Genomic DNA, 69,031 nt, shown 5'->3' with positions numbered 1-69,031 from the left:
CTGCATTACTACATGCAACATTATTACATAAATACTTGCAGCATTACTGCATTACTAGTTGCAGCATTACTGCATTTCCACCTGCAGCATTACTGCATTGCTGCCAGTAGAATTACTGCATTACTACCTGCAGCATTACTACATTACTACTTGCATTACTGCATCATTAGTTACCAAAATTTACATATATTCTTTATGACTAATAGACCAGCGGGACTCGATTTATAATATTCATAATATAATAGCCGTTTGCGTTGAGAAATGATTATCCAAGTGTATCCTTTTCTGATTTCAGTTCACCATCAGAAAGGTCTGGGGAAATAACAATAATGTGCATATCATATCGCAGTCCTAAAGATTTAAAGTCATATAGATGTACAGTTTGACGAGTTTTGGTTCTTGAAGTTGTTAATACATTAGTCCCCGGAGTTTACTGCCAGTATTCAATTTACCACTGCATCCAAATGAAACAAATTATGGATAAATAATTATTGAAGTCTCAGCGATATTAGTAATTAACATTTTCATATTTTTTATGCTTGAGCATTTTGTAATATTAGGTAATATTTATCTCTCTCACATTAAACATAAATTCGACGAGTATAAGACCAATATAGTAGAATAATTTAATATTAAATAATTAGAACACGGGAAGATATACAAAATAAGGTTAAAATGAGAAATTAAAGTAAGCTTCGCAGTACTGATCAATAACATTTCTGCAAATTTTGAATATCTTCTCTCAATACGAAGTACAATTTGCAAAACAACAGTTGACAAGGTTGAAAATTTAAAAATTAAAAAGCATTCAAAGTCACATCGCTCATGATCAGAAACTTTTTTGTTGCATTTTTCTCCGCTTTGTTGGCTACTGTGCAGGAGCATAAATCACAGCCAAATCATTAATCTTTCCTCAACTGTGCCAAAAAACAAAAATCCCAACTCTCCTTAACGGCCGTTTGTAGTTTTTTGGACTAATATGATGATCGATGGATGGAGGGCGTGGCTGCTCGTTTTAACTAAAGAACAATAGGAGCCATCAGAATAAAACGTTTGCCACAAATCCAACTCATTAACACATTTCCTTCCCCAAGACGGCGAATCCTTTTCACTCGTGTTATTATTTAATGACATGACGTTTAAAATTACTGAAATTTAATATGATGAAAAGTGCACAAACGTTACCGTAGAAAATTATGAAGCTGGAAAAGTTCACAAAATAATCTCAGGGGTTGTTTATGACAATGGCCAAACAATCCTACAGTCACCTGCTATTTGCGAACTTTATCAACCGTCATTTGAGAGACAACAATGGGCGAGACTTGGCACGCTGTTCCATAGCCATGCCAACAGAGGGAATGAGGGGATTGGGTGTAGAGGTCTGTAGAATAAGCGAGGGTGATTGTGTAGAGGGGGAGGATGAGGGAGTCGATGGAAAAGGGCGAGAGAAGAGAAAGAGGTAAATTAAGAGAGTGACAAAATAAACCTACGGGTTTGAGCACTCATTATGAGTTTGGATATTAATAAACTATTCCTTCTTATATGACGTTGCTTTACTTCCAGGTAATTGAATAGGACAAAATTTATATGATATTGTTAATGTGTATGAACAGTTCCAGCTCAGCGTAACATCAAAGAATTTGCAAAAAAGTTTCCGCGTTGCAGATAGCGTTTAAAAATTTATACCTGTAAGTTAATACTGCACAAATTTGATTTAAGTTTAAGAACTATCTTGCTTACGAAAGAGGACAACGGAGTGCAATTCTATATTATAATAGCGTTTTGATATGAAACATTATATAAAATAATATGATAGCGGAGTGAGCTCTTTGTCCGAACATTAGTCCGGGTGGCAGCGGGACTGAAAACACTCACCCTATGAGTGGCAGCGGCTCTGACTGCACTCACCCCGTGGGTGGCAGCGGCTCTGACCGCACTCACCCCGTGGGTGGCAGCGGCTCTGACCGCACTCACCCCGTGGGTGGCAGCGGCTCTAACCGCACTCACCCCGTAGGTGGCAGCGGCTCTGACCGCACTCACCCCGTGTGTGGCAGCGGCTCTGACCGCACTCACCCCGTGGGTGGCAGCGGCTTTGACTGCACTCACACCGAGAGTGGCGGCGGCCCCACCCGTAGTAAGAAATCTCCAAACTTCTTTCATTTGAATCAATAAAAATTTTCTGTGTTAGGAAGCAATTTCTCGAGGGAAGTTCTTCTTTTTTAAAAGTAGGAAAACCTCAGTGCATGTAGCATGCATATGTCTTCGTTGCAGACAACATTTCTTCCATGAGGATGAATTCTATAGTAATGAATATGAATGAATGAATTGTATAGAAAAAAATGTTGGTGAGGTCACTTAGAACACGTGATTATATTAACATATATACATATCGTTTTTAATATATTTAGGGCGCGTCATAAACTTCCACTGTTGATTGAGAATTAATGCATCGCAATAAGAATGCATGTAAAAACTTGGCGGTTGTTTGGTGTCGCGTGTTTTATATACCTCTTCCAAATAAAATTTCAAGCCATTTTATTATTAATTGTGATCATTTATACTTCTGAAATTTATTTGAGTTTATGAACAGCACTTTGGCTTGCTTTCTTTCGTTCTCTGTTGATAATTTTGCACAACCGGGGGGAACTGCTATGGAATGGAGCGATGACTAAATATTGCGAAATTTATTGTGTCCTGAAAAACGACTTACGTGAGCTAAGATTTCCTATGAATGAAATTGTATACATTGATTGAACTTTAATAGTCAACCATATATTAATATATTAAAAAAATATAACTCAGTTCTCACTGCAGTGAGTGACAGAGAGCGCATTTGCTCGTCGACGAAAACTTGAGGTCACGGACAGACGGACGGACAGACAAACAGACAGACGGACGGACGGACATGGCGAGCACAATAGTGCATATTTTCCATAAATGAGAAAATGCGCTAAAAATGGACCATTCTACAGGAATATGTTATGGAAGAAATGGCCATTTACAGTGAGTTAATAAAAAGCCCAAACAGCCCAGGCATGATCGGTTCTGATCGAGCGCAATTCCCCTGAAAAATAAAGCATTTAACTCGGGCTCGAGGCATAGACCCCGCAAACAAAACCTCATGGATCATAATTTTGTTAATGGTTACATATTAGGGTACATATTCGAAGCCAGGCAAAAAATTTTTGCTTTGCTATCTTGGTCCAAGTCCAACCAGCTCGTTGCAAAATCGTTTTTCCCTATCCATGAAGTGCCTCGGACCATCAGCCTAACCCCAAATTTTGAATCCTTTTCCACATGCGCCTCCTACTGTCTCCATAAAAGACTCGAGTCACCACTAAAATACACATATACTTTCCTAAAATCTTCCATAAGATGCCTTTAAAAACAATACTCATGGCGCGGTTATTCGTCGTTTCCTTCGTCGGGTACGTTGAAATCGTTTGAATTTCAGGATTTTTTTTAGTAAAATAGCATTCATATGTAATTATATCATTCTATTTCTTAAATCAAAGTCAACTTAGATTTCGAAAGCAGGTATAAAGAAGAATAATGATCATGGAGATAGATATCTAATTATATTATTATGAATACATTCTATGTAAACAATGAAGGGTACATGACGAATAAAAGATCAATCGATTGCAGTGGAGAATCGGGCAATTCCGTAATTTTGTGAGCGGGAGACGTAAACGAATATCATCACCATATTTAACTGGTGCAACAAAATCCACAACATTTCGTGTTGTAATAATTCTAGGCACTAATATGTCTCCTTTGAAGAGATCTACTAAAGTTTGTTTATGTACGTTCAACGATCATAACTCCTGAAATCTGCCGACCGCATCAGGATTCAGAGGTTCTACACTGCAGAAGCAATGAAGCTGTTGTTTTTCGCTGTCGAGCGTCCTAACCCAGAGATTGGAAACGCGTGTGGTCACCAAAACTTTAAAAATACAAAAATTTAGTCTAGAGTCTTCAACGACGTGCGACAATTCCGGGATTAAAAGGCAAGTCTAACAAAGAGAGATTAAAGATTGTGAAGCTTCCAAGTCTTGGAAGTTTTAAGTGACGGTGTCGTGCGCCCGAATATAGAGTTTGGAAGCGAAATGTGGTCACCGAGATTTGAAAAAGACAAAAATTTAATAGAGAATGTTAAAAGACGTGCAAAAGAGATAATTCCAGGCTTGAAAGACAAGTTGTGTGAAGAAAGATGAAAGATTATGAAGCTTCCAAGCCTCTGTTATCGTCGTGTGCGTGGGGACCTCGTTGAAGTATACAAGTACACTCATGGTTTATACAAGATCCCAGAAGGATTACTAGAATTTCAAACAAGAACCAACATTAAGGGCCACAGCTATAAACTGAATAAACTGCGCTGCAACTTATCCACGCGACAACATTTCTTCTCGCTTCGAATCACCGACATGTGGAGCAGCCTCCCCGATCACATCGTTGGCGCTCCGAGTATGAACGCATTCAAGAACAGACTAGACAAAGCTGTTGAAAAATATATGTTCAGATTTGAAATCCCTAGCATCATATCAAACCCGGATGAAGTCTAGTAGCTATTTCAAACTATCGTCAGTCTTGAAAAGATCCGGTCAAAGGACACGATTTTAGATCTTCGGTGATCAAGTCACGAAAATTACAAGAATCGGCGACAGGTCACATCAGGCCTACTCTTCAGCGCCGACATCACTATGTTATGTTATATTATCGACGTTTGCGAGACGTCCCCATTGAAGAATACAAGAATACCTACCGTTTATTCAAGGTCCCAGAAGCATTCCTAGAATTTGAAACAAGAACCAACACAAGGGGCCACGGCAATAAACGAAAATATTGCGTTGGAACACAAACACGCGACACTTCTTGCATCGCGTCACCTACACGCGGAACAGCCTACTGATGACATTGTTGTCGCTCCGAGTATGGAAGTGTTCAAGGACGGGAGCGCAGCCGTGCACCACTAATTTTGTGCACCAATAAGCCATGAATCGAGCGCCTTGGATCTCTCCGGACACGAACCAATCGGCCGTGAACCACTCGGCTTTGTCTTCATCCGGCCTCGCATAGAACCTGCCGTGCACCACCAGGCCGCGGATTGAATCTGACTTCCGGGCATCGTTAAATTACGTAATTTTACGTTCACCGCATCTGAAATTAGGTTTCAGATAGCATAGTTATGTTCCAAACTTTATCGTCCTTCGACGAGTGGCCGTTCGACAGAGGGCTGGTTCGACCCACGACCTAGATACGGACGGCTTGAAGTGTTGAAGGCTACGTTCCGGAAGGCAGGAATCATGATGGTCCATTACATCCAGGGCAGTGGTGGTCTTCGGCAGACGACCCTTCAAGAACCAATCAGACAAAGCTCTGCATGAGCATATGTTTAGTCTAAAAATGCCTAGCACCTCGCTGATTTGGTAATAAGTCCGGTAGCTATTTCACATAATGTCAATTGCGAAAAGGCATGGTCTAAAAGCCGGTTTTTAGATTTCCTGTGAAACAAGTCACGGAAAGTACAAAAATCGGCAACAGGCTGTGGACCTATTTCTTCAGCGTTGACACTTCTAATTTTTTTATTATATTCTATAAGTGTTGAATCTTGGCGCGATCGCAAGGTTTCCTGATATATGATCGTTGAACATGTAGAAGCAAACTATGAGAAGATCTGTTTTAAATACCACAGATTGTGTTCATAGAGTCAATACAATATGAAAGGTTATGGGTTTTATTAATCAATTCAACCATGAGTGATGATATATTGCGATATACTCTTGCGCCGTCAGCTCTCTGAAGTTACGAAATTACGGAATCATCCGATTCTCCGCCGGGTTCGCTGGATCATTTATTCGCCACAGGTTCTGCGCTTCAGCATTTTATTATTTCTTTTAACATAACATAACATAGTGATCTCGGCGCAGAAGTGTAGAGTGTAGACTGTAGGCCTGTTGTGGCCTGTCGCCGATTCTTTTCCTTTTCGTGCCTTGCTCACAGAAGATCTAAAATCGAGTCACTTGACCGGGGACGACTGAAATAACCCAGCATTGCCCAATACCAGCATAATTTTCATACTTCACCCCGTGCGCAAGCGTGCTGCGCAGCAAATTAGCCAACATGATTACTTGCTGAAAGCCACAGGGACTAAATTCCTTCATGGATGTAAACCAGCGAGCCAATGACCTGCAAGCCGCCAAAACAATGGTCGTATCCCACACGCTAAACCCCAAAATATTTCTATTCCATGCAGTCTAGCCCTTTCTCCACTTTTGATAAAGAACGCCCTGCGCCACACTGCTACCTCTCCAGCCTGTCCGTTCTTCTGGAGGCTAAACCTCCACGCTTACCCCCTGCTCCCCCTCCTTTCGGTACGCCCTGCGCCACACTGCTACCTCTCCAGCCTGTCCGTTCTTCTGGAGGCTAAACCTCCACGCTTACCCCCTGCTCCCCCTCCTTTCGGTACCAGCTTGCGGAAGAAGTTTAACCAAACCTAACCTAACCTAACCCTAGTCTGGAAAAGTCCTATTTTTGTCTGAAATATCGCAGCTCTAATATCATATAATTTCAGTAGGTATGAAATCTCGCGGCTCGAATGTCATAAATTTTTGTTTGATTAAAAAATCGCGGTTTGCACTTCGCAAACATGTCATTTCATAAAATTTTCAACTTCCGCAATCCGCATTGCTTTACCGCTGTCTCTTATACACATCTAGATGTGTATAAGAGACTGCTGTTATCCTAAGTGTCCGCTGACCACACTGCATTGTCGCAAATGTGAACTGTACCAAACGGTAATGCGTCATCACCTTACTTAATCCGCAAGACGTTAACCCCGCATCACTGTTTCCCTGCCTTACTATCCCCCAGCATCTTCTTCCCCCCACACTTACCCCGACTCTCCACCATTATTGCATGACTAACAGGAGGCTTTTCTCGCAGACCTTTGATGCTTATCCGAATTAGGTTAAGTTAGGTTAGGTTAGTTTACAACTCCTATAGATCCTCTTTTCATAGCGTAATGCAGTCAAGTGAGCAGAAACTAAGAAAAGCCGTTTGGCAGTCAGTGAAAAAAGGCGGGGAGACGGGGTATGTGTGGAGGTAGAGTTATGCCGAGGGAAAACGGCTACGACGAACGGACGGGCTGGAGTGCTGGCTGTGTATCAACAGCGGTATGGCGTAGGGAGTTGCTTACCGAAAATCGTGATTAGGTTAGACGGCAAGGGATAGAGCTGTTGGACGGTTTTCAATACGGCGTAGAGCGATTGTATTAGTGGTTTACTTCTCATTAGCTTGCTGGTTAATTTCATGAAGAGGATTTGTACTATTGGCTTTTAACATATAATCGCTTAGTCTACTCTGCCCTTTAGCAGGCTTACGCACGGAAAGGAGGATGAAAGATATGCTGGTCTTGGGCAATGCTGGCCTCTGGCATGCATCCCCTTTTCATGACTGCTAATTGCTAATAATCTCCTATCAGACTGTCAATCAACATGGCTTTATTGCCGGGAGATCCTGCACCACTAACCTCTTGTCAATTCTGAACGAATGGACCCGCCTGCTGGACGAAAGGGAGCCAGTAGATGCAGTGTACCTCGATTTTGCCAAGGCATTTGACAGTGTCCCACATGAGCGGCTGTTGCATAAATTGAAGTCTTTGGGAATTGAGGGTAATGTACTCGAATGGATCAGAGATTTTCTAGTAGGGAGCCTGGAGGCAACAATGTGTCAGTATTAATGGGTCTGTATCAGACTGGGCTTCAGTGCGCAGCGGCGTGCCACAAGGAAGTGTTCTCAGGCCTATTCTATTCATTTCATTTATAAACGATCTGCCAGAAGCCACTATGCAGAGGGTGGATGCAGCGTCGCCAATATATGGATTTTTAAGCCCAAAGCGTCGCCGGCCATTTTAAAGATGCGTCGCCGGGTAATTTTTAATGAAAAGCCATTTGAACTTATTTAAAGGTTGCATGCACGTGTTACCCCAAATAACTAATTTTACCCTAAAAACAGTCCGATTGTACAGCATGTGTCAAGTGAACACGTAATAAAGCAGTCTGACCGCTCTAATGTGACCGAAACTACGCAATCAAAAAAACGTTGTTTACATTTTTTGCGGGAACTCATCGCAACTTATTTCCGGACAAGCTTCGCTGCATCGTAATCCATCCAACGTACCGGAAACCTTACTTTTTTTCTAAATAGTTGGCCGAAGACTGAGAAATATATTAAATGCAAGAATTTCAATCTAAATGTGTCGGCAAGATCTTCTGAAGGCGAAAATTTGGCTACTGAAGCATCACCAAAGATCTTGCAATATTCATCCACTCTCTGCACAGTGGGCCAGAAGCTGTGTCTAGCATTTGCTCGATGTATGCTGACGCCACAAAAATTTATAATGCAGTGAAGAATAAGTCGCAAAAAATACAGTTGCAAGGTGATCTTGACAGGCTGGTTGACTGGGCTGATAAGTGGCAGCTGCCAGCTGCGTTTTAATGCTGACAAATGTAAAGTTATCCACCTTGGCAAGAATAATGAACAGCAAGATTACAGTATGAGAAGACACGGTTGCAACGACAGAGTGATGATGTCGAATTCGACAACGGAAAAGGATTAAGGAGTTAATATCAACAATGAGTTGAAATTTTCTAAGCATATTGAAGGTCAAGACGGACCGTCAAGTTAATAAAGCCAATAAACAACTTGGACTGATCAGACGCTCTTTCGAGTTCCTAGATGCAGAAACAATGAAGCAGTTGTTTGTTGCTGTCGTGCGCCCAAACCTAGAGTTTGGAAACGTCGTGTGGTCACCAAAATTTGAAAAGGACAAAAATTTAGTAGAGAGTGTTCAAAGACACGCAACAAGGATAGTTCCGGCTTCCGGGCTTGAAAGGCAAGTCCTATGAGGAAAGATTAAAGATTATGAAGCTTCCAAGCCTCCGTTATCAACGTCTGCGTGGCGACCTCATTGAAGTATACAAGTATACTCATGGCTTATACAAGGTCCCAGAAGGATTACTAGAATTTGAAACAAGAACAGCGTTGGAACTTGGAACACATCCATCATGATCCATGCAACAACATTTCTTCTCGCTTCGAGTCACCGACATGTGGAACAGCCTCCCTGATAGCATCGTTGACACTCCAAGTATGAACATCTTCAAAAACAGACTAGACAAAGGCAACAAAGCTATGCAGGAGCATATGTTCAGTCTTAAAATGCATAGCAAATTATGGACCAGGCAATAAGTCCAGCAGCTATCTCAATCAATCGTCAGCTATGGAAAGATTGGGTTACAAAGGCTGCAGGCTGGATCCCTTGTGAATCAAGTCACGAAAAGTTCAAGAATTGGCAACAGGCCATGGGCCTATTTCTTCAACGCCAACAATTCTATTCTATTCTATTCTATTCTATTCTATGACTGAAGTCTGAAGATAGTTTGAACTTTGAAGTAGCTACTAGACTTCCACCAGGTTCAATATGGTGCTAGGCATTTCAAATCTAAATATATATTTTTCCATAGCTAATAGCTGTATCTAGTCTGTTCTTGAACGCGTTCATACTTGGAGCGTTTATTGCGACCCACACAAATTGCCACTCCACATGGCACAGAGACTGCACTTAAGTGACATAACTTGTTGCTTGTCATTAATAACTGTGTAGCTAAATAACTGTTTTTTTTTAATTCCTGTCAAGAGTTCTGTAGTATGAAAGTTTAACCTGATAATGTCTACAAAAGTACGTCAGATAATAGCTAAGAAGGTGAGATAATTTAAAGATTTCGAAAGTGTGCTAGTGTAACTCATGTTTAACAGTTTAAGTATAATGAAAATTTGAAAGTGTTAATAATTATTTGTGTGTAGGTAAATGCTTTGGATAAATATGTAATAAAATAAATGATAGAAAAGGTGTTTCCCAGAGGATAAATCATCATGTAATTACAGTAACTTCTGGTGGTTGAATATAGACAAAATGAATTGACAAATTTATGTTTTCCCAAATTCTTATACACATGGTGGCAGGGAATTATTGTGAGTACTTATCGGTCCACCGCCGTGCGTCGGTCTTAACCCTTCGCAAGGCCCCATGCCCTTGGCCCTTGGGCCCCTCTTGCAAGTTGTAATGGTCTAAACTCAACAGTTCGACCCCATCCCCATGGTCTCATCACAACTCCCTTTAGAAATATGTGGAGTTTCGAAATTGATAGTAATAAATCAATAAATATTTTAACTGGGAAATTCCTTAGTTACTTACGTTGGTTCCACAATGCTTCTACAAGCTACCTATTAAATAATTTATTTGTACAGAAAAACCTGTTAAAAATGGTTGGCACCTTTTAAAATGGCCTTTACCATATCATATTTCTTCAGTATTAAATAAGTAAAATGGCACATTCTTCATCATGATGTTTAAAAGTCTTTATAAAAAGTTCTATTTACCTAAAAATTTTCAAAAATGTTGCTTAATATTACAGATTTGGAATAGCATATATTAACTGTGCAAGATTTCAATTCAGGAATCGAATCAAGCTCAATCACTGAACTCAAGTACCGGTATGACAGATATCATTATAACATTTTTGATTATTTAAGGAATATTTATTGGTTATTGAAAGTTTATTTTTTTTGCTTCTTTGTTAAGGAATTGTTATCAATTAAGTCTGACAATTAGTAATTTAGTATAATAAAGAATTCTACCAAACCTGCAATGGTGACAATTGTACAATAAAATTAATCATTATCATTAAAATGCCATCTCTCTATTCAGTGTATTGAAAAAATTACAAATTTTATGTTCTCTATTAAACCCTAACACCATCTTTTCTGACTAAGTCATTTATTCATCAATAGCCAGACTGGATTTGTAAAATTACGAAATAGGGGTTAGAAATCCAGACAAAATTGCATCTGGTTATCTGTAACTGGTTTGAACTGAAAAACTGGAAAAAAATAAACTACATTGCCAAACCGTCTAAAAATACCAACTTTGTTAGGTTAGGGTTGGAGTTAGGGTTTAGGTGTGTTCTATAAAACACTTCTTTATATTGCTATACACCTTTCTCCTTTCTTCATGGATTAGGTCCAGGCCATCCAGCCAGGTCAAGTTCTTTTTATTTTAATTTTTTTTTGTGAAATTTTCATAGGTCATTGGGTACAAAATAATCAATTTGAATAAGTGAAAATATAATTATATACCTATACTGGTATCTATGTATATCATATTCTATCTTATATTTATATGCTTCAATCAGCCTTATATATTTTAATCCAATTAAAGTTTTTGCTTGCTTATGAAAATTAAAATTAATATTAAGATTATTTTCCACCAAGAATCTGACAGGTTACTGATGGTAAAGTGAGATAAGTTCTGAAATATATTTTGGATAAAGGGTTCACCATAATCATAGTGATTATTTTTGCAACTATGCAGTGATGAGTTTGGGAAAACATGTCTTCACGAGTTCATATTATATATAAGCTTATGAATTTTAATAAACACTAACCCTCACATTGTTGTCCAGGTGCAGCGTGGTATTTCTGGCATGAAAATTGGCTCCTCTGTCCCTGAGTTGAGAAAACTTACTGATCACCTAATAACCTTCTTGAAGGTGAACAGTTAATTAGTACTAGTTGAGCTACTGAATTACACTGATACGTACTGTTACATATACACATGTTGTTACGGTACACTAGTTATATAGGTACTGCTCATTTGATCACTGTTGTATTCTTCTGAAATAACTAATGTTTTACTTCATTAGAGCATCCTGAGTCTATGGCTGAAATGGCTTTAATGTATTGAGAAATAGGTGATTATTGTGGTGGTGAGAAACAGATGAATATTTAATAGATGATTCCAATTAAAAAAAAATGGAGTAGACTCTAGAATTAGTCTTCAATTTTAGAACTGGAATGGTTTCAATACTTGAAAAATGGAAGTAGTAGTAGTTGACGTGTTTGAATTGGTAACTAAGTTTCCACCCTATCTATATCAATTTTGTCTAATATTTAGTATATCTATCAATTTAGTCAATCAATTGGAGTCAATAGCAGGCTTATTTACATGCTTCATTTTTATTCATTTTCCATTTATTTTAAGCTATATTTGCCACTACTATTTTCCAATATTGTTGTTGAGTTCTCAACCCCCATGATCAATATTATATTATCAATTTGACTTCTCTAGAGTCAGAATAATATCATATATTTTTATTTTTACAGGTAAACCCAAAGGTAGCAACACTACAGGCTCCATGCAACAACACTTCTGCTCAAGGCTGCTTTCGTTTTGATGTCTCACTGAAAAAACTAAACTATGCCCTCATTTCTAACCCTCCCTGTGAATCTCATCAGAGATCTAAAGTGTATGTATTACAATTTTTGCCTTTCTTGATTCTTAATATATAATCGAATAAAATATACTTTGTATGTGTACAAATGAAATTTTCAGTACTAGCCAAGTTCAGTTACTGAACTGTATTGACATTCCACTAGCATATATTAGCTTTCTTTGTTTCTTGAGTGATACTTTTCAGTTACACCCTGTAAATTTTTCAAAATTAATTGCAAGAAATCACTTTCCTAAAAAAATTGAGCCAAATTTAGTGTTAAAAAGTACTAATTTCATCTTTCTATAAACTCAGTATTATTCATGTTACAGTTAAATGCCTTTTTTAGGAATTAATGAAAGTTCTGGCAGCCTATCAGGCTGTATTGTATTTTTGTTTCTACAGTATTATTGTTCAAGGCATGAAATAAATCGGAACCAAACAAGTTAGTAGCACATTTGGTTTCATTTGTGATTGTTTTGTTACCTTTTTAGTGTTTTTTATGATAATGTATTACATTTTCTTTCATTAGGCTTCATAAGCTTCTTTTAGTAGGATGCCTGTCCTTTAATTGTGATTCTCATTGTTTTCAGTTGTGAATTGCAAGACCTTGGCTCTTCTCTTGTACATAAAATAGAGACTGATGACACGCTCTTGTCTGCCTATGTCCACCCTCACCCAAACGATGATGACATGCTACTTTCTCTTACAGGTCAGTTAGACTTTTTGTTGTCATTTTGTTCAAACTGGAAAATGCACGTGATGCAATCTGGGAAACATACACTTTAGAAGACAAATTATTGTGAAGAGGATTCATAAAATCTTTATGTAGGTATTTTGTGAAATGTTTACTGCATTGAATAATTACAGGCTGTCTTTTGAAATGCATGTGAGGTATCCTTATTTATCAACTAAAGTACAGTAATGATATTTCCTGCAATAAATAGGAACCTGTCATTGATTAAGTAACTATTTGGAGCTCTTCTTTCATGTGATTGTATTCTTTTTTTCAGATCTTCTTGGTTTTAAATTGTAAGATTGTTTGAGGCAATTTTGGTCAAATATTTGACTTTTTGTATTCCAGTAGGTATTTAGTAGCAAATAGCAATTGATTGTAATGAGATCTTGTTTACTTTTGTTTCAGTACCGGCTGGGGAGCCGTGCTGCGAGGTGCTTCAAAATGTGCTCAAACAGCCTTCAAATTTCTGGCATCAGAGCGATCTGTTGAGCCTCATCCCCAAGCAAAGTGTGGTGGTTGAGTTCAGGTCTGCTATTTGCCAACGGCTACTTATAGTCTTCTTAGAAAATTGTTCCTGTTAATAGTATTCAAAATCGAGAAAGTTTAAGAAAGCTTTATCCTTTAGACTAGCTATGTATACTTGATTTTTTTGTTGTTCTCCTAGGCAATCCTTTGCACCAATTCAAGTCACTAAAAAAAGATTAAAAGATTAATAATGTTTTGAGGGATGTCTGAGGGAAATGTGTTGCCCAGTAAATAGGTAAATGTCAATTCGATGGTAAATCAATTTTATTTAACGATTTTCCATTGTTATGATTACTATATGCTCATGACTGAAATCATATTCAATAATTTATTTTTCTCTGCTAGATGAAAAAGAGGAACTTTTTATTATTAATAATATTTTGATCTTGCAGCTCACCAAACATTGCAAAACCTTTTCATGTTGGGCACCTTCGGTCCACAATCTTGGGTGGCTGTCTGAGCCGCATGCATGCAGCGCTTGGTCACCACGTCATCAGACTCAACTACCTGGGTGACTGGGGCACTCAGTTCGGTCTCCTTAAGTATGGGTAAGTATTTATTTTCAAACAAAACTGATCAGCAAAAACTATAATGCTGCTCACATGTCGCCAACACCTTTTCTCTTGTATCCTTCTTGCTGGTATTCATGATGCTTGCTCTTGTATTTATGATGCCGGTTACTTTTTTCTTGCATTTTGACGCTAACTGGAATTGTTTTACCAGTTGTGACGCTCGATCCATCACCCGCTCAGACCTTCTAGAAGACCCCATTAAGAAGCTATATGAAGTCTATGTGTGGGCAAACAAGCAGGCAGAGACAGACCCCAACGTCCACGCAGAGGCATCTCAATTATTTTCTAGAATGGAACATGGCGATGAACAGGCGCTGGAGCAGTGGAGATTCTTCAGAGACATCTCTGTAAAAGTGCGCCTATGAAGTAAAGAAGGATTGATGTTCTACATTATTGACTTAAGATGGTCTGTTGGAGATTTAGAATTGAATCGAGGATACATGTATGTGGAGTTTGGACATGTTGATCTATTTCTCACAGATTCGATACACATTTTGGAAATTTGTGTTCAAGTGCTGTGGATGATAGATTTTGTGATTCCAATGCATGGGACCTTGAGTTGGATGTACTGCGAATAATTTTAGACTAGAAGATATTAATTTCTACTAATTGAGCACGAGATAGAACTATACTAAACCAATTCACTTATCAATCCTGCTTTCTATTATGCTGCAACTTGAATAAAGCTTGTATTGTGTCTCTGGACAGGATCTGAATAAAACATACAAGCGTCTAGGTATCAGCTTTGACGAGTATCACGGCGAGAGCGACTACCCAGCCGCCAGTTGTGCAGCGATACTGCGGCAGATGGAGGACTGCGGTCTCCTTGAACTGCACGAGGACGGTCGTAAAATGTACGAGTTTACCCCCGGCCGCAAAGTCACGGTCGTTAAGAGCGACGGCTCGAGCATCTACCTCTCCCGAGACATCGCGGCTGCTGTAGATCGCTACCAAAAGTGAGGTTTGTTGTGCATACGGTCAAGGGGACTAGTACATAAATCTGAGGTGGCGGAAATTCCCAAATGTAAATCGGTTTAATTAAGCATTAAATTTTTGGCTAGTCTAACGACCTATCAGTGCAATGACGCTCATGTGATTGAACTGAATAAGGTAAATGTTTGCTCGTGAGAATGAAAAAGTGGAATCATGCGTACAAAGCATAAAAAATGCCAGTGGGAACGACGAAAGAATGATTCCTTTTATTTATAGTTCATCAATGAGTTGATATTGAGAAAATATTACAAAATTACATTACAATAGTCAAATTTGTATACAAACGATGAGAAATCTTGAAATCTTTGTTATTTATCTTCTAATCGAACTTACAGGTTCGGGTTCGACCATCACTACTACGTCGTGGACATGACTCAAATAGACCACTTCAGAGCGCTCTTCAGTGCCCTTACGGCGCTGCAGTATCCCTGGGCTCGCCGGATGCGACACGTACGGTAATTGCTATTCTACCGTCTGAAATAGAATTATATTATCTTTATTTAATCGACCCATTTATCTCTTCAACAGCATTTGTTGCTGACTCACTGTTTGTTTAATATGCCTGCTTTATGGATGAATTCTATTAGTATATTTCATTTTTTGCTGAGTCTTCCTATATAATTATTTTAAAATGTTGACCATACACAATTAAACGCAAAATAAAGTAAAAGAATATATCAATGTCAATTACTAAAATGTACTACAGTCAATATAGCTCAAGTTATCGTAACAGATTCGATGGATAATAAGATTATTCTGCACCAGAAGTCGTCGAAAGAACAAATTTCTGTGTGAAATTTGTCCTATAATTTATCCTGCGTGAAATTTGTCCTATAATTTATCTTGCGTCTGGATCTAATTATATTTTTTATACTAAAATTCATAAACCGCTGAATGGCAACGGCAAAGCCACTGCCAATATCTGAAATTTATAGCAGGCTTTGCAGCACTAGTAACTAACAGGTATGCTCTTAATAAGTTTCTACTAAGCACAGCATTCTTGTCGTTAATTTCCATTTGTTTTGTAGATTCGGTCGTATTAAAGGCCTAAGCAGCCGCAAGGGCTCGACGTTATTCCTGAGCGACCTCCTCGATGACGGACGCAAGCTGATGATGAAGCAACAAACTCAAACAAGCAGTACGAACGAATCCTCATCACAAGATTAACCCTTGAGTTATTTGAAATCTGTCTGGCTTTGATTATTTCTTGAATACGATTTGCATATAGCTCTTTGTTTGCAGATGCATTTGCCATCGGCTATGCTGTTCCTATCTGATTTCCTAGTAACGAATGTTATAGTCAACATACATACTATTGATTATAGTCAAAACTGCAGTAGATTTTTCTAAACAAATTCGGGAGGATTTTTCCCAAAACTGGCTTGAAATCTCTTTGTTATTGCTCATGCCTAGTTTAATTTGTACGACTTAAAACTACGCAAAGAGCAATAATTTGATGACATTGCATGTATTCTTTATTAAGATGCTTGTATCTCTTACAAAAATCCATAAACGAAAATCATATTCTCCTCTTGCAAAAAATTCAAGTATATAACTATCGTATCAAAGTTAAAAATTAATTGTTTACGATTGTTGGTGCAGCGACGTTGGTGAGCGGAAACGACGCCGTGGCAGCGGCTGACGCTCTAGCGCTGTCAGCCATCGTCGTGGCAGACCTCAGGCAGCGGCGGCACAGGGACTACGACTTCTCCTGGCAGGCAGCACTTAGGGTGCGTCTCATGACTGTATCGTCTTATCAGATTTTCTAATAATCATTGCTGCCCTCAGGGTGCGTCTCATTGTGTCGCCTAGCTTACCAAATTAAAAAGTTAAGTATTACTAAGTGTATGAATATTTTTTTCACAAGGACTACGACTTCTCCTGGCAGGCAGTGCTTAGTAGGGGGGGCCTCAGGACCGCATCGCCTTAACTAACAGCTTTTCTAATAATATAGCTGCCTTCAGGGTGCGCCGCATTATCGAGCTGTTCTCATGACTATATTACCTTACTAGCTTACACAATAAAGAGGTTAAGTATTTTCAAGTGTATGACTATTATGTTGTCCCTTCAGAGCACCGGAGACACGGGGGTGCGGCTGCAGTACACGCACTGCAGGCTGGTGCAGCTGGAGCAGAACTGCGGCGTAGCGCTCAATCTCGACGCACAGTTGCAGAGCCTTGCTTCAGAGCCCGCGGCCCTCGCCTGTGTTGCGCTTATTGCTAAGTAAGTTTCAACTAGCCTAGGTAAGTTTCAATTTCTTGCTAAGTAAGTTTAAACGAGCCTAAGTTAGTTTCAATTTCTTGCTAAGTAAGTTTCAGAATGGGTAGTGTTGAGTGTGCGTCATCGAACCTAACGTAGGTAGTGTTAATTAAATGTCATTGAACCCAAAATTGAACTCACTAGACAGGTACTCTTCTAAACCTGAAAATGAAGTCGTTTGAGTTGTGAAAGTAGGACATTTAAAGGAGCCATTAACGATTACATTTGATGTTCATTGATGCGAGTAACTGACAATCTCATGCAAATTCTACGCCTATGTAAATCAGAATTTTTATTTGCTATCAAAACTGTCATAATTAGATTTAAAAATTGTAGGAACTAATTAATTATAAAATAATTGAATTCATTGCAGGTACGAGGAAATACTTTATGAGTTCCACGAAAGTCTCGAGCCCTACATCCTGGTCTCCTACCTTTTCAAGTTAAGGTATGGTTCACAATTTTTCCTACATGCAAAAAGACCTAAAGATTTTTGGCTTCTGAATTTTCATTTCACATGTTTTTTACAATTTCTGAATATAATTGGAGATAGTTATACATTACATTAATATAATATATTATATATTATTGAAGATAATTGCAATTTTAATGTATTATGTTGAATTGATAAGATAATATTATTTGTTATACTACTACTAATTAGAAACCTGTTAATTTGCCTCATATAATTGTTAATGGATTTGGAGGAATATGAAAGTTTAGGAATTTCACTTCTGTGTAGGTACTTTTTTTGCTAGAGAGTGCAGGTTTATAATTTCAGTGCTATTTATTTATCTCAACCAGAAATACCGCTGAGAACAGAATCACCGCTATTTATTTTCTAAAGGCGTAACTGGGTGAAATGTCCCTTGAGTGTAGTTCTAAGTAACTGCATAATGCCATTAATTGCTCAAACCTTTAAGGAAGTCATGCATTGCAACTAAGTCCATGACAAAACAAGAAATTCTGGTCGAGCCAATGAGATTTACTGGGCTTAGTCGTATTCTCTCTTTCAGCAAGAGTAGCAACAAAATGCTTTATTTTGACTAATTATCTCTCCTATTCAAACAGCGTCAATAAAATGCTTTATTTATAGTCGTATACCGGTACTCTCCTACAGCAACAGCATTAATAAAATGCTTTATTTTTAGTCATATTCTCTCCTACAGCAACAGCATTAATAAAATGTTTTATTTTTAGTCATAGTCTCTCCGACAGCAACATCATTAATAAAATGCTTTATGTTTAGTTGTATTCTCTCCTATAGCAACAGCATTAATAAAATGCTTTATTTTAGTCATATTCTCTCCTACAGCCACAGCATCAATAAAGCGCTTTACAAGCTCAAGGTGCGTGATGCTCCTCGCGACGTGGCGGAAGCCAGACTGGCACTGTTCGTTGCAGCGCGCCACACCCTGGCTGCCGGACTAACCTTACTGGGACTTCAGCCTCTCGACAAAATGTGATTGACGGACTCAGCGACTTCTGATCCGTGAAACTATGCTAGATGGCTCCGAATCCATGAAGAATTTACAGTAATTGTGAAATTTATGCGTGTAAAATCCCGGGATCGAAATCCTACAATGGAAGGCCATAGGTACTATAGATTCTTGAATCTTATACCTAAACCCCTGTCCTCGTGTTTCATTCTTCAATTTGGCAATTAGACTTCCCTTTTTTGAGTATTTATGTTTATTTTGCCTAAAAGGCAGACAAATGTTTGAGAATCTCGAATGTGTAGCAGCACTACTGATGGCTGCTTTTGTCACTTGCAAATACGGTTTGATATCTTGAATAAATTTCATGGTGAAATAAATTTATAATACTAATCACCTATGGTTGCGAGATTAAATGTTGAAAAAATTACCATGTATTGTGGATGGTTTCTTAGTACTATCAACGTTTCATGCTTCATGATCTTCCTTACTAATCTCACCGTGAAAGCAATGAAACCGTGCAGGGATTATTTATATATGTGAACATGTACATACTCGGTTGTTGAATTTTGTACTGATCTCAATAGAAATGTTCAACCTTTTGCCCCTTGTTTCATATCCTCCAAACTTTATTGTCTTTTCAAATAATAACGCTTTTGTGATCCAATTCTCATCAAGAAAAGAAAACGACGATAGCAGTACCTGGACAGCGACATAAATCACGGAACTTGTCAGCTATGGCTGCCACTGAATAGAAGAGGACACAGCTGATCGTCAGCTCGATTTTCTTGCGCGTTCAGCCTTATTGGTTCGATTTAACGCTCATTGATGTTGTTTTTCTCATCATAGTCGCATTCATAAACCTCATTTTGCGATGTGGGTTGCCTAACCATGTCGTTTCCGTTGTCCAAACAGAAGCGTTGCATTCTGTCCGCGAATGACGGGATCACATTCGGAAGAGAAGAAAAACGTGATATAGACAACAGACTAGATAAAGCTATGGAAAAATATATGTTCAGATTTGAAATGCCTAGCACCATATCGAACCCGGTGGAAGTCTAGTAGCTACTTCAAACTATCGTCAGTCATGAAAAGATCCGGTCAAATGACACGATTTTAGATCTTCTGTGAACAAGGCACGAAAAGGAAAAGAATCGGCACCAGGCCTACACTTCAGCGCCGAGATCACTATGTTATGTTATGTAGACAAATGACGATAATGTTAGGATGCCGTGTCGGCTACAAGATCGATCCATTCACTATTTCGAGAACCATCATCTGTTTTCAAAACATCTCACCAGAAGTCCTATGGAATTTCGCGCTCCTAGGGGGATTGTTCCTGAGCGCCCCACCGCTGAGCTCGCGGTGTCTGACTACAAGTCTCAGTTGTTGGGTCAAGTTATTATTTAGGTAGGATTCCTTACATTAAGTTATTATGTAGGTAGGATTCCTTACATTTCCCTTCTCTGTCTCTCTCGTGCGGGTGGACGCCGTCCCGTGTAAGCGACCTCTTGTTCGAGTGTCTTCGTTTCTGTTGTTTTTTCACCTGTCCCTCCTTGTCACTTCGTCTCTTCGAGATGCTAACGCTGCTTCCTTCGAGCCAGCTTCAGCGGGCTGGACATCTGAGACCTTCCGCCCCTTGTGGGGATAAATAATTTTAGATTTTGAATAATTGAGACCTTTCGCCTAGCTGACGATATTATATTTTGACCTTCGGTGCGAAATAGCTTGGAAGCTGAAGCGCTAGCAAACCATTATACTATACTACAACTCTACAAGTCTACTACTACTATTCAAAACATCATTTTCGACATTCATAGCGATGCTCACTTACACTTAATTTCAAGCGAATATTTTCAAACAAGTTTGCTTCATGTTATTAAATCATATCTGAAACTCACTGAATAAAGCACGCATAGATTCGTCGTTTAGTTTCGTTTGATAGGATAGAAGTATTTATATGTATTATACTCGCCCACTAATGAACTGTAGCCCGATTTCAAGTTTCAGTAAAATTCAATACGGCATAAACAATTTTTTTATGTACATCTTGCTCCAATGATTCCGGCGTGCAAGTTTGTTACACGAAATTCCAAATGTAATCTTATCCATCGCAATAGGTATATGAAGGGTGTTGATAAAGTTGATGATTTGCATACAGTGGGCAACAAAATTCAAAGACGGTGGGTCCCGCCCGCCCGGTAATGTATATGCTAACTACATTCATCTTTATTTATAATGACTCTGGAGCTATATCAGTAGTTTCTTCCTAATAATTAGTGATAATTTTTTATAAAATAATAGGTGTATCTTGCTTTTAATCGCAAATGCTTGACGGAAGAATGCTTAAATTTATTACTGGTGCGCTGACTGCGATGTCTGACACCACAGCACAAGTCTTCTGACTAAAAAAAATTTTAGTGAAAATTAAAATGCTAGAAAAACATTGCGAAATATTTGATAATTAGTGGGAAGTTAAACTTGCAATAGATATTTCAATTGTTAGACACTTCTACTTGATATAAATAATTTTTCGAAGAATGTCCGGATTGCAGAAAGTATCACTTTCGTGTTTCAAATCGCGATTATTTTTTTTAAATCAAACAGTGAAAAACACGTTCTTGAAACAATGCAGTGTCTCCCTGCAGATAGAATCTGTAATTTCAACGAGGCGTAACGCATAGGACTGTTTAATTTTGGCTGTATTATCAGTACGGGTTTATTTTTGTCACCTCATAACATGAAGCTACATTCACTGTTGGCTCCGCGCTGTTAAGAATTATCACCTTACGAAATAATGGGAGGCACGTGTGCTCAAGACCGTTGGCCACGCTATAGTTAGACCACGATTCTGCCTGCAGTTGTTGTCAAGCTGATCGATGTCACTTTCAGAACGACCTCTGAGGCGTCACTATCTTTTTATCATTGTTCTGATTGCATTTAGATCTTAGGACCAATTAGATAATACTGCGATGAAGTGTTTTTTCCCTATAGAAATCTTGCTTCATCCCTGTACCATGATTAGGCATGAGGGCTCAAGTTACGTTTTGAGATTAGTTTAGAATTGCGGCAGATGATGCCTACACGAGCCGGCAGGCGTTTATACGGGAGAAGGTCGTTCGAAGGACGAGCGGCTTTCTTTCGCTAACCCAAGGAACTTGCTCAGTTTGAAAATTATTGCGATCATAAGTTTATAATATAATTCATGACACACAATTTACTGCTTATTGTTTTTCAAATATATTGTTTGTCACTTTGTAGAATGGAGTCAAAAAGTAAATGATCAGTGAACACACCGAATACTATTTCAACAATAGCAAATTATATTTTTCTTGATACATTGATGTGATTTTCTGTGTTGGCTTCTGTACTTGAGTGGCATGAATTTTTCTACCAGATTTGACTTGGATGACTTGCCGAATGAGTGCTGTAGCACTGCAGAAGCACCGGCAAAATATTATATTATGCTTCAGCCCCCGGGCAACAGTGTTACTTGATGCTTCGTTATGAACTTGTTAATTCTGCCTATAGGGGAATTTTCATGGGGAAACTGTTCGTAATCAATGAAAAACACCGTCGCTCTGCTAGGGATTCAGTTTTTGAGTGGGAAATAGCATAAGTTTTTATGTTTCGAATGGAAAAATTGTACTGAATGAAATTGAGACATCTAACAGTGAAAATATTTGTATATGCGATATCTCATTGGAAAATTTGGTTTTTGATGAATATTAGTGACTATTTGAGTATTTTTATATTTCGCTGATAAAATTTGTGGTTAAAAATGAGTTGTGGTCAAACGTAAAACGTTAAAACGTTGTGGTCAAACGTTATGTTTGTGGTCAAACGTAAAATCAAAATGACGAAAACATATCAATAACAGAGTGAAAAAAATTGCCTGTAATGAATTTTAAGAACTTCGGATGCCTATTTAAGGGATGCTTTCCCACGACTTTTTATTTTAACTTCAATTCTTATAGCAAGGAAGAAATAGATTTACTTTGCCACGCCAAGGTTTTGTATAGATCAATCTAGTGAAATTGTTTTCGTTATCTGCTCTGCATTGTTTATTTCTCTAACTTCGTCCGTCCAAACATGTTGGATTTTTTACAAACGATGTTAGTTTTCCACATTCGATGAACCTCAATTAGTTGAATTTGATATCACATAAGACAGACTAAAAAAATGAACATCCGCACGTCCGAGACTTTTGTATATAACTAAATTTAAATGAAACTCTTTCCAAAGGTAACTTTATTTTATTTGTCAAAAAATGTGAGAAATAAAGTATTATGTAGTTTTTTCATATGGTTGATGAGTAAAGTAGGTATTATGTAGTTTTTTCGTATGGTTATATGATACCGGCACCCGACTCATCATTCAATGATAGATAATCAGCAGGCACAACAAAACGGACGTCAAGCACTGAACCGTCCCTCATTTTCCAGAATTTAATCTGGCACATTGCTGATATATTATGCCAATCGGCGCATTGCAATATGAGCTAAACTTCAGAAAAACTTAATGTTTACTATTGGCAACGGACATTAGGCCACTAATTCATTACTTAAAATCTCCAAGATATCAGTAATCGAATACCAACCGAATGATGTTCTGACAATCATCGAGTATATTTATTTATAGTCTGTTAGTGCGAATATGTCACGATTCGTGAATTACAATGGCACGAGCTGTAATACTGTGACGTGCAAAATAGCACGCAGGTGACATGCTTGAAGGCGGTCATGCGCATCGCTGACGGTTGCCCGCCTATATAAGCAAGCGCCGCATTCCCTGTCACCCAGACGCCGCTAGCTGTCGTAGTGTGAGTACGAGACGCTCCTCTTGACCTTTTTTTAATTAATGTTGTATAGCATGTGTCGTACTTTGTATGACTGTTTCGTTAGTAGTTGAAAAAAAATTAAGAATATTAAATTCAATCGTATATTTTTTTTATACGACTATACTAGCATTATCTAATTTTCAAACTTCTGGTTGAACTGTTCTCAGAAACATTTATATCTTTATAATAGTTTTATTTTTTGGGGCGATGTATTCGCAACAAACTTTTGATTATATTATATATTTAGGCTATGCTTTGACCTTACCATCCACTAATCACACTCATTGCTTCAGACACCGCAAGTCTTGAACATAATTATCAAAAAAATAGCACCTCATATTCTCTTCGCAGGACACTAGTCCCTTAGACCGTAATTAGGACCAGCAAGGTGGCGCCGTGCGCAGAGGCGTTCCGGCCCAGCGTGGGACCCGTAGCGTCGAGTGTGGAGTGCGTGGTGGAGGTTCTCATCAAGGTTCATCTTAAGGGAGTGTCGGCTGACATCGCCAAGTATATTCAAGTTGAGCCTATAGTCTCTACGCAAGTATTTTTCAAGCAGGTGAGAAATTTAAACGAGAAATGAACTTCAATTACGCGGCTGAAATTTCACTGTGTGTATCATGTGCAAAATATATTTGCGACGGGTATGTCGGCTGACATCTCCAAATACATTCAAGTTGAGCCTATAGTCTCTACACAAGTATTTTTCAAACAGGTAAGAAATTTAAACGAGAAATGTACTTCAATTATGCGGTTGAAATTTCACTGTAGGTATCGTTTACAATTATTGTGAAAATATTTGCGACGGGTTTGTCTGCTGACAGTAAAGTGAAGCCTATAGTCTGTACGCAAATATTTTTCAGACAGATAAGAGGAAGGGAAGTGAAATTCAATTATGCGGACAACATTGTACTTTGAGTATTGTATACAATTATTGTGAGATTTTTTGCGACAAGTATGTGGTGGTGAGAAGTAAGTTCATTTATAGGCCAGCCACCAACGAGAAATAATTTTGAGCTTCAGATGAAAACGTACTAATAATATTGAAACTAAGATACAGAAACACGATAGCGAGCAGGAAGTATGTTGAAATATAAAAATATAAGTTTTATAAACATTTAATATTCCAAGATATGCGTTCTTGGCTTATTTGACGTTAATTTTATAATGTCTAGTTTGTATGAAATCTGTTTTTTGCAAAACGCTAAATTGACAGATATTTCTTATCGCAGAACATAAATTTTCAACATAAAATGTAACATTGAATTCATATAACATAACTCAATAAATTGAATATACGCTCCTATTAATTAAAATATATTATCAACTTTCAGTTGTACGTGAGTAATTTTTTTAATAGTTACTGTTATTAAAAATATAGATTTTTGAAATTTACAACTAATTTTGAACTCTTCTGCCATCGTAATGCAAGTTAACCTGGCTACCTTATACATCTAAGCCCCTAGTGAAGAGGTATATGATGTACTGATGAAACCTTTTTTATGAGTTGAAAATGCAATAGTGGGTCCATATCTTCATTGCATGAGCTTGCGTACTGAATGCAACGCCGCGATAAATGAACGCAATGAGTTGTAGGTGGGTCATCTTATGATAAAATTATGATATTAACTGTCGTGTCATTGGTGTTTCTTTTCATATGAAAATTATCTTGACAACATTGTTTTTGAATGCACGGAACGATGAAGGGGTATGATCGTATAACCTTCAAATCGGAAATATCCAAATATCCATGCTGTAGACGAACTAAAATTTATAGAGTAAGATCTAATTATAAAGTATTATTGAGTTCGGCTTCAGTCCTTCATTTATGAAATTGTACTCACTCGTGGTTATTTATTTTTACCTAGAGGAAGGCAGAGGAATTCGAGAAGTCAGTGCTTCCTGCCACTACGACTTCGTTTTTTGGAACGGAGCTTCTTACCAACGATCTCCTGTCTCCTGAAGACGAAATTGAATACAAGACCCTTGCGACGAAACGTGTCACTTTCTGTGACTACATCACTGCCGAAGACGAGTGTCGTGCCAAGCTAGCTGGTGATCTGTCATCGATAAAAGTAAAAAATACATCTCCTGGAATTTTAAAGAAAAACGGTCTTGTGAGCTACTTGAAGTCAGACGGAAGCCAAACCGAATCCTTTACCGTGGAAAATGATTCCGAATGCGAGGTCACTCCTAGAGAATTTAAAACAAATGCTGTTTTGAGTGACGACGTTATTCTTGCTGAAGAAAACAGCGTGAACTGTATTAGTTCGTTGCCTCAACCGTATAGTGGAAGTGAAAGCATTTTAATTCCTTTAAAGGATAATACAGCAAACAAAGTCGAGGCAGAACAACCATTGGAACAGAAGCTGTCAGCTCACCCAACTGACCAAACTACTCAACAAAGTCCGACTGAGTGGAAGCTTCCGGAAATTCTCCAACACGAAGTTGAAGTTTACCGGTTGAAAAACGCTACAACAGCCCAAAATCGTCGAGTAAATTACAAGATGGCCACTGAAACGGATCAAATTGCGTTCAACTCGTCATTAAAAGGTGAATGTTGCAATCTTAAAAGATTTTAAAACTTTTTTATTAGAACTTTTTAAAGCAATTGCATTATTATGTTCAGTATAACAATTACTACATAATATTCAAACAATTTTTTTCAGACTACTTAACAAAGGTCGGGCTTGAGGACCTGTGGGGTTACCTGAAGGTGCTTGGATGCTTCGTGGTGGGCGACTTGCAGTATCTCGAGCCTTCCGAGCTACTTGCCTTGCCGGTACTGGCCAGACGTCGACTGGCCACGCATTTGGCTGCCATCAAACTTAAACTGCCGCGTATGTATAATAGATAAATATTTAAGCTGCAAATCCCCATCATAGTTACAGTGACTGTTATTGTCACTATATAATAAAACGCTTTTGAACACTAAATAAATTCATTTGCCCTAATTTAAACTTGGAATTCATTAGTATGATACGCTTCTTCCTAAGCGTGATTAATATCCTTCATGCTATTTTTTAGCTTTATAATTGAGATAATTTTGTAACTCATAAACCTGAGGCCTAGGTTCAAAGTTACACACGCTTTATAGTACATCATTAAAGTAATTTCCAGCAAACTAATATAGTCAATTACATCTTATTCCCTTGGTGTAATAATAATTGTAGTCGAGGCGGAGATTTCGTTTGTGTGGGAATCATCTACGTGGTAAGAAATGCACTAAAAGTTTTTATTAAACCTGTAAGCTGAGTTCAAATTTCTGATATCGAATATAGGTTGGAATGAATTTTTCCTATGAGAAGAACTTTATTTACGAAGAAATACAGGATTTATTTATTTTGATATTGGGTTAAATTTCATAACTTGAATGTATGCACACATTCACAAAAAATTTAATTATTCATCTTTAATTACATACAAAGAATATTGTCGGCTAACTTATGAACTTGAACTGCTGCAATGCTTGCGTTAATGCTTTTCTAATTACTTAGTGCTTCGTTAGCTTTCTAATCTTGATTTTTCACGTACTAACAAAGAAGGTATTTCTAACAACAGAGATCTCTAAATTAAATTTTTGATCTCATTTTACAAGACTTCCCTTTAACTTCACTTCTTGTTTGTTTGTCCGTCTGTCTGTCTGTCTGTCTGCTACAAATCTTATAATCGATATTTAACACACTTCTACCTGTCCAATTGATCTGAAATTTTGCACACTCGCGTAAAGTTGGAGACAATGCATGAATCAATTTACAGAATAAATAATTTTATAAATTAAGATTTTTTTTCATTATTAAAAAAAAATAATTTCGCCTGCTACGAATCTTATAATCCATATATGACATAATTTGACCTGTCCAATTGACCTGAAATTTTGCACAACTGCATAAAGTCAGACACCATGCATGAATCAATTGACAGAATAAATAATTTTGAAAATTTCCAAAATTTTGATATCATAAAAAAATTTTGAAAAATAATTTTTTTTCAATGTTTGAAAATAAAATTAGAAATTCATTGTACATGTGTAACATCCAAGACACTGGATTATTCAGAAGTGTTGTCTCTAAAAAGTAATTTTTTAACGCATATTATTTTATATTCTAAGCAAGGACTACTACACACAGGACATGCATAGCCTATGTCCAGCCTCTGCTAGCAGAGGCGATCGCCTACACTATGAAAATGCTGGTGTTTTAGTGGCATCAACAAATGATATGCCCATAATTGTTTCATACAATAGTATTACAATGTGTGTAGTAGCCCTTGGTCAGAACCATAGACTTTTTGCCAGTTTTGAAGTTCAAAATTTTGTACTAAGCAAAGTAGGTACCATTTTCCTGCCTTCATACACTGATAAAAAAAATATTTAAATGGAGTCAGTATACATTTACTCATAACATTCCGGCAAAAATTCTATTGCTCTGATAAATATAATGCCTTTGGATTCAACTCTTAAACACTCTTTAAATACATTTAAAATTTTTCTATTATTAAATCTTTGCAAACGGGTAAAAAATATACTTAAATTCTAGGTTCTGAAAACTTTTACAAAAAGAAAGGATAATTCTAAAAGAAATGAGCTAATGGAAATTTTTGGAGGAGTAAACAGCTCAGGAAATGTGTTTGATTGAACTGGAACATTTTTCTTGGCAAAACATTATGACTAGGTAGTGAATACATTAGCATATACGTAATATTCCTTGCACTGAAACAGACCAGCAATACAGAAAAACTGGATATAAAAGTCATAAGCTTCGTCCAAAATTTTGCATCTTGTAGGAGTGAATGTCTGTCTAAAAGTTTATTAAATAAAATCAGTAGGCTTAAACATAAANTTGATCGTGTTCAAAAGCAGAAATTGCTTGTGTTCAGTTCAAGACTATAGTAATATGCCCGGTAATTTTTTATTAATTCTAGGTTATAATATAATTAAGTCTCCTATCGTTTGATCGCGTTAAGTAGAAGGTATCGCTTGTGTTCAGTTTAATATTATAGTAATAAGCCCAGTAACTTTTTTTTAAATTATAAGGTGTAATATATTTAAGTCTCCTATCTTTTGATCGTGTTCACAAGCAGAAATTGCTTGTGTTCAGTTCAAGACTTTAGTAATATGCCCAGTAATTTTTAATTTGTTCTAGGGTATATTATATTTAAGTTTGCTATCGATTGATCGCGTTAACTAGAAGATATCGCTTGTGTTCAGTTTAAGATTATAGTAATAAGCTCAGTAACTTTTTTTTAAATTCTAAAATACAATATATTTAAGTCTCCTATCGTTTGATCGTGTTCACAAGCAGAAATTGCTTGTGTTCAGTTGAAGACTATAGTAATATGCCCAGTTATTTTTTATTTATTTTAGGGTATATAATATATTTAAGTCTCCTATCGTTTGATCGCGTTAACTAGAAAATATCGCTTGTGTTCAGTTTAAGATTATAGTAATAAGCTCAGTAAATTATTATATTCTAAGGTATAATATATTTAAGTCTTCTATCGTTTGATCGTGTTCATAAGCAGAAATTGCTTGTATTCAGATAAAGACTATAATAATATGCCCGGTAATTTTTAATATATTCCAGGGAATAATATATTTAAGTCTCCTATCGTGTGATCGCGTTAACTAGAAAATATCGCTTATGTTCAGTTTAAGATTATAGTAATAAGCTCAGTAACATTTTTATATTCTAAGGTAGAATATAATTAAGTCTCTATCGTTTGATAGTGTTCATAAGCAGAAATTGCTTGTGTTCAGTTGAAGACTATAGTAATATGCCCAGTAATTTTTGATTTATTCTAGGGTGTAATATATTTAAATCTCCTCTCGTTTGATCGCGTTAACAAGAAATCGTTTGTGTTCAGTTTAAGATTGTAGTAATAAGCTCAGTAACTTTCTCACAAGACTTCTCTTTAACTTCACTTCTTGTTTGTTTGTCTGTCTGTCCGTCTGCTACAAATCTTATAATTGATATTTAACACACTTCTACCTGTCCAATCGATCTGAAATTTGGCACACTTGCGTAAAGTTGGAGACAATGCATGATTCAATTGACAGAATAAATAATTTTATAAATAATTTTTTTTTTCATTACTAAAGAAAAATAAAAAAATAATTTCGTCTGCTACAAATCTTATAATCCATATATGACACAATTTGAAATGTCCAATTGATCTGAAATTTTGCACGATTGCAAAGTCAGAGACAATGCATGAATCAGTTGACAGCATAAATAATTTTGAAAATTTACAAAATTTTGATATCTTACAAAAATTTTGAAAAATAATTTTTCTTTTAAATATTTGAAAATAAAATTAGAAATTCATTGTACATGTGTAACATCCAAGACACTGGATTGTTCAGAAGTGTTGTCTTTAAAAAGTAATTTTTAAACGCATATTTTTGATCTTTGATAGCACTTAACAGTGATATCTGTCTTCCTCCTTATGAAGTAATAGTTCTATCTATATATGATATCTTCTCCATACTCTCTACCTCATAATCACCACGACCAATAAAAAACAAAGAACTTGTTTCGAAAGAAAGCTCCCAATATCAATACAAATTATATGTTTATTCTGTATAATAAATAAAAATCTAATTTGAAAAATCTTAATCCTCGGATAGTTTTCAATGAAGGTTTAGTTCCCAAATGCGTTTTCGGTGCAATCTTAAAGGTCAGAAATGGAGTGAGTGTGGCTGTGCTGGGGAATGCCAGTCCACTCATCATTGTTTCGGACGATGATAAATGTTCCAAGTTGTGGGTGAGAAATGACCCTCCTAATGGGACTTGAAACCTCATATTGCCGCTCGTGATTAACAGCCGCCACTTCCACGAGAGTCAGTATGAAGCCTTTAGAAAATTAACAGCTCTAGCGCACACCCTTTGTAAAATAACATTTTTTATTTATATTTGGCTTCCATGAGCGGATATGCCCCAATTATCACAAAACTTTATTAAAGGCTTTTACTGTAAGAACAGCAACCTCATTAAAGGTGCTCAATAACAGGGGTTTATAGAAATTATATCCACAGTCTCAAAATTTCTTCTCGACGATTTCGCGTGACTTTTAATATTCTAGCTACCGCGATAAGCTGCTGCTATAAATTTCATAAATTATTTTACTGATACGATTGATTTCCATCGCCCTAGCCTCCACGAGATTCATTAACAAGTAAATGAGTATTAATTAATTTTTAAAACGTTTTTGGTATCCGACTAAAATGTTTTGACACTAAGTTCATATTTTTATAAATGACATTTTATTCAAACTATTAATTAAATGGCCGAACATATGAAAAATTCCGTGAGATTTATTGTTTCAGACTTGAATCACAATACCTGTACTCTCATTTCTCACATAATTTACTGGAATATTTTCTCTAACCTCCGGACTAGAATGTAAGAAAGACGCGTCACTGAAGGAGGTGCTGCAGGAGCAAGGTTTGGACCACGCCCTTGGGTACGTAGTGGCTCTTGGTGCTGATACCCTGGCAGACCTGCGCCTACTGACGGAGGATGACCTCGCTCCTCTGCCGCCTCTCACCAAGAGGCGACTAGCCGTCATCTCCGACAGGTGAGGGAAACTAGGGAATTAAATCTGGTATGAAATGTGCAAATTTTTTACAAAATATTGAATTGCCAACTGAAAACGAACTATTATTGTGATATGGGATAAAAAATGAATCATGATTAGTGAATTAAATGAGGAAATTTAAAGAATAAAATTTAATTGAAAAGAAACAATTGTTTTACAAAATTTTGAATTGCCAACTGAAAACGAACTATGATTATGAATTGGGATAAAAAATGAATCATGATCAGTGAAGTAAATGAGGGAATTTAAAGAATAAAATTAAATTGAAAAGAAACAATTGTTTTACAAAATATTGAATTGCGAACTGAAAATTAACTATGGTTATGAAATTGGATGAAAAATGAATCATGATTAGTGAAGTAAATGAAGGAATTTGATATATTAAGGGAATAAGCAGTTAATGGCAGAAAAATATATAGGTTGCTGAAATTTCGATAAAAAGGTGTAGCCTGATGATTTATTAGTAGGTATTTTTCGTTAATTTTAAATGTACTCAAATTTCTAAGTCAAATTCTAATGCGTTTCTACATCATTGCATTAGAAAGAATGAACGTGAAACACAGAATAGAACTAAATAGGATTTATTTTCAGTTGAAGTTTGATATTTTAAATTAATTCCAGTTTAAATGTTTAAACAAAATAAATCCACGTAATCACAAATTCACAATCACAATTTCATTAGGATTATATATTTTAGCATAAAATTTCAGCTTTGATATATTCAAAACATATATTTTCTTATCGTATATTTTTGCATGCGCAGGTGCACGGGCAAAGATAAAGATAACGGCGCTGCCCCTGACTACCTCATGTAAAGCGAAGTGTGTCCAGCTGCTACACCAGAAACACGAAAGCTGTAGCTTCACGTCCACTGGAAATCTGACTTCGATTTCTGATGGAAGATGAGTTAATGGATTTTCATTATTCTGATATTATTGCTAAATGGATACGGATTGCCTACGGGCACTTTACTGACGATGAAAAATATTTTTCCACTAGTGAATGCTATGGTTGCACTGAATTGGTTTTTCAATGCAATTTCCAATCATTACAATTCAAGCTTCAAACAAGCGGTAGAAGCTGCAACATTAAAAAAATTGTTGTGTAGCTCCATGCATGGTCTAATACATGATCGAATCAAATACTTAATCGAGGAAATGTTGCACTCAGCATCGTTCTCTTCAACGGGACTGATTGAATTTTTGCCAAACAAATGCAAATGTAAATTTTGCATTGATTTATAACATTTTTTTGAAATTTCTATTCTATCTTTAGTCAATAAATTTCTAGATTTTTGTTCGAATTTGAGTCTTTTAACGCAGAGCATCTACGAATTGAATGAATGCTTGCAACTTTCTTCTGCAGGGAAAGATGTGCGCATTCATGCAATAGACTTTGCCTCAGCTCAAGTGCATTTCACTACTAATGTATGAGCTTTCCAGCTTCTTATGAAGCGGTATCTCGAAATGTTTTACATATGCATTCCTTGTGAATTCATTCCCGACCGAACCCTAGCAATGGGCAAATATTGGCCTAGAAAATTTTGCAGTACAATGGCGAAATATCTACCCAAACAATTTCCCAAATGGAAAAAATGTGTACTCTACTTGATGCTTCAATGACTAAAAAAAATCTAATCGAAGTATATTAGGTACTGCATAGCAGTGACATCTCGATTAAAAAAATAATACCAAAATGTCTCCCTGCAAAGCCAAAGAGATGACTCGTCCTGATGAAATGCATTGCAAAAGGCTAACCCGAACTTATTCCCTCGCTCAAAGTTCAGAGGATGAAGAGAAAGACTTGAAAAAAAACTGCCTGCCATGGTAAGCTTGAGTGGACCAATGAATTGTTTCAAAAGTTTAACGGACAGACTCGATTATAAGATTCAATTCAGTTACAATCAAGGGATTGGGTTAAATAACTTACTTACTATCTTACTACTTCTGTGATCACAAATATGCAAGAGAATCAAAAGATGTGAAAATGTTGTTCTCGGTTCACCGACTTAATAAAGGCATTGTTTACCCAGTTATGTCTAGGATTATGGTTCTATGATTTACGATTCACGGCTGGTCCCATTCTCCACAATGTCATGGAGAGGCTACAGCTCGTGTAACATTTACCTCCGACTGATATCGAACTTATACCCACGATTTTGTCCTCAAATGCTTAAATGTATCGAAACGACCAATCCAGACTTCAAATAATTCATTTTGAAGACAAATCATTGACGGCCCTACCGATAGTAGCATGTCTAATATATTGTTGATAAGTCAATATGAACAATTTGGTAAATAAGCTTATTTGTTCATGTGAGATCAACAAATTAATGTTTACTAGTTATGTGTTGAAGTAGGAAAGAAATTTTGTTGTTCAGAAATATCAGCGCCACTGTTGACGTGCCGTGTACAGCTCAGAAATGGTGGCTAAAATAATAAAAAAAAATTCACACAAATATTAATTTTTATTGGCCTTTTTTTGAAATGCAATCATTTTCTTTTATCATTCAGTCACTTATTGATTACTTTTTATATTATGATAAGGTACAGGTTGATAAATTTTTGATGCGTTGTTCTAGTCGTTAAGTATCTTCAGGTTCACTCAACTCATGCAGCTAAGCAGAAGATGTGGTTGTTGGGTGGAGCTTCAATAATTGAAGCTCAAGTTAACGACAGTCAGAAGTTGAGTTCTTGCACATTATTGCGCGCAATCCTTTTAGCTGAGAAGGGAGTTTTTGCGCGCGTTAGGACCTAGTTGATTGAAGAGTATTTATACATAGAGGAAACTGATTTTATGGAAAGTTTCTAATATAAATATTGTTATTTAGACATGCATGTTTGAAGACTCCTATATGAACTCTTCCCTAAAAAGAAAAGATAGACATAAAAGCTCTTCGAGCTTGGTTCGGATATACCATTAGTTTCGGCATGTAAATTTGGATCTCATATATGGTTTCCAGCGATTAAATCATTATGCGTCATTAAGAGCGGTTCAACAAAAATCGTAATATGATCATGGCGGTATATAATCTTGGTCCAATATTTGTTTGCACTATTGTAATAATGAGGTTCACTAAATAAGCTGGATTAACTAATTTGAACACGAATCCATTTAAAACGTTTGCATTTTTTCGAATATACCATAAAAAGTTTATGTTTAACTTTGCTCCAAATTCAAAAACAGAAGTTAAATGAAGGTTTTCTATTGAATAAAGGTCTAAGTAGTTCTTTCTTCATTGACATTACATCAGTTTTTTAACCAATACCAAGATTGCAGAGAATTTAATCCGATAACGAGTATGAGGTAGTCGGGTTTGAAAACGGAAATGGGAATAAAAGATCTCAAGGACTATCTACCTCGAGCAGGTCTGGGTTAAACTGCAGTAATTTACAGTTCAGGTGCAAACGCAATAAACTTAAAGAAGTGTGACCATCCGAATCAAACTTGGCATTATTTATTGTGTGTGGAATGCAAATTTATATTCTGGGGTTGCGAGGTGAAAAGCCAATTTAGCGATAAAATTGATCACCAATCACTTCCATTTCAATTATTGAGGAAAGAACATGTGCAGAAAAAGTAAAAATCTTCTCTGTAATTGATTTTTATTTACAGAAATAATTGCATTGATGTATTCTGCTCAATTACAAACGATGAGAGTTGGTCAATGAGATAGTTAAATACTGGATTTAGAGTGCGTAGACTTTTTGGTTACTCGAAAAATGCGCTTCATTTAGTAATGCGTATGTAATCGCCGGTGCTTAGTTTCCTTCCCACAGATATGATTTTAAAAGCGTTATACCTTAATTAAATTGACAAGTTATGCAATATGCACATTCATGACGGCTCATTAAGTTCTTACGCGTAATGAATTTTTGTAAAATTGTTTTCATATATAATGTCATAATTCCCCAATTTCCAACGAACTAGCTTATGTCAATTTAAAAATAAAAGGCAAATATATATATTTTGTCAAACTTAGAACAAGTAAAACGGATTTTGCATCTCCAATTGTCTAACAATTAGTTAATAAAACTTGGTTCGACTTTAATCTAAAAACTAAAGGCATTTAGAGACTGGCATTAAACGAGAGTGTCATGTGTCAAAATGAATAAATCTTTGGTAACAATCGTATTTCATACATTACAAAAAGGTATTTCTTTTTAAAAGAAATGATAAAAAGTCTAAAAATATTCAACTGGAGTTCGGACATGATTCGAATTAACGCTCAGAAATCAATTTCTACTCTAGTATTAATGACGTTTAGTTTTCAGCCAGCTAAACTTAACAGATTTTTAATTTCCCTACCCGGAATACATTAATGTAATACGGTCTCTTACCGCAGATTGACAGCCCCGAACAAAATTCGTATTAACCGAAAACTAAATCTATTAGAATGAAGAACTGCCTCTTAACCTAATTAACGGCCAAGTAGGTATAATATTTAGTTCGTAACGATATGTCTCATAACGATTGAGTCTCCGGTGCTCAGCTTTGTCACCAAGAGATTAATCACATTTAAGGCACATATTTACCGTTTACCTAAATCTCTGGGTCAGGCATTCGCACCCACGAGATGATGATAATTTTTTGCGTTCAAAATTGATATTAGATCATTTCTTGGATGTTTTTAACATATAAGAATTGATCATGGTGCTATGTGCCGTAATGTAGTAAGCATTTGCATAGGTGTTAGGGACAAGGAATTGTTCGCTGAGGAAAACTAGACCAGTACGTGATTCAGGCACAAAATTAAGTGTGTGAAGATAATTTACAAAACAATTGCCTTTATATCTCGTCGCTTCTTTGTTGCTATAAGACTTCGCTTACGAAAAAATGATCAATCGTCTGGATCTCGATGAATTTTGTAGTTTACTCATCGGGCAGACAGCTTTCATGTTAATCATATTTCGCGTCATTTAATTGAATAGCGCCAATAACTCATGCATAATTCAGATGTTATGGAGAAAAAGCAAAATGGCTGCGGAGAGCATCCGCCATTGTAGGCGCAACTGTGTCGGGTAGAAGCAACTGTTGCAGAGCCTTGTCATGGTCCGCCCACTGCTCCTGTTCTGCCTCCTCGACTCAGCCTCGCCGACTAATGCAAGAGAAAGAAATTCTCAGTGATAAATTATTTGAAGTTTCCCTCAACACATCCCAAATGAATGAGGAAAAATTCTAAACATTTGATATTTCCCAGAAAAGGCATTTTCACTGATAATTTATTAGACGATTCATTCAACACACTAGAAACTACCATAAAAACGGTCAAGTTTTATATTTCTGTAAAAATTTCATTGCATGTTAGAAATTTTCCATAAATTATGATGAACTTGGCAATTAAATTTTAATTATGTAATGTTTGTTAAACCTTTTCCAAGTGACAGTAAATAATTCATACCGAATATTCCGGAAATTTATTATTAACATTTTACAACAGGCATATGTAAACTTAAGATTTTACGACTAATCACATCAAACTTATTTACCGATTACTTTTATTATTTGTCGAAGATACTAAAAAATGTTTCTAACACGCATAAATTTCTATCGCATTTTTTTTATTTAGCGACCCATTTGAGTCTGGGTAAAAAATGGCCGTAGTTTTTTAATTTAATTCTACTTCTGATCCCTATGACATTTGATACCTGCCCGAGTAAAAATGATATGAAAGAAGCTATGTACATATTACGTTATACGATTGTATAGCCTGTTAGCTAATATACAGAGTTCAAGCTCATTAGATTTTAAGTAGGTCATCCATCAGTTGCTTTAGTTTTATCTCAAAATACGAAATAGGGACATTGTAGGCTCCTTCAATCGTTCTGAAATACATACGATTTGACGTAATCGATCTTTATTAAACAATAAATGTTTAAACAGGCGTCAAAAATAAGCTTGCAAAATTTATGTATAATGACCATGTGAAGACGACAATCGGAGAGAAATTTCTTTAATTTACCGCGCTTTTTCCGTGTAATTGTAGATCGAGCCTTATCCATGCAGACTTTATTTACCAAAAATCTAGGGAATTATACGCGGTTGTTAGTATGCTGCATATATTTGGATGGTAAAACGACTATCGATATAAATAACATAGTGAAAAGATTCAGACAATTTCAGACACTCAAAATATTGATATCAACGATGACGTTGATATCGTCAAAATAAAAATTAACTGATAAAATTTACAGTACAGTAAAATTTTCGTGTGTTTTTTTTTTTGAAGCCAGACATGGGAGAATAATTTTCCTAATAAATTTCTTCAATGGATATTATCGATTGGCGGCCTGGGACATAGTTTTACTCTATCGAAATAAATGATATTATGAGTGCTGGCATAGAACTAATCATCACTTTTATTCAAGAAATCATCAACAGATGAAACAGAGGAAGAAAGTTATAATGAACTTTCACTGTTAAATTGTTGGATAAATGCTCGAAGATCCCTTGAAATTATTTGGTCAAGTAATTAACTTAAAATCTTTCATTTCCTTCGTGTTCTAGCTTTAGGCTTCTGTGTTAACGAAGTCTTTTGAATATATCAATATTAATCAAGGTTATTATATGCGAAATAATGTATGCTATTAATCCCGACAACATGAAATCAGTGCTTGAATATTTGGCTGTGACTCGATGCAGATGATCCCGAGCTGAAGTTGATTTATCTTCAATGATTATGAGGATGCAAAATCGTCTCACCAGGTCAGCTACGTAAACTAAATACAGTACGTATAAGGAAATCTCCCAAACTAATGTATATTTTCAAGAAAATTTATGAATAGTTACAATGCTTTACGGTGAATTTTAATTAATGCAAAGCACCAGTAAGTGCGACTGGAATGCCTGGAAACTTCGTTTAACTGCCCACGGCTCTCAATACGAATTTTCCATCGTAAGTCTGGAACTTGCGTGGATATTGCGCTACAACTTTTGCTGATGTATTAGCGTTGTGTGAGAGCATTGTGTTTCCTGTAGGTTCCAATTGATTGCTTATTGGTTTAACTAGTACCGAAGGAGTGTCTAAACATTCTGGAACAGTCTACCTACCAATGGCGGCTGTTCCAGGATCAGGGGCGGGGTTTTTCCGTGGCAAGAGGAGGGCTTGTTGTAACTGGAAAGTCATTGATCCAGGACACTGACGCAAGCCTCCGCTACTATAGCTGCCACCGCGCCATCGGCTGCTGGACTGCGCTGGAGGTTCGTGCGCTCGAGTGACTCGTTCAACTGTTGGCGCAACCTTCCTTCTTGAATGGCTTCATTGGTCATAATTGTTAACAAATGAAGTGAATGATTTTTTGATCACAATACTGAGAATTTATGTGACACTTTTCAATTGAAATTCGACACTGAAACTGTTAACAGTTGCTGAGAAACAGAAAGCAGCAAAACGTAGAAGACGTTGTACCGAAATGAATTTCAAATGGTGCCAGGGCAATTAGAACTTTGATATTCTCGCAGATTAGAAAAGCTCACCTAACCGGAAAAGTAATAGTTTCTAATATTTTCCGAATTGTTCAACAAACAGAAGTGAATTCCAATTTAGAACATAATGTTGAGATTATTGAAGATTATCATCAAGTTAACTCGTTTCGCTAATTATGAAAAGATATGTTGAAGTACACTCAGTCCTAAAACCTCGGATCCGATTTTTCACGACTGAAAAGAAAGAAATATCCACGGTGATTGCCGCGTTTGGCTGTTTCAAGTGAAAAATCCCATGCTTTCAGTTACAAGTTCATGAATGCTGATGCCTTTGTGCTGAGTGTAGGCGAATTTCACAACTGTGACTGGAAATCGGTAAAAACGTCCTGTGAAAGCTCGCATTATTTCTCTTGATGCTTAAAAAGTCTACGTTCTCCAAGACTACATTGACAGTTCCGAAAAATTCTACATTCGTCAATTCAACCAAATTGTCAAGTCTTCTGAGTTCTGATGCATCTTAGTCATTCGCCTTACCTCCATTTCCTTAAGTAAAATTGCTACTTGATCAACTTTTATATTATAACCACCTCTTCGAATCTATCCTCGATGAGCGGTCCCGGGGTAGAGATGGGCGACGCTCTGCTCATGGCTCAGAGACAGATGCTCTCCTCGCTACCTCCTGCCCTTTTCCTGAGGGCTTCTGAGCGCTTCCAACGCACACCAAAATGCGCGAGGTGTCGCAACCACGGAGTCGTGTCCGCACTCAAGGGGCACAAGAGATACTGTCGCTTCCGTGACTGTATGTGCGCCAAATGTACGCTAATAGCGGAACGTCAGAGGGTGATGGCTGCACAAGTGGCCCTGCGTCGGCAACAAGCGAGGGAAGAGAATGAAGTCCGAGACATAGCCATGCTTTACCAAGCGAAAGGTGTGACACAAGATGCCCTCATACCCCAAGATATGCTCATGCCTCCTCACCTTTCGCTCAGTATCTCACTTCAGCAGCAGCAACAAGCGGCTCGGCCGCTTTACACTTCAGCTTCTTCGTCTTCTGCTTCGTCCGAGTCTACCACGCCAGGTGAGATTTTGTTACAATTTTTTTCTTATTAATCTGGTAAGCCTTGATGTTAGCAATTTAGTTTAACTTTTTCTGAGGATTTTACTGTCTAATAGTGAATGATGAGGAAATCATGTTTGTTGTACTTTTTTATCGAAAATTTCGGGTAAAATAGCTGAAAGTGGTTTAGAGTAATTTTCCAATAAAAGATTCTTTCAATTGTACTTTGAGGAATTTTTTTCTCTATATATTACGACTAATTTCAATTTATAATTCATTAACCTTTATAATTACTATGTTTCTACAACTGGGAACTGATTTAAACTTGAGCCAATGTTATTGACGCCTCGACTTTCAATAATATATAGTTTTGTAACTTAATACACGCTCGTTGCACGCATGTACTGTATCAACTGCTATTTCAGTTGCTTATATGTTACAAGCATCCACTTTAAAAATCATCCCCATAACAGCATCAAAAATACCTGATTTGTCTTACTAATATTTTATAGAGGTAATGCCATTACTTCACTGTATTTAATTCAATCTTTTTATAAATAAAAATGCATGAATCTTTTATTTTCAAGTTTTCAAGTTTCTTTCATAAATTAGACAATAATTTTCTGTTCAAATGTTTCTGAAAGAAACTCATGACAGATTACACAATAAAAACGTTAAGATAAAGACACTCATTACTGTTCCATTCATTTTTAACACAACCAGAACTTCAGAATCTTTCATACAATTATCGTGCTTATAATCTTCATTCTAACGAGTCGCGAAGCGGATCTTTCAAAACACACGTGTCGACGACCCTCATCGCCTAACACCAGCACGCGAGGGAAGCTGAGGAGTGTTTTAGGGCTCTTTATAGACTGTGTTGTGGTCTTATCTTAATTATCTTTGAGATCAACGCATTCTTAATAAGGAGTGTGTGCTGAGGAGCCCTTGAAATCGCTTCTGCTAGCCCAACAGACAATGTGCGCGCTCACTTCCGTATGGATTCAGCTCTGTCGAGTACTAGGTTTTATACATGGAAAGATGGGACATTGTTTTTGGGTTCGTTACGGTGCGCAATGATAAGTAATGGTAAGTCCTATTTGTATTATGATTGCATTTCAAAGGGGATATACTATGTCACGTGAATTATCTGTTTGAAAACTGTTATTTATATTTTAAATTCTATTAAAGGCGACCATGCATGAAGTTTGGTAGGGGTTTATCGTATTATGTTTTGAACCACACGTGTGCCGCAAATATAATTTGCTTCTACACTATTGACTAATTTTGACGGGAATTTATTCCGAATCACCGAAAGAACTATTTCGATTGTTATATAGCTAAATTTTGTGCAATAATATCTGCCTGTGAGGTCACATTTTATCCGACAAACTTTCAGATTTACGTAAAAATAATGTTGTCAGTACTCAAAATTGATGGAATATTTCCCGTATTCCCTAACAGACTTGATACACGTTAGTGGGCGATAAGATTGAGTTCCATTAATTTATTCATAGACTTATTCGATAAAAATACTGAATCAGTAATACCGCAGCCATCTCAACATTTTTTTTCGTTAGTGACGAATTCTAAAATGTTTTTCAATTTGAGTTGTCCCAGCAGCATTTCATTTAATTTTCCGGCTTTCATGAAAATGGACAGAAGCATAACTCATCCTGAAATTTTAAATCATGTAAAATAGTTGCAATTTTACAATTAGCTACGAAATTGTTGTAGTTGACAGTTGTTACAATAAAATTTGTGCTCCCATCGAAAGAAATAAGAAATTCGAATTTGTAAATTAATTTTATTTCTAAAATTTTATTACATTCCATACAACTCTCTACTCAAATTTCATACTAGGCCTTAAACATTAATCAATATCAAGAAGCCATTTATGTTGTATTATAGCTCCATATGTCACCCCAACACCAACTCCTTACCTTGTCCAGCATTACAGAAAATGATCGGCAATAAAACCCAGGTTTCTCGTAACGCGGTCGTTTCCCCTTCGTTACCAATATCGCTCGTCATGTCACATAATTCGGGAAAATAGTGTCAAAATCTCTTGCGTCATCGTTCGATGTCTGGAAAATAGTGTCCAGAGGCTCGAAGCTAAAGAACATTCGGAAGTCGAGCAAGGCGCTGTTATTGACACAGATGGATAAATAACTCCCGGTGAAACGATCTCTGGAGATTTTTGCCGACCAAAACACTGATTCCGATGCCTGGAATGATCGCTTCAGTCTTCCAGGTTGGATGTTCGACACAGCGTTCATCGTACGGAATCCAAATATGATCGCTTGAGACTTTTCTTCATCGCTGTAAATTTCCTTTATCACTAATGTAAATTTATGTTACACAGAATAAGCAATAGGTTACACCATTTGTGATTAAACTTTTTAACGTTAAACGGAACGAGGAAAAATATACCCGTGATGGTGTGAATAAAATTATTATTCCTTAAGTCGTTACATATGTTATGTGTTTTTTCTCAGTGACTACCGGTACTTTTCACGTAATATTCATTTAATTTTGTAATATATATTTTTCCAATGAGAAAGGGACAGCTATCATTTGAAAATCTTAGATTTCAAGTGACCTTAAAGCAGCTACTGATTGGCCGGCGATACAACGCCTTTGATTCTGCCTTTATTTCAGAATTTGTCTGCGTTTGACGTTTGAGTTTGAAATTGAAATGTTGAATGCGGGTAAACCTCTTCTGCGCTAGTTGACATCGACGAAGGATGTCGCGCTTGAGAGTATATAGCGTTGATTTAGGACGCAGTCAAAGATAATATTTTTCTTTGCATGACCGAAAAAGATAATAATTCAATTCATGACTTTATTTGAATAAGCTATTAAACCAAATTTTGGATAAAAACAAAATCAAGGCAAGCATAAGTGGTGTTAGTTGTATTGAGACCCATGCATGAATCCAAAATATTTAATCTCACGACAAGTATAAATCCAAACAAAGTTGCATTGAGACTTTACACCATGTGCGACGGTAGAATCAACCAGCAGGGCTATGCAAAGAGATTCAATAGCAAGTCGTTATACTATGCAGATGCAGTAACTGAGCCTCAACATCGCTGCTGACACTCTCATGTCAAGTGCCTTCCAAACTTAACCGAGCCATGCATGTCTTCTGTTACCCAACTGCAGCAGAATATTATGGATTTGTGTGCTGACATCGCGCACAATCCGTATTGAGAAAATCTAAATTGGGAAATTGTGCGAGATGCTAGTCTAAAACGAACATTTATTCCCCGAAAAACTAAAAGTGTTGGTGAACTTGAGAAAATGCACACGCAAATGCATGCAATACCAGATGTGATTGAAATTATTAACTGTAAATTCTATCAGATTAACGCAATACGGATACAGTTTTTCAATTCTGTAACAAAACGCAATGATATTATGTATATCATTCATCCTCACCGAAGAAATAGTGACAACTTTAATACTATGAAAACCAAACAATAATTCCAAGTATTAATGGGACAAGACATCGATGGTTTAAAGTGCGTCAAACTCTACGGGGTGCGTGCACAAGATTTCAGCCTGAGGCGCAACACAGCCTGGGCTTACATCCCTGGTTACGGACGACTGAGCACAGCCGCTGAGCTCTAATGCGACACAGCCGCGCACTCCCTCTGCTTCTGACACTCAAAAGTCAACCAGAAACAGAGAATTAAAAACAGTGCACCCAACCGCAGTTGTTCTGTTGCTCCAGGCTTGCAGCAAAGGCTTTGTGTGCGATGCCACCGCTACAAAGCGAAGTAAATTGCTAAAATTTCGTACTTTTAGATCATACTTTAACTATTTGCCTTTGTGATTTGTCTGTTTGAATAGAATTAAATTGAAAATGAGTTATGATTGAACTGCCAAATTCATGGACGAGTTAGTCAATAGAAAAAAGAAAAATGAAGTTTATTATTATAGGTGAGTATGTTTGCAAGTAAAATGATTGAACGACAGTCATACAAAAAGAACATATAGTTTTTGATTACCTATTGATGATTGGTAACCAGCCCAACAGGTCCAAAGTTCAGTTACATTGATTCATCAATCATCATCAAGGTAGCTATTATAGATGCGTTATACAGTATATTACCGAGTTAAAAATGGGCAGAAGCACCGCATAAGGCAAACCGCAAAATCCTTAACTAACGAATTCAGGTTATTTTTCAAATGCTTTATTATTTAATTTTAGAGGATATCGAATTTTGTGTCTAATCATAATCATAGTCTTTTGATGAAAATACAAATATTTTTAATTTTTTTTTTTGTTCGTCATTTTGCTGGGAAATTTCCACTCGTCGTGAGTAACGTGCATTTTAGGTTTTTTGAGATTTTTTCAGGTCAGTGTGCAAAGTCCTGCAGTTCAGTTGCTTTCTCATAATATTTGAAGAATTATATCCAATTTTTCTCGCTAAATTTAAGTAAAATTCCTAAAAGTTTTAAATTAGTTTTAACTTTCACGATAGAAAATTTCCAGGTTGTTTAAATTACTGGCTCTTTATCATCACAAACGCTACTTGGTTCAATTTTAAAACTGTGATTTCTGATAATAAAGTAAGATTGATGCATATATGAGAAGCTAATGATTTTAAATAGAAAGTCAAATTCAAATTTTAGCAACAATTTGACATGTGAATAATTAAATTCTTCAAAAATATTTAATTTATGTAATACATCATTCTCACTTCTTTAAGAATTATTGAAAAATCTTGCTTTTCCTTCGATAGAATGAATCAGTTTGTGCTCAATCAGGCAGCCAGATTTTTTTAGATTGATCGGAGGGTCCCAAAAAGTAGAGGCAATGAGGCTTTTAATTAACAGGGCTTCAGGTTGTCTACTGCTGGGGCCGAAGCTAAGATCTATAATACAGAGCTCTTGGCGACAATACCGATATTTTTTTGTGTCTTAGGGGAGATTTTTTTAGATGATCTTACTTTTCACACGTTCGTTGATCTGAAATGAAGTTCACAAGCAGATCTTTGATTTTTAGGTGTCGTTTTAAAAATTTAATATGTTGCGAAATGTTAGTAGGATTACGTCGTTGGCAATTATTAGCTATTGTTAAAGTAAATGTGAAGTATAGGCAATGATTTGGCATAAAATTATTGAATGACTTTCTCATATACATGTATGTGTACAGATATTTATTCCAAGAAAATTCGCATTTGTGTGGTCCTCCCGAGAAAAAGTACATGTATAAACAACAGGAATGAAATAAATATATTTACATTAATTTAGTATGCCAAGCTGATACGATACGAGTACAACATCTTGAATTGACCAACTGATCAAAATGTGTATATGTTAGGTTTTGTGTCATGTTTGTATTTAGCATAGGATGCGTGTATTAGTTTGAACATTTTTTTGCGTTTTTTAAAGAGATAATTCCTTATCTAAAAAATACGAAATTTGGAAAGTTTTCGTAAATTTCTTATTTCCTTTTAACAACTGTCGCACTCAGTTTGAAACCATACTAATAATTGACAATTGAATTTTTTGTGTATTGGGTACCAGAAAATTGTTTCCATACCTGCATAATACACTATCCCTCCATACACTATCCCTCTTTCAATAATCGGATTTAAAACCAAAAACGTGTACTTACAATTTCCGAAACCACTCATTCAATGCCGTGAAAGTGTACCAGAATAAATGAGACGTACCGGGAGGTTGGGCCATGTATCCCCGAATTATACATGGTAGTGAGTTTCAACAATCACCCCTACCAGTTTCTTTATCAGATGGGGCACAGTCTCGACATGATATCGGCGGTGCCCTCCATTGGGCTCTTTGTAATGAACTCAAGAGATCGATAATTTCGCTCAATATTCTACAGGGGTATCATAGAGAAGCACTGAAGCAAAAATATTCAAAAAATCACCGCAACGAGGCATTGCGATTAACGTCTTAGAGTCCATTGCGTAAATTTCCGGACTGAAGAAGAAATTAAAGCGAATAAATTATAAAGAGAAATCATTCTGTTAATATTTTTAGAATTTTAAAGCAATTTTGACATAAATTGTGTATACCTGCAAGTAAAGCGAGGTATAAAGTTTGTTAATGTACGAAAAATTAGGAATAAGACCCTTTCATGGAGTATGACTGTGTTCATTTTTGTATACGATTTATAATGTAATAAAAATCAACGAGGGGGGGGGGGTAAGGCTTTAAAATTGAATTATGCGCGCTGAAATGATTGCAAGTGGTTTGATTCGGGTTCATGAGGCTTGAAAAGTGACGATTTCAAAATATTTTAATTTTTTTTTGTTGAAAGTTTACTAAGCTGAAAATCATGTTGTGGCGGTCACAACAGAATCAAATAAGGATACAAGCATAAGACAAAGAAAAATTACTAACCGTACCAGAGGAAGTGGCGATGGCATAGGAGAATTACGAAAGGAACAGAGTTTATATGTTGAAATGAATTCTGACATGCACGAAAAATACAACACACGTTATGGAAGCAATAGAAGCAAGCCAAGAGTGAAGTGGCAGAGAGATGAACGATTCTTGAAGAAAATGAAGCAAGATGGAATTAGCAAGGAGTGACTGAAGAACAAGAGTATGGGACGATAGGTAATAAAGCAGGAGAAATGAAACAAAAAGGGAACGTAGCAGTATTGGATGCAGTGGGAGGGAACGAAGCAAGACGAAATAGAGAAGGGGGGTGAAACCAAAGAAGAGGGGACGGACTGTAGCAGGAGGGGGGAGTCAGGTAAAGCAGAAGTTACAGACAGAGCCTAAGGATTGTACGGCTGGTTAGGTTTCAATTATGAGACAAACTGCTGAGAGGAGCTTCGGGCTACACCGGGCACGGTCGGCCCTGGGGGACTACGAGGGGTGGGGAATCTAAAAGATGGACTAGGAGTCCCCTGAATCTCAGTCCCCTTGGACTGAGATTCTCCTCTGTGGACTGATGTGGACCGGGACTAGCGTCAGATGTTTTCTAGCAAAGTGGAATCAGCATGGATATGAATATGAGACTGGAGTAGACGTTTCTTGAAGTAATGTGACTTTGATTTAAGGTGACAATAGATTTATTGGGACTGATTGACTCGTGACGATGATTTACTGGAACTCGTGACTGGAATATATAAGACGAAGGTGAATGGGATGAAGGCAGACTGTTCCTTTTTGCAGAGGTAGTGCAAACTGGAGTCTATTGCTCAAAATTTGTGAAAAAAATCAAACAAATTTGTCCTTTCCCACTGAAATACGTATGGTTAGGCAAAAAATTTACGATCATTTATGAATACCGCTATTCTGATGCTATTAAAACACCAATTCGAACTCTCGTATGCCAAACATGAACTTGTACGAAAGTCAACAAAATTCCCGAATTATTGCATCGCTGAACCCAAACCGCTGAACTTAAGCATGAACTTAGCTATGGAGAGAGGGAAATTAAAAGAGAGATTTGATCATTTATTATATTGTAATCTCAATCATAATTTTTCTTGTGAAATTCCGAACTACAATCAGTAATCTTCAGCTAGAGTATGGTAAGTAATCAGCAAGAGATGTGATATCCCTGATTAGTTACGACATGTAACACTTGAGAGCTTTGATAGTCCAAAAGCCCTAACTTTGCTCAATAAGCTAGTGCATTAGGAAGATAGCGGGCTCTAAATAAGTCTTTAAATACAGGTTACATGGATTTTGCAAGCAAGTACATTCCACATTCAAGTCATAGTGCTTCTAATAAATCACCCAAAATAAAAATTACAACTCTAAAAACATTTTGTACTGTTCGCAAAGTATCTCATTATTAAATAATTTTATTGGTATTTCACAGATACAGATTAACTTACCCGCGTTCCCTCTTTTTCCAGTGGCTCTTACTATAGTGTATAAAAACGACAGGAAACGGCAAGTTTTTTAGGACGTATTTCAATTACTGCTGCCCCGAGCATTCCTCTGTGTGAGCATTGTGGTGGCAAGAAGATCATGTTGTCAGTAGAGAAACCCTTTGGCCTGCCTCTTTCATTGAAGGAGCTGCGTGGAGCTGTCTTTACATCTTCAGTTTCTATTGACGTGGCCTTCCAAGGTATTATATTTCGCCTTCGAGCCGCCGTGTCTGTAAAGACATCAGTCAAAGAGAGCTGCAGTCTTCCTTCACACACGCTTTAATAAAAAAGGCATATGTACTTGAAACAAAACTTGTAAGCGATCGCCGTTCGGTAGTTTTTAACGAAATACTATCGTGTGTACAAGAAGTGTTTAGGATAGCAAAGACGTATTAGGCAAATTTCAGTTGAGTTCTCGCTCGACGAAACGAATTCTTTCTTCGTTCAGATATTTGTAGCACGAATTATAGGTGTATGAGCATTAGTGAGCTCAAATGAAGCCGGCGTTGATTGAGATAAAGCCGATCATACCAACCTTTTGCGCAATATCTCGTTGCTCATCTAAATATGTACAGCGATATTGTATTGCAGCGGGTTCTTGAAATCCTTGTCAGATTTCATGCCTTAACAAGGTTATGAATAATTCTATTTTTCTTCGCAGTATCAATGCGTATTTGAACGAACGTGTCTAAACGAAGTCCATGTGTTAATGAAGTTTTTACTTATGCAGGGAATAAGTTATTGATTTTTGCGCCATCCTCGACGAATAGTCATCATTTATCATGTTGCTGCCGCATGCTTTGCTTATACAGATTTGTCTGCTAATTTGCCGTTTATAGCGCATTTTCTTCTTTATGAAAAAAATGCGCTATTGTGCTCGCCATGTCCGTCCGTCCGTCTGTCTGTCTGTCAGTCCGTCTGTCCGTGACCTCAAGTTTTCGTCGACGAGAAAATGCGCTCTCTGTCACTCACTGCAGTGAGTACCAAGTTATATTTTTTAACACTATAGGGCAATTTTCATTTCAATTTAATTTTGCTTGTTGTTCTTAGAAAATCATTTCAGAGTTATCTAACCTGCTCCTTATTGACAGGAAAGCAGATGGCTTCATAGGATTGAGTAGAACCTAACGGAATCGTGGAACCTTTGAAAGTAATTTTTGGTTTAAACAAGTTTCTACAATCTCATGTGATTGTGTTTATCGCCTCTTGGGTCCTGCATGGTCGGGCATTAAACATGTGCTGTTTTCGCAACTAGAGTCACAACAGTTGCCAACTCCTCGCTCTCCTGATCCTTATAGCAGGTATTAAACACCAGCAGTTTTTACCGCAGACGCCACGTTTTTTTCGCAGACCCGCCCACAGCAAACACGGCACTTGATCGCAGTCACCCTCTTTGGCCACCCCACGTCGCACTGTTTCACATTAACTCAATCCAGCGACGCGTGCTGCTAACTGTTGCGTCCTGAAATTGATAAAACCTCTTGAAGGTCCTACACGTCAAACACAGGCCGTGTCTCGCTTTGGGTGTTGATGTCGTCTCGACCGTCGTGCTTGATCACAATCAGTAATTGTGTTAATGTTGTTAGCAATTTGAGCAAGATGAAGGAGGTTTGCTAGAAACTGGAAACTACAGAGTAATGCAAATTGACAACTTTAACAGTAATTAGAATAGTAATTTTCTTATCGGCCTTGTTGATTTCCGATTTTAAGCGAGATCTAAACCACCAGCACATGTTGCACGATATTGAAAATAGGTGTGTTCGATTGGGTTTCAGAGCTTGACTCCGTTAACTTTACCAAGAAGTAAGTTCGCGTTCAAAGTAATACCTTCAACTTGGATTATTATTTCAGATACTATGGTGAGAACGACCCCAGAAATACGTAAATGGTACGCAGTTTCCACAGCGCATTGCGATAGCGTCATCAGCAGCAAGTTCAGATCAAAGTTGAGCCTGCAACGCTAGTTGGTAGGAATTGTAGACCAGCTGCAAATCTCGACCAGATAACTTCAGCTGATTGCAAGAGGCTAGACTGTGATTGTCACCAGCAGGCTGCGCAGGCTCGGTTCAGATGGCATCTTGTGGTATTTCAAGTTGGCATGCAATATTATATTACTCACGGATATTAAATTTTTTTGTCTGAAGTGTTCACAGCAGCAGAAAATGCGAATAAATTCTTAGGTTTGACGAAAAATGCATTGATATTGGATGTTTTTTTTCTTGAAAACTCTCCGATTTCCTTGACGAGAACAATTGTGAAAATCCTTCAAGTTATTTATCAGCATCATTTGATCAGCAAATGATTTTAAAAATGTGAACTCTACAATTTTTTTTCATTTATTCATGGGGGGTTTTGTGGCAACGACTTTTTTAGCTACTTGATAGCGACAATTAAAAATCAAAAGACAATTAAAATTTTTTGCATGAAATGGTTACCAAACTATATAGAAGCCGAAAAATTGTTGGCTTAAAAATATTGAATTATTCGTCAGTTTACGTGAAAATTTTAGCATATTTGAATGTTATTCGTATAAAACTGAATGTTTTCGTGATTCTCTTGGTTCTCTGTTTTCGGCCATGGCTGAAGTTCGTATTTTTCCTGTCACATTCGTTATCTTCGCTTCGGGTTTTCATGGTTTAGTTTCCACTCGAGTTTTTTCTCGTAATCTAGTTCCGCTTTGAATGTACCTCCATAAATCTGGAAAATTTTTCAAAAAAATATCCATGGTGATAGTAATATATATTTGCCATTTCAATTGACTGGGTTGAATTCCGCAAGGAAAGTGAATGTCCACCGTAATTTTAATATGGATGAAATTAAAAGACTAAGAGTAAAATTTTCCAAATTTTATAAATACTGAATTGTGATCAACTTCATCGAGTATGAAATTTTTAAAGTTGCGATCCCAACTTAAATCCCAATTATGATTAGAAAAATTGTTTTACTATCGTATGCCATCTTCATGTATGTAAACTTGTGATTTAGACTCAATGGTTCGTGGCGTACGACCAAAGCAGCGACCGTTATTTTTTTCTGCTACTAGCTCGTTGTAAAGGAGATTTTAAAACATAATTTCTTCTAAAACGCAAACTTCGTCTATGGGAACCTATATAACTAATCCCCAAAAAATACATCTTTAACAAAAGAATTTTCGTTGTAGTTTCAGTATTTTTGAAAATCTCGTAATGTTCACGATGCGTAAAACGTCCTGCAGAAAATCTCATAGTATTTTAGTTACTCTTACACGTTTCAGTGAGGTCCACCGTGTCTCAAAGGAGCTTATCTGTTCAGTAGAGCGCAGTTACTGCAGAAGGAAGCAACTTCACCGATAACTTGGCTGCAGAAACACTCGCAGATCCTCCTCCTTTGACCTACAGATTCCATACAGAGTCAAGAAAATAAGCTACAGAAAAGTTGCTTCTCAGATAAGGATTGTCAGAAGCACCGTTGAAGAATATGTGTTAAAAAACTAGAGATTCGTTTAAAATTAATAAAACATATTGATCATTTTTACAATATTCATTTGATCGAATTTGATGCAGACCAAAGACCAACCAAGAAAGAAGTTTTTTCATGCAGTGGTTTACAAATTTATACATTCAATTAATATAAATACATTTAATTAATATCGAGAAAATAAAATGTGACTCGGAAATAGTGAGCTGAAGAAATGAACTTTATTAAAAGTTGGGCAGGCACAGGATTAGTTAAAAGCAATTCACGATTTTTTATTTTAAATATATTGAGGAATAAGACAATAATACTATGTAAAATAATATGACATTATTATCAATCACACTAAAAACAGATCTAAATGAACACATGTTAACAATAAAAAACATGTCACTCCCTCGAATGACGAACAAAGTGCCCAAAATAATGTTCACGTCATGCTAGCGAAAGTTTATATAACACGTAGCGAGGCTATTAGTGCGAATAATAGTAAACGAAACATAAGTCGCGAGATCATCGAGTTGCTAGAGGAGCAACGTGCGCTCCTACAGTGAATACTTGAAGCAGCAAAAACAAGTGGCCGCCGTTTACTCTATTGATACAGCATGTAATTAATCAAATGCATTTAAACTCCATTAAACAATTGCTATTCTTCTGGTCCTTTCGATACCGCAATTAAAGGATATTTTCCTAATGCGTAATCCTTCATCCCAACTGTTCTTGCTATTCCCCTGCACAACTCCTCATCCCAAATACTCCCGCAAGTCACCCGTACGGCCCTCCACCCCAACACCCATTCTTCTATTACAAGTCACTCCCCCGTCTCCTCGATCCAAGATCCTTAATTTTGTTCAGGCGTCACAGGTTCGGGGTGACCCTTTCTGGCTTTTGTTGTCGCTTTAAAATAATTGACTCGTTAATTAGGAAGGTTAGTATTTTTCTAAAGCTCAACTTATTGAGGCTTCCTTAACAGGCTCAACTCGACACGATTTCTTTGGTCTTGCGGGGCTGCCTTCGACACGGATTATTTATTTTTTGGTTCTCGGCTCATCGAGATTTTGTGCTATCGGTCGAGCACCGAGCAGAGCCGGCGCTCGCTTGTTTAATTACACGTTGCGGCGGCTCATTCGATTTTAAAGGCGATTTTCGGCGGCCGACTACAAATAGGTAGTTATTGTACAAATTTCTATCGGATTGATATATGTTGATTTTTTTGCACACGAAAGGCACGAAAATTAAAATTAGAGTTCAAGTTCACATTTTTTATTAAACCGTTTATATATAGCAGAAAATGCAATATAAATTGGACTTGAATTCAACCTTTCCACGGAAATGATTTCAAAATCTGAACACAGGATCGAATATAAGGATAAACTTTGCATTTTAATTGACAGTAAGGATCCATGTATCAATTAAAATAAATACTCAGTGGTGTTCTAAGATGTATAAAGTAGCTTTAGTATAAATTATTTGATATATTGGTCAAATGTTTGAAAATGAACTTATTCTTATAATGCATGAGCGATAGACGTTCTTCGAAAATTAAGCAAAAAGTTTTTAAAAATGAATTTAACGAATTTACTCTTATGTTAAAATCAAACATCCTAACCAAGATTATTGAGGTTGGACTGATGTATTTCTGGAATTGATTGATCTAACTTACTCTTAATATAAAGTTTGAGAGGTTTCTTCAAGGAATAGCTGGATATAAACATATTTAAAACTATTTATGTTTTTAGATGGATTGTATGTTTTGACTCTTTTCTTGTTGTCACTAAAAAATCAAACCACCATAAATAATTGAAATTTAGATTTCAGTTTTAAGTTTTTGAGTGATTAGCTAGAACTTTCTTGTTGCAATTTTCATCCCTTTGAATTTGGTGGATTAAATAATCACTCCGCATTCTTAGAAGTTGCAAGTGCATTCAAAAATGCAAATTACATCTCTACAAATCAGGACCATAACCCGGTTTCTAAAAATCGCAATTACGCTAACATTATTCTCCGATAAGACTTTAATGTTAAAAATCTGCGTTTTAAAATGAGTAATTTCTCGCCACAATGTTTCCCCTCTTGAAAGGAAACGGCGAACTCGGGATCTGTTTTGAATGTGACCTCGCGACACTGTCTACAAAATGAACTTGAACTAATTAAAACACGTAACAGGGCGACATGAGATGTGGTTTGTATCCTTGCTAACCTGTTAATTGGAAACTTTTTGACGAGGCTTGCACGCAGGATCGCTCGAAAATAGACCTTGTGAAATCAGAATGCAAGGTTCAAAACAAGTCAAGTTTGCGATCTGTTGCGGTTTGTTAGTAACTGCGAGTAACACTCAGTAACAGCTTTAAGAGAAGCTTATTTTGAAGTTCGAAATGAAGATGCTATAGAAAATAAAATTTATAGTTGCATTTTGAGCATTTTCGAGATTCGATTTCAAGGCCGTACTGAGGGACTAACTTGTAGTTTGAGTTTTTACATTTTTATTTCGAGCATAATATTGAAATCATTGCAATAATTATTTGCAGTATTAATTCCTACACAGAACAGCTTCTGCAGGTTAAAACGTATTTTTTACCGATTTATAGTGCATTGAACAATTGTGGCTACTACCTTGTTAGAAATCAATAGTAAATTTTAGGCCACTTAGTTCTTCCTGGGTTGCCGCTAAACTAGCTCTCATGATTTTAATTTGTGTCAGACTTTCAGACGACCGAGCCTTAAAAATAAAGCAAAAAATATCGACAAAAAAATAACAGCAGGGGTGTGATTCGTTTGCACAGGGCAAATCTATGCTGAGTAGAAAAAATTAATTTATAAGAAAAATAATAAAAAAACGAGAGAAGATGTCAAAAAAGGTACTTTTTAGCCTTGAAGAAGGATTTAGTTTTTGCGATCTAACAATTAATAGAATAGCATATTTTGCATGGAACATGTTGTATTCAAATGCCTCTAACATGCAAGACAAAAGTAAAATTTTTTTTCAGCAAGTTTTGTCTATCGACGAAACCTGTGTATTTGTTTGGTATTTTGTGATATTTTAATTTTTGAGCACAATTTTTTCGGAAAGAACTGATCGTGTTTTTATTCCTGCCAAGTGACAATAATTACCGACCGAATTTTTAGTGCGCGCAAGGAACTACACAAGATAACTCGTAATTAAGCGTTAGAGCTCAGCGCACATCCTCAGCCGAAGAGTAATGGCTTGAATAACGATGATCTCTTTAGATGCACGCCTGTGCACCCAAAGTACTGAAGATTTTCTTTGACTTCAATTCTCCAATCAAAGCTCTTGAAGTTCCATACTAACATCCCCATTAACATTTAATCCTCCTCCAACTAACACAGCTGGTGGAGCGAGAGCAATTCAATTCTAGCTTTTGAGTCGTTCTTTCTGTTGAAATATTCTAATTGGACTTCATTAATGCGACTTGAGGCAAGACGCATCTATGGAAGCCAGCGCCGCCAGTCTGTAGAGAGTAGCGCGTCGTCGGGTGAGATGGTCGGAAGGACTCCGATACTTCGTTGGTCAGACTTCAAATTAATAAATGGAGCACCCTTGACAGCTGGAGTGACTTAGGAGTGCTCATGTCTTGGTCAGTGACAAGGGACAAGACTCGACCTGAAGATATCATTAGATGGCGGGGATTTTGCGGGGTTTTAGTTGTGGTAATGGTTATAGAATAGAGTTTTACACACTTCCGTGCATGATCGCAATTACATTTATAATCAATAAAAGTTCAAGAAAAGTGAAAATGATTGCTAGCGGTTTTGATGCTTGTATCTGATTGCAATTCAATATTTGTCGCATATTATAGTGATTGAAGCAATCATAAATCAATTCACAAACACAGCAGAAAATCAAAGTTAAAATTAATTGCTGCTAAATGAATTTGCCTCATTGCTGCTACATTAATTTACAACTGCTGCGTTGTCTCAGGTACTACGTTCATTTTGAGAGTAAAAATTTAAATTCCTATGAGTATTAAATTACTATTAAAAATAATACTATTTGTCCAAATATCCTTATTTATTCAAAAACTCGATTGTCAAAAAAACAACCACTATTAATTCATTCGCTTGACCCGCGAATTAAAATTGAATTTCTAAATCGCTGAGTGTCTGTCGTCTTGATCGTAACCCTTAACACTATCAATCATGGTTGAATTTTCGGCGGCCACTGACCGACCAACAGAGCTGAGCGCTCGCGAAATTCCCTGAAGATTCGCCCCATGGCTTAGTAATGGTCATGCCTTTCAAGACCACGTAACTTTTGCTCTCCGGTGGCGTTGGCAACAAAGATGTTTGGCGGGTATGTCGGTCACGTCCCGCTAACTGTTATAGAAGATATTGGAATAGTTGCCATGTTTCAAATAGCAGACGACGACGACCTCTCCCCTGCCGGTGATCGACTCTATTGTCACCTCCCCATCCGTCGAGTACTTGGAAGACTCTGTAGATCCCATGGAATGTTGCGAAAAATGTATTCTTCGTCCTTGATTAAGTTTTCTTCAAGATGAACTCAAATAGAGGCGTCAACGATGAGTCAAGTGAAATGTTTCCATAGTTATTGGAAAACAATTCAAGTTCAGCAAGATATGCCACATACTGTACTTTTGAGCAATGTGTATTCATTATGGATGGGTTTCTTAACACTACAAATCCTGTAAAGCACAGTTTGTAATAATTATTAGATAGGATGATTTGCAACTTACTTGTTTATATTGGATGCAATAAATTTGTTCAGAAGCGGCATCTGCACATTGCGATCTATTTTGATTCGAATAACCACGCCGCTTAAAGCTTGAATTATTTTGGGTGACGAACCATTCATGCATCCAACTGCCTAGACAACATGAGACTTAAATGCGCCTTCATCAGCGCAAATGGTGATTGAACTGACAAAATTCTTGACATCTTCTCAGCAATAAAAGTGTCTGAGAAGTCAGGACAGTATTCGACACGCGCAGAAAGTGTCACTTGGACAGAGAACAAAGCTGACACTCGAGTAGAATACCTGATGTGGCATCGCTCCATAATGTGGTCTAATTGAGGACGTTATAGAAGATTCTATGGAAAATCTTATACGCGGCTTATTGACGGAGTTGTGAGTAATATTAAATATTATATTACGTTACCATATAATGTTAGTGAAATCTTCATTTTTTGAAAGAAATACGGTCTTAATTTTAAAATACAGCAGATAAAAAATGTAACGAAAATTATTCCTAATAACCGTTGAAATTTTCCAAATATTTTTGAATAAATATGAGGAATAAATTCAATATTACTGAAATAATTCTTTCTCCGAGTGAAAAACAAATCGAAAGTGAGATCGATGAAAGCTAAGGAATCTAAAGCAAAGATCGTTGCTACGTCGCATTAATTGGAAGACTGAAGACCTCGTGATTGCTGCGACAACCTGATGCTCAAGATTGCTGCAAACTGATCTGCTGCTTGTAACTGACGCGACTAATTACAAACCAGAGCAGCGATTGGATTAGGTATTTGTTCGATGATACCTCACACAATAATTAAATGCAGGGCTTCTTGCCAGAATGTCGGTGTCGATGCCGGAATTGTGTGAAGAAAATCGCAATTTGATGAAATAGGACTGCGTTGACAGTACAAAAGTAAATGGTTTGGAGAGTGATGATAAAGGGCTCATATATGGTGAACAAATTTTGTATAATTCCAAATAATTGTTTACAGGTATCGGTTACGAAAAAGGAATGATAATAATACCGTAGAATACGGATCGAAAGGACAGTTTTTTCAATTATTTTTAACACGATGCTCGAATCATTGGAATACAATAGAGAAAATATTTATAGTATTATTATTTGATTATTACGGGTTGCGCTGAACCTCCATAAATTTTAGGATTTGAGAATTCACCATATGAACGGCAAGCGCTCAATAACTTTGGCGTAGTACACTTTTCTTTATTTCCTAATTTTAAGCCCACGAAAAAATTTCTGAATAAAAATGTTGTCGCGAAAAAAAAACAATGAATTATTAGGCTTTTCATGCATAAAAAATTTCAAACAGCAACATCCCACTGATTCCGTAGGAATTTCGCTTAGAAGATTACCAATTTTAAATGCCGGTAGAGTTTCCTTCACCGCATATGAAAACAGGAATCAATTGTGCGACTTGCGGCTCCATCGACCACAACAATGGCCTGCTCATGCGGCCAGATATTGTGTATTTTTTCTGATAGGCAACAGGTCTTCTCCGGTAACTTTTCCCCCTAACCAATAACGTTACAATGCAGTGCATTATTACATGAGTAACTCTACACCGCGAAGGTAAAGTGGATCGGCCACTTGATGTCGATACAAAGTTTTACCTGTCTTACGGACCATTGTACGAGTTCAGATGTTACTCTAAGGCATCTTTGTGCTACATTCTATCAACCGTTGTTGCTGCATTGTCAGCCGCTGTGTAGCCTCGCTATTAACATGCATTGATTGAACGTACCTTTAAAGAAGATGCCTTTTTAAACGAATACCGCTTTGTATTCCTTAATGCTAGCTGGTCATAGGGAAAAAATTCAGTCGGACTTTAAACGTGATGGCATTTATTTGAATTTAGCTAGAATCTTTAATGAAAAAGGATTTACAAAATTATGAATTGTAAAATAGAGGAAAAAGATAAGGGTGCTAATAGAAAACAGGTTATAATTCAAAATTACTCGAAGAAAGCTCATGGGCGGTCGTGAACTTCGTTATTTTTTCATTTATTATAAATGATTTAATTTTAATTGAAGAACAGTTTAAAAACAATAATGCGAGCGCTTAGAACATTCAAGTATTCAACAAATAAAATGAACAAAATTCAACCGATCCTGATGAAAAAAAGTATTCCGCTTGGTTGATGACATGTCATTGCACATTTATTGTATAGTATATATGTTGAATATTTAATACTTTCAGCTAAGTTTGAAATAAAAATGTTTGATCCGGCCGCAATTAGCTTTAAGGGCGAAAGACGGATAATAACCATCGGTAATTATAAATAAATACGAATAAAAATGATAATGAGTATTATGATATATCCATTATAAAAACCCATGAACATCAATTGAAGCTCTTTTGTTAATGGTTAATTTTTCTGTTCGTATAAACCTCAATAAATATCATGTATAATTCATATGACCTTTTTTCTATGAACTTAAATATTATCACGTACTCTTAAGTAGCTTATCTTAACAAAAATGAGCAGAGTTCAAACTCAACTACTGCAAACATCCAGTGGCTGCAAATCCAGTATCTCAACAGTAAATAAATAAAGCATTTTTCGCTCTTCCAGGAGTAATTCGATAATAAGTTTAAAGCTCTGACTCTTTCACAAGCGCCGTGGCGAGCTGCGTTGTGGCATCCTTTGTGGGAAACTGAAATCAATGGAGTGGAAAAGTGCGCTGTGTCTTCCAGGAGCCTTCCTTTACGACCTATACGCTCCCCTGCCCAGTTTTGTGGCCACACTTTTATTCTCGATCAAAAAATCGAGTTTCATACACGTTTTTCATTCCAGGAAATTCAGGTTCGAAATAATTTTTAAAACAAATTTTTAATTTCAGGAGATTTAGCTTCGAAATAATTTCAACTCTTAACAATATATTTTGAAGGTGATATTGAATAAAATAACTTTTACTGTCAGCAAGAGATTCTTAGAGAAGAAATTAAAATGATACAGCAAAAATAAAAATAAATCAACTTATAGCATCGGAATTGATTTCCAAAGAGAAGATTAGAATAAAGTATCTTTGAATTTTAGCAAAGGGTTAAAAAATATTAAAAAGTAAGTACTTCATGCAACTCTCATCAGGCGACTTTCAAAGTTGGTTTTAAAATTAAATAATTTCATTTTTTGGGATAGATTCTTAAAGAAAATATAATAACGTAAAAACTTTTTCTATCAATCTTTCCCTCTCTCACACTAATTGACTTTGAAATAAATGGAAAATTCACTGAATTCTTTGGTGATGAAATACATTTGAAATGTCTCAGGGATTTTATGTGGTTACTAAAAAAACTAATAGTTTCATAATTAATTAGAACTATCGGTGGACTTCTAATAGCCCACGGTCGGCCATCCTCGAGATTTTTTGTAGCGGCAAAAGCCGGAGTCGCGTGCCTCGGGAGTGCGGATGATGCGAGGCGCTTTATAGCCTCGTTAATTGCAGACACAAACGCTAAAAACTGAATCGGAGTCTCTTACCAGACGCGCGGTGTTTTCTTAGCGGCTTCTTTATCGCGATCTCTGCGCGCTGACGTCGCGAATTTAACGGTTAGTCAGCGGCGCAGCGAGGGTCGAGAAGTCGCGAAATTCTTTCTCTCAGTCTTAATGTGGAGTCTTATTTAAGTGAGAATTACGTTAGTCTTAAGTCTTACTTAAGTGAGAATTAAGTTAGTCTTAACTCTTATTTGAGTGAGATTTAAGTTAGTCTTAAGTCTTATTTTTAGTACTTAAGTGAGAATTAACTTAATCTTAAGTCTTACTTGAGTGAGGATTAGGTTAGTCTTAAGTCTTACACTTACTTGAGTGAGAATTAAGTTAGTCTCAAGTATTACTAAGAATTTAGTATTCTTGATCTTGTAGTGATGTTTATATATCAATGAATAGCAATATATATCATGCATGGTGATAATTATCAACCAAACTGTGGCTTCGAAGTTATCTAATAAAAATATGTGTTTTTATTTTTCTAGTTGAAATTTTTGTCCTCACTTTACGCTTTTATGTGCTTGGAAATTATTTATGTCTTTCGAAACATTGCCTTGCAAAAATTAATACACTAAAGGTTAACAAAGTTAGATTTAGCTCATGAAATTCGGCTAGAAGATGAAATGTGAAAATATTTATGTAAAATTTGTAAAACATCTGAAAATTGTCAAAGCTCCGTGCCCTATAGAGTATTAAAAAAAATAATTATTTATCATCAAGTAACTTTTTTGCATGGATACCACAAAAAATTTCAATCATTAATTATTAAATGGTCCGAGTAGAAATCCCTTGGACAATTCCAATAAAATTTATCTCACTTCAGTTTATTAGCGCAAAATTGATTTCTGTTTCTACATGCAACGATATATCGTCTTTTTACTAGCCGATACCGATAAGGCATCTTTGGCCACCGATAACAAGACCCAGATTTTCATGGAGGTTTATGGTGTGCAAGAATGATGGTGAGAACGTGATACCATCACGCTCACAGTTATGACTTACGCCTCACGTCGCGTCAAAACGAGGCGCTATTTGCGGACATTCCTGTTATCAGAGACTTTTGGACGCCGCTACTGCAGGAATCTTGCATATTCCTTCTCGTATATAATCCTATTTAGTAAAGCAGGCTAATTTTTAATGGTCTGTGCTTTATCAGGGGTCGGCAATCGTCCAAAAAATGAAGACAGTGGAAGATAGCTTTCAATAGATTTAAAATTTGTAAGTTTGCTTGTGAAGTAAAATGGGAGTGAAATGAAATTCCTATCTAGTTATATATAAAAATAAACGAGGTAAATGGGAGTAAAGCATAATTAATACCAGTAAAATATTGTTTAGCATATTCCTAAACGAACTAAGGGACATATTTCATTTTCCATCTATAGGGAGGAACTAAGGAACATATTTTGAGAAAAAAAAAACAATTTGTGAGTTGTAGGTTTACTTTATTAGTGAGCTCGATCACTTTTGTTAGAATTTCCAAGGAGGTTGCTGTTCTCCATCACGTTTTCGCGAAGGCTCAATGTGCACAAAAATTTTAAGATGTCAGTTGCATGTAAGAATAAACAAATTGAAAGCTCACTGAAATATATAATGCATTTGTATTGTTATACAAGGCAATATTTCATAAACAAATTTTGTTTTTTAAGCAAGAAAAAATCAAGAATATCAATTACCAATACCCGAAAAGATCAAGTTTAGTCATGATCATTTTTCATAATGATGAAAGTTCTTATAAGGTTTGCGAGCAGATGACGACGAAGCTCATCACCGCGAGGCTGAATGGATGCTTGATGCAGCTTTCTTGCTAAGTGTCATGAAAACAGCGCACAAAGATGCACTCAAAGGCCTACAGAAAGACTTTGTGGCCATTCCGCGTCTTCTCACGACCATACTTGTGTCTCTAACCATCGATTACACGGAGAAAACTGCTGCATGTTGCATCAGAGTTATGGGCTTACTGTCTATATAATATGCTAACCAATACAATATTGGAAAACTTTTATTAAGCTTCGTTGCGGAAAATTATAAACAAGGGCTTTTACAAATAGCATTCACGAATCAATCTACTATGATTTATCACTCACTATTTTATTAAAGAACCTAATAGTACATTTTATACCTCCTAATTTTGAATAGAATTAGTGTAGTTCACGTGAGTGACAAGAAAGTTATCGGGCATTTTTTCAGTGAGTCCGAGTAATAGTACTGTTAACAAAACTAGTAACAGTAACTAAACTAAAGAAACAATAACAGTAAAAATGGTTAATTACATAGCATTCTTTGTTCTGACACACGTGACGGCAAGTGGCGTGAGAGACGCTGATAACATAAAGCATTTGCGTGACTTGTCATTATGGCTCCGCGTGGCCCTTAAAATAACTTTCGCTGCAAATTGCTCATAGCACATCTTTCTCCTCTTAACTACCTACTTCTCCCCCTTCTTTATCTTGAATTAGGACTGCCGTTCGCTGAACATCTCTTCCCAAGGTATAGTTAGTTATTGGCAAAGACAGCACTCAATGTCGTTCCAAAGCCTTATGTGTGGTTAGTAAAAAGCTGCCACATATATAATGTAGCTGCCACCAACAAATTGCGTTTGATTTTTTTGTCTTTAAGTGAATAGAATTAGATGCGCAATGAATAGAAAGATTACCTTTAGATTATTCTACTGAACTATTTTTGTAAATACTCCTCCTTCAGAGACAAGTCAACATCATTAAATTTGAACTGTAGACGATTGATGGCTGACGCGTTCATTGTATTGTTGGTGCCATTTAATCTGACCGAAATTCACAAACTTCATGAAAAGGAGAACGGAAACCATTCAAGATATGGCATTCTGACGAAGCCAAAATCTTCTATAATATGGCGTTCACTCGAACTCGAGCTTTCACTCGACAGCGGCGCTTTCTCGAGACTAAATAGCTAAATAGCAGCTCATAAATATAAATTATTCTATAGAGAAGACAGAAAAACACTTCGCAATAATTCCAGCTAAAAATTTCGTGTCGAATATTATGAGTCGAAGTGCACTTGTCACCGCGCGCTTAGCAAAGCCACGACACCGCTCTTTGGATCTCGGAATCCCAAAGATTATGAAAATTAAATTAAATCATTACTGAGTTACGGTGACCACTTGAATGCGTTTTTGGAGCGTTCTGGCGAGAACAGGTCGCTCTCATTAGCGCCATTTCGACACCGCTGCCCAAAAGATCGTTCTACCACGCCGCCGGGATCCCCTGTACACAACCAACGACGTCTTCTTGGATTTCTGTAAGATTATTTTTGCAAATTTGTATTTATTTTACAAATTTGTATTTTTTTTTACAAATTTGTATTTATTTCACATATTTGTATTTTTTTCACAAATTTGTATTTATTTCACAAATTTGTATTTATACAAATTTGCATTTTTTACAAATTTATAATTTTTACAAATTTGTATTTCTTTTACAATTTTTATTTTTTACAAATTATTATTATTTTTTTACAAATTTGAATTTATTTTGTGATATATTAGTTAGATTGATTTTGAAAAATTAATATATTTTATGTTCTTGCTGAAACAAATTTTCATAACAAATGAGTGGATAGAGTAGATTTCTAGAGCCGAAGCGCATAATTTATAAAACTCCTAAAAAATTGCATGAAAAATGGCGATCAAACTAAAATCATTCTTCAATTGTGAACATATAAGTCTACATTTGTATGGTCATACACATATCGAACGAAAAACTAAGTATTGTTTTCCAACTCCAAAAGTATCATTCACTCAAATTCATGTTCAGTAGGTAGAGTTTTGAAATGCATACATTGAAATGAAAGTATTTCTCTGAAATGAACTCTTGCTGAAGTAATATAGAAGAACTAATGCAACATGATCTTTCTAACAACGGGAAGTAGGAAAAAACATTTTGAATATCACCAAAAAAAAACAATTATTTGTTGTTCCTTTTTTTCAATATTGTAAATGACTTACTCAACAACAAAGTTTTATAAATGCGCACCAATTAACGAAAAAAAAGAAAATAATTTAACAAATAAAATTACGTATACAATTCATAAAACAACGATTTGTTATCACTCAAATGGAAGCTAATCTCTTGGGACCTCGTCTTAAAAAATTCTCTAATACTTATAATTTTCAAAATCAACGTTTATTAATGGAAAGAAAATAAGAAGACCTTGGCTGGAAGCATTAGAGGTCGTTATGCAGGCAACTGTGCTCATGAGAACGCAAGTTCTCAAATAAGAGGTCTCGAGAGATCTCAAGTAACCTTTCATTTACGGCGCTCATTAAAATGCAATCAATTACATTTTGGGCTCTCACTGTCTCGCTATGGCTCTTGAGGACGACCTCACCCGCCCCTCTCTCCCCTCACATGGCCCTCATCACCCGCCCACCTTGCCCTCACATGGCCCTCATCACCCGCCCATCTCTCCCTCACATGGCCCTCATCACCCGCCCACCTCTCCCCTCACATGGCCCTCATCACCCGCCCACCTCGCCCCTCACATGGCCCTCATCATCCGCCCATCCCACCTCGCCCCTCACATGGCCCTCATCACCCGCCCAGCTCGACCCTCACATGGCCCTCATCACCCGCCCAGCTCGACCCTCACATGGCCCTCATCACCCGCCCAGCTCGACCCTCACATGGCCCTCATCACCCACCCACCTTGACCCTCACATGGCCCTCATCACCCGCCCACCTCTACCCTCACATGGCCCTCATCACCCGCCCACCTCGCCCCTCACATGTCCCTCATCACCCGCCCACCTCTCCCCTCACATGGCCCTCATCACCCGCGCCCACCTCGCCCCTCACATGGCCCTCATCACCCGCCCACCTCGCCCCTTGTTTCGCCCTCACTGAATGCTGCCCTTCTCTTCCCTCTTCCATCTCGTCCTCAGCTGTCCCATATTCCCGTGGTAATTTTTCTACCTACCGATTTTTTTTAAATCTTGGGTCTCTATGTCTATCCATTCCTGACAAGTACGTGCCCACCCGTCATACGGTCGACCTGACTACCATTACTTCACCGAGGGTGTTCCTTAGATACCATCAACCAGTCGAGCATATTCCTACTTCTACCATCAGTCCAACGATCATATTTTCTCAGCCACCATCACTCCACCGAAAGTATTTTTCTCCTATATTTTCTTTAATGGAGCAATCAAAGTAAGACTCATCATCACTCGGTTCCCATACACTCACACCTTTCACACGCACCTCTTAATTTTCATAAAACTAATTGTTGCGAATTAAATTCGAGAATATTTCAAAGAGCCAAAATGTATCCAGCTTGCATTTTACAAACAAAAACTGCAGCTTCTTCTGTTTTCTCATAATTTGAAAAATTGTAGTTATTAGGAAGATTAAATACTAAATGTAGACTATAAATTTTCATTTAGAATTTAATTTTAAAATGGTAATTATATTTGGGTTGTAATTGCATGTATTATCATTAAAACGGCTCCTTCAGATAGGGGATGTGAAAGTCATGGCATTGAAACCACTTGAAGAAAAGTACGAACACGCAAGTCGCTATAACTTTTATCTTCCTGCCATGAATTGGAACTTCTAGCCACCGTCATTTTTTCCGCTAACATTTTCGTTCGTCTTATTTCCAATTTTACATCTATTCACTCCATAATTCCCTCTCGCATCGCACTTATTTCCACCGCTTTAACCGTTCATACTCCTTATTCGCATCATCCCAACACGTTTTCTAGGATTTTTTCCTCACTCCCCGTAAACCCCATCTCGACAATCCCACCCGAGCCTCTCCTTCCTAAGATCCCTCTCGTTAAGTCCCCCACCAAACTCCTCGTGTGGCCACCCATTAAAATGTGAAATATTTTAATTAAGGTGCCAGGTCTTCTCAGTCGCTGAGCCTTTTATCTTCGCCTCTTTATTTAGGCCCTTCTAGGCTGAGTATTGAAGACTGGCCTACAAATAAGGCTGTTGCCATTCAATTACTCAAATCATTTCATTTATTCTAAATTATTCGCAAACAAAAAAATCGTCATTTCTATAAACTAGCCCATTTTTAGGACTAAGGTTTAAAGAGAATCAGTGTACAGTTATTTCGTGGAAAATAAATTGATGCATTTTTTATTGAATGAAATATTTATGCTGAGTAATGAAATATATGAACAAATTTTAAAAAGGGATTTGATTTCTTTGCATTTCCAGGGAAAATGTTCGTATCTTCAAACTCATTATTTTTTTCACAATTATTTGTAAGCAAATAGTTTCATGACCGAAAGTATTCATGACCGAAATATATTTTTACTCCTGAGATAAGATTTCTTCCTAATTTGATTTAATTTTTGCAAAATATTTCTACTGCCTCCATCTGCATCTGATCGCTTTTGAGTTAAGCTTCAAGGACATGAAGGATAATAAATTTTGGCAGGACTCAACTCGTACTTGAAACTTAGATGAAAGAATTGCATGTAGATAGTTTTATTTTGCATTTTCATTTGAGCGTTGGGTTCAAAATTTGTGCACAGATAAGTCACTCGATCATTACAGTGACGATGAATTGTTTGTCATCTGCCGTCATCCATAGAATTTTAAGTATAAATAAATGACTAATACGACCAATATCTTGAGAAAGGGTTAAATTTGAGTCTGTGAACTAGTTTGACTTTGGTCGGCACCATAGCATTTGAAAGGCATCTTTTAATTTGCTCGGCGTTACTCCACTGCAATACAAGCAACTTCGCCGACAACTTTAAATTAACTTCTGCTCGTTTCGTAAAGTCTAATTAGGTGTCCGCATAAAATCAAAGCTAATATTTCGGATCAAAATAATGATATCCGGTTCAATTAAGTTTGGAGTAATAATGGGCCCTAACGCGGCAACTTATTAAACTTTTCAACGCGGAGCAAGGGGCCAAGTTGGAGCAAAGACCAGGGCGACCGAGTGCTGGATCGTGGCGACTGCATCAATGGTATAATACTATTCAGATTTTCAAGAAATTTTCCCGATAGTACATTCAAACATTTACTTACAAATTGACTGCAGTATCGGGCTATTGGGAGCTTATACCTCATCATTCTAATGACTGTTTTGAAGGTATATTACATGATTTTATAACACGAGGGAGACTAAGGAGGCGTTTCATAAACTGATACAGGAAAAATAGATTACTGAGGGCAATTGTTTGAAAATTAATACCATTCACAGATGGTTGTTATTTTGATGTGAAAAATATTTCGGTCGTACGTCAAGTGACTCACAAATGCGCCATACAATAGGGCATTAAGTTTCTAATTTGAAGTGAAAATACTAGACATGCATTGAAAATGGAAAGTAAAACGGAGGTATTAAAATGATCAATTTTAACAGGATTGGGATGATAGCTAATCAATCATTCAGCAGGTGCCTAACCTGCTTCACGAACAAGTGAAACTTGTGAAAATGTGAAAGCTAAAAATACGAGTATTGAGCACTGAAACCATGACGCTGTTTTGTGATCTTAGGTGTTATAATTAATTCCAAAATTTAGGAAATCATTTTTTGGATGAATAATTTTATTTAGGAAATGAATACGTATCATTTTTAGATAATATTATACGTACACGAATAGCAATTTCAAGATGTAACAAGCTACATTTCAGTAATGTTGCAATAACTAATTTTTATTATTTAATATCATTTTAGTTTATTCTATATCAGTTACCAAATATTATACTTTATGTATCTTTACGTTTCCAAACCTTATAACCTGCAGTTTATTAGTGTCTCTTATTTTACTTTAATCACAAGCAGACTCATTAAATTTAGTACAATCGGCTTGACACGACATAAAGGATAATCTCTATTGGGATTTAGATCTGCGACCTTATAAGCGTCGATTTTTTTGACCTAAAGTTGTTTTCCCTCTGAAGATTGGGTTTGTTTGTTTTTATGTTCGGTTATTAATCGTATGCAATGTACCTTATAAGCGGAATTGACTGCATTCTCCCCAAGTTATATTTTTAGTTTTGGTTTAATTACTGGAAAAATGTCATCACTCTTATTTATTTGCACCGTTTCTTTTACAGCGAGTAAACGAGCGAGGTCTGACGACGAAGTGGGAGCCACAGACGAAGGCGTGACGAAGTCTTCCCCTACTGACCACCAAGCAGTTCAGTCGTCACGCGCTTGCCACTCGCCCCTGGTATCTCCTTCGTCGATTCCTTCCCATGCCCAAGAATCGTCAGACGCTCAGTCCTTGGCCATGCTTCCTGCACTTTCATCTTCAGGCTCTCCTCTGCCCCCACCACCTCCTTTAAATTCCACTTCCCCTCATACAAACCTTGCCTCACCTCCATCAGCAGCCACCCCTCCTTCTCATCCGTGTAGCTCTTCGTCGTCTCTCGAGGCTCATTCCTCCATCAGGGACCTCACTAATAGCACCAGGAAAGATCCTCCCAGAGATCATCGGACGTTTGAGACCGTTGACTCTTCAGCTGGAAGCTTCCAGGTAAAGGTTGACCGTTCAAGTCCCAATATTGCGGACAGTTCGCAAAATCAATCATCGAATGCGTTGGACACACTCATGAGACTTTTCCCAGGGCGACGAGTTCCAGTTTTGGAAGCCGTGCTGCTTCACAGCGGAGGAGACGTTCTACGAGCCATCCAAACTCTGCTGTACTCCTCCGGCACCACAGAATCTTCAGATACTGGCTACAAGAACGGAAATGAAACAGCAGCTGATAATTTAAATATTAACAGCCGACTTAACCAACGGGTAGTGGCCGATAGTCGCAATGTGACTCGTTCTTCACCTTCGCATCTGCCGCCACCACCGCCGACCATCCAGCGGTCTCCTGAACCTCACCGGCCCTACGACTTCTTCCAGGACCCAAACAACATGCTCAGGTCGCCTGCCTTTAGCCCGCTCTCCACCAGCAGCCTCGGTCGCTTCCCGTACTCACATCACGCGTTCTTGGGACTTCCATACTCTCCTTTCCTGCATCCAAGGCCTGAATATTATCCGCCTTTGAATCTATCCGCACACCAGCCCATTCCTCCACCCTTGTCCCCCACCTCGGTACATTCATCGTATCCACTCTTGCATCACACTTCTACCTCTCCTCTGCCCAACGACCAGTCGCTCTCACCCTCGTCCACTCACGAGCAGGACTCCGATTGAAATTTTCAAGGATGGTTTAAAAGACCTTGATTAATAATATAGCAAACTCTACAACCGATTAAGATACATTGAGAGGATTTAGTAAAGAGTTTGCGCTCATGAGGCTTCTCTGATTCAATTTGTATACCTTGATTAGGTAGCCTCAATAAAGTATGTTCTTTCATACAATTCTGTACAAAAAGATACATGAATTAGATTCAGCAATTACTCTCTGGCAACTTTTAGTCTTTAATGGTGTAAATAATGAAGATCAGGAAAATAATGAACCAAATCTTGATTTGTTTACCAAGCAGCTATTTAGCGTACTTAATTTAGATTTACATACAATCAATGGATTTAGCCAAAACTGTAAGATTGTTAATTCTTACTTTAACTAAGGTTCATTCATGTACTCTGTAAATAACATATATATATATTGACTTTCACAACTATAACAATAATCTGATTGTTTAAAATAAAGATCAATGTTTTCCAAGTGAACTCGTCTGCAACGACTCCAATGTACTAGCGGAAACAATTGTAGACAAATTTGTAAACATCGTCAAAC

General features: G+C 36.9%; 4 protein-coding genes across 5 annotated transcripts; all 4 read left to right on the top strand.

The window, feature by feature from the left end:
- Positions 1-9,605: 9,605 nt before the first annotated feature.
- On the top strand, positions 9,606-19,459 carry LOC108665468 (probable arginine--tRNA ligase, mitochondrial). Of its 2 annotated transcripts, XM_018152223.1 has the most exons (14): positions 9,606-9,766; positions 11,526-11,612; positions 12,226-12,368; positions 12,926-13,044; positions 13,477-13,597; positions 13,989-14,144; positions 14,320-14,521; positions 14,877-15,124; positions 15,497-15,616; positions 16,190-16,299; positions 16,764-16,891; positions 17,233-17,384; positions 17,794-17,868; positions 18,736-19,459. In XM_018152223.1, exons 1-14 carry the CDS (start codon positions 9,731-9,733, stop codon positions 18,884-18,886), a joined length of 1,848 nt encoding a protein of 615 aa, XP_018007712.1. In that variant the 5' UTR covers positions 9,606-9,730; the 3' UTR covers positions 18,887-19,459. The 2 variants fall into 2 exon arrangements, with proteins under 2 accessions (XP_018007712.1, XP_047735976.1); XM_047880020.1 differs by lacking the exons at positions 9,606-9,766; positions 11,526-11,612; positions 12,926-13,044 and having other exon boundaries at positions 12,247-12,368.
- Positions 19,460-23,534: 4,075 nt separating this feature from the next.
- On the top strand, positions 23,535-33,083 carry LOC108665476. Its single transcript, XM_018152230.1, has 6 exons — positions 23,535-23,546; positions 24,064-24,252; positions 25,562-26,246; positions 26,363-26,533; positions 31,094-31,271; positions 32,056-33,083. The coding sequence occupies exons 1-6, from the start codon at positions 23,535-23,537 to the stop codon at positions 32,105-32,107; spliced, it is 1,287 nt and encodes a 428-aa protein (XP_018007719.1). The 3' UTR covers positions 32,108-33,083.
- A 6,229-nt stretch (positions 33,084-39,312) lies between these two features.
- Positions 39,313-61,299, top strand: LOC108665475 (doublesex- and mab-3-related transcription factor A2-like). The gene is made up of 2 exons (XM_018152229.2): positions 39,313-39,795; positions 61,079-61,299. The coding sequence occupies exons 1-2, from the start codon at positions 39,324-39,326 to the stop codon at positions 61,297-61,299; spliced, it is 693 nt and encodes a 230-aa protein (XP_018007718.1). The 5' UTR covers positions 39,313-39,323.
- Positions 61,300-64,055: 2,756 nt separating this feature from the next.
- LOC108665474 (sialidase-like) lies at positions 64,056-68,484 on the top strand. The gene is made up of 2 exons (XM_018152228.1): positions 64,056-64,263; positions 67,391-68,484. The coding sequence occupies exons 1-2, from the start codon at positions 64,056-64,058 to the stop codon at positions 68,482-68,484; spliced, it is 1,302 nt and encodes a 433-aa protein (XP_018007717.1).
- Positions 68,485-69,031: the final 547 nt, after the last annotated feature.

Source organism: Hyalella azteca, unplaced genomic scaffold (genome assembly GCF_000764305.2).
Source record: "Hyalella azteca isolate HAZT.00-mixed unplaced genomic scaffold, Hazt_2.0.2 contig4447, whole genome shotgun sequence".
NCBI lineage: Eukaryota > Metazoa > Arthropoda > Malacostraca > Amphipoda > Hyalellidae > Hyalella > Hyalella azteca.
This window is presented reverse-complemented; position numbering and strand designations above follow the sequence as displayed.

Coding starts and splice junctions, on each gene's coding strand:
- LOC108665468 (XM_018152223.1), top strand. CDS start 9,731: ATGTCTACAAAAGTACGTCAGATAATAGCTAAGAAG. Junction 11,613..12,225: donor ACCTAATAACCTTCTTGAAG/GTGAACAGTTAA, acceptor TTATTTTTACAG/GTAAACCCAAAGGTAGCAAC. Junction 15,125..15,496: donor GCTGTAGATCGCTACCAAAA/GTGAGGTTTGTT, acceptor TCGAACTTACAG/GTTCGGGTTCGACCATCACT.
- LOC108665476 (XM_018152230.1), top strand. Junction 26,247..26,362: donor GTTCAACTCGTCATTAAAAG/GTGAATGTTGCA, acceptor AATTTTTTTCAG/ACTACTTAACAAAGGTCGGG. Junction 26,534..31,093: donor CATCAAACTTAAACTGCCGC/GTATGTATAATA, acceptor CCTCCGGACTAG/AATGTAAGAAAGACGCGTCA.
- LOC108665475 (XM_018152229.2), top strand. CDS start 39,324: ATGAGCGGTCCCGGGGTAGAGATGGGCGACGCTCTGCTCATGGCTCAG. Junction 39,796..61,078: donor GTCCGAGTCTACCACGCCAG/GTGAGATTTTGT, acceptor GTTTGCGAGCAG/ATGACGACGAAGCTCATCAC.
- LOC108665474 (XM_018152228.1), top strand. CDS start 64,056: ATGGCCCTCATCACCCGCCCACCTCGCCCCTCACATGTCCCTCATCAC. Junction 64,264..67,390: donor AGCTGTCCCATATTCCCGTG/GTAATTTTTCTA, acceptor TTTCTTTTACAG/CGAGTAAACGAGCGAGGTCT.